The following is a 72,089-nucleotide window of genomic DNA, read 5'->3' on the forward strand; positions in this document are numbered from 1 at the left end:
AGGCATGACTAAAATGACTGAACAACAGCAATAAATATTGAATAACTGACCAAACAATAATAATTCATAGTAATATAGTAATAATCATGCTTTATTTTTCACTCCACATTATTTCCTTTGATCCTTACAGCAACCCTTAGAGGTAGACAATATAGAAATTCCCATTTGACAAGCAAAAAAAATGTGGCTTGGGGTGATTACAAGACTTTTCCAACATAGATAGTTGGCAGATTACCCAAAATGGCAGATTGGGGACCAAAAAGATGGTTCTTTGTTACTCAGAACATTGAGGGTGTCACATACACTTGCTTAGGGTTCATATAAGTAATTGGTTTCTTCAAAGGATTATCTCAGTATTTGTTACAGTAGCATTGGCGATTCAATGGCTCCCACATACAGTATATTCTGTATGTGCTTAAATAAATTGACTCTAGTTGTCTTAATACTTTAACATTTCTTCAGTTCCATTGAGCCCCCTGAAAATGAACATAAGCATTCATAGCATTATAGATTTTGAGCTTTGATAGATTAGAAGTCAACTAGTCCAACTCCTTCATTTGGTACAAGAGGAAACTGAAAGCCTAGAGAGATGAGATAAAATACCTCAGGGTCTCTGACTATAAATCCAGCCATCTTATTTCCACTCTTATGAGGAAAGAGTGAAATTGAGCATCAATAAGACCACCATTGAAAAGAGATGTGTGTGTGTGTGTGTGTGTGTATGTGTGTGTGTGTGTGTGAGAGAGAGAGAGAGAGAGGGAGAGAGAGAGACATAAAAGTAGGTTTGTGTATTTGGCTAGAAGAGGATAGATTTATACATAGACAATTATAGCTTTATGAATGGCTGGTATTCTTGAACACTCCACAGAATGGTTTAGAAGCACCCATTTGGAATGGAAATAAACTTATCATCTAGGTAGACATCCATGGGCAATTACTTCACATAAAATGGGACAGTTGGTTCCAATGACAAGAGCCCTAGTTAACTAGAAAGGAAGAAAACCATAATATATAGACTAAGGAGTTCACATAGTTTTGGTAGCTATCAAAAGGAAATCAAAGATATGAAGATGAAAAAGGGGGGTGGAGCCAAGATGGCAGAGGGAAAGCAGTGACTTGCTAGAGCTCTCCCCCAAAGCCCTCCAAATACCTACAAAAAATGGCTCTAAACAAATTCTAAAGCAGCAAAACCCACAAAAAAAAAGAGTAAAACAAATTTCCAGCCCAAGACAACCTGGATGACTGATCGGAAAGGTATATAGCTCCAGGCTGGGAGAGGAGCGCAGTTAGGCATGGGCACACAGGCCACAGCAAACCTGGAGCAGGCCTCAGAGGACTGAATCACGGACAGCTGTAGCAGTTTCCAGACTTCTCAACCCACGAACGCCAAAGACAACTTAGAAGGTCAGTGGGAAAAGTCTGTGACTGTGGTGAGAGAAGAAGCTAGATCTCAGCCTCCCAGAGGGAAGCGGCTGGCTTCTGAGCTTCCAGCCCACAGACTGAGGGGGAATCAAGTGGCTGATCTGAGAGGGATTGCAAGGATCTCTTTGCCAGTGCTGAGGCAGGAATCTCTTGCTTTGCCCATGCTTGTATCTGGGTCACAGTTCTGAGAGGCGGTCCTGTGGCGAGGAGGAATGCTGGTGTGGTGAAGCTCGTTGTGGCAGTGGAGAGAAAACACCTCGCCCCTTATCAGAGCACCTTGGAAGAACTGACACTTTTCAGGTCCCTAGAGGTGTCTCTGAAAACAGCTGTACAAACCCCCAAAGCTTGGGACAGTACATTTTCCACATTGGAAACAGACTCTTACCTTAACAAAGAGTTTAAAACTCAAATAATTGGTTGGAATCATGAGCAAGCAGCGCAAAAAGAGTCAGACTATATTATCTTCCTTTGGTGACAAAGAAGATAAAAACATACAACCAGAAGAAGACAACAAAGTCAAAGCTCCTACATCCAAAGCCTCCAAGAAAAGTATGAATCAGTCCCAGGCCTTGGAAGAGCTCAAAAGGGATTTTGAGAAGCAAGTAAGAGAAGTAGAGGAAAAACTGGGAAGAGAAATGAGAGTGATGCAAGAAAATCATGAAAAGCAAGTTGACAGCTTGCTAAAGGAGACCCGAAAAAATACTGAAGAAAATAACACCTTAAAAAATAGCCTAACCCAAATGGCAAAAGAGGTCCAAAAAGCCAATGAAGAAAAGAATGCCCTAAAGAGGAAAATTGGCCAAATGGAAAAGGAAGTCCAAAAGATTACTGAAGAAAACACTTCCTTAAAAATTAGAATAGAGCAATTGGAAGCTAGTGACTTTATGAGAAATCAAGACACTGTAAAACAAATCCAAAAGAATGAAAAATTAGAAAACAATGTGAAATATCTCATTGGAAAAACAACTGACCTGGAAAATAGATCCAGGAGAGAGTATTTAAAAATTATTGGACTATCTGAAAGCCATGATCAAAAAAAAGAGCCTAGACAAAGATATGCAGATAAGTTATGCTCTTGGGGCAGCTAGGTGGCGCAGTGGATAGAGTACGGACCCTAGATTCAGGAGGACCTGAGTTCAAATCCAGCCTCAGACACATAACACTTACTAGCTGTGTGACCCTGGGCAAGTCACTTAACCCCATTGCCTAGCCAAAACAAAACAAAACAAGTTATGCTCTTTTCTTTTTCTTTGGAATCATTTGTGAAAAAAAAAGTCAGAATTTCATTTTAAAATAATTTCCCACTCTTTATGAAACCTCTGTAATGTCTCTAACTATGCAAGAATTCCTATTTTTCTATCTTCTTTCCCTAAATCTGGTTTATGTCTCCAAATTTCTTTTTCTCCACTATTATAAACTCCAAAATGATGTGGCTACTTTAATCTCAGGTTTCTATCACTTTGACACTACCAATTAGCTCTTTCTTTTTGGACAGAATTAATTCCAAATAGCTGTTTCCCACTACTTTTCAAGAGATGAAATCATCAACAAGGCAAGTCAAGACTTTAACAACAACTCAGTTTCAGCAGATGTCAGGGTAGCTGAACTCCCTCATCCCCACCATGTTGAGTTTCTACACCAGTTTTGCCATCTTTATTAGGAAAACCAATATTCTCATGGTGATGTAAAATGGCTATAAATTATGGAATGCTGTGATCTCGGGAGAATCAAAATTACAACTTTACCAAAGGATGATGAAAAGAGATAAAATGTGGGTGTATAGATTGCAACATGTTACTAATGATAACATACGCAAGGAGTAGCATGAAAGATAGCACCAACACACGTGATCAGAAGAGGAGGGGGGCTAAATCATGTAGAGAGAATAGGGGATAAATAGATGGATAGCGTGAGAGTTTCACTGGATCTATGCCATATATGAAAGAACTAGAATGAGGATTTCAGAATTTGGGATAGATTCTTCATGGAGGATTTATGGAAGGACACAGACAAGAATCACGAAGGATAAGTAGTTGTGGATGGGTAGCAAACTGGACCAGTAGTCTATGTCAATGAAATCATGGATCCTTTAAAATATAAAAGTGTTAGGAAGAAAATCACCCATATTCTCTATCTGTCTTGCAGTCTGTGGTATGTCCTCTCATTGATATCATCTCTGTTTCTCTTTCCTTTCATACTCACTCTGATGTTTCTCATTTTCTAGGTTGGTGGATTTTGGTAAAGGTGAAAACTTCCATTTCCTACACAGTACTAGTCTTCTCCCTAACCATGAAATGGATCTTTGGAACAATGTGCACTCTTTTTTTTTCTGCTCTAGACCTATTGCTCAGAATCTTTGTCTTGTCTATAGAATAGTTTACCCAGATCTTTTCCTGGGTTCCTGATCCTTTACTTCCCACATTTCTTGCCTTGGTTCTTGCTTCCTATCACCCGTAACATCTCCCTGGATTCTAAATTGATTGTATACTCTTGCCTTCAACATTGAAAGGATCGTTCCCCTTGTGTAGACAGATAAAGCATTTATTAAGTGCTTACTCTGTGTTAGGCACTATGATAACGAGGCATGCTATTTCGGCAATGAGAGATGAAGCTTCAGATTTATTCAAGCATATACTAATTTGTCAAAACATGGGCCCAGACCATAGTATTATAGGATAGTAGATTTAAATTTTAAAGGGACAGAAGAAGTCATCCAGTCCAACCTACATCATTTTTACAGGTGAGGGGACTGATCTCATGACAGGCTGATCTCCATTGTGGCCTAAAAAAGTGGGATCATGTCCCCAGTTAGTTCCCACTGCTCACAGAAAACTTCTAGAAGGAGGCCCCTGACAAAGGATCCTTGCTCTCCTGGCTAAAACCAGCCCCCTAGGTTCTAAATCCATGGTTTCAGAACACCCAGGAACAAGCAGAAATGAATAGCCAAGACCATCGTAAGTGCAGGAAATCTCCAGTTCCAAGAAATCATCTTCTTGTTATGTAAAGAATGCATTTCAACAGTGCTGTACACTTGTGATTTCTTCCAAAACAAGATCACCATCACAGGAAATGTTCTGATGGTGGCTAGCTTTCAAATGATGGTCTTAAGAAGGAAGTTAGAACAGTTGTTCCTTGTAACTGAATGGGCTATAATTAAGCCTGTCCACTAACATTTCCCCTATTAACTTTTTCTACCTCCTTCATCAATTATCATATATTCAATATCTTTTGGTTAATGATGCATATTTATCTTGTAATAGTTTTTTAATTGACCAATTAGAAGAAGAATAATTAACAAATTTTTCTAAAACCATATTTTAGTAGTGTCTTTTTGTATTTTTAAGGATAAAGCAACTTTATTTGTGAGTCCCAGCACTTGATGGCATTTTCCCTTTAAGAAGCATGAGGTAGAAGGGCTAGTATCCCAGAATTCACTGCAAAAAGATGTCTAAGCAGAACCCTCTGCTGAGTGTAATGAAATTGTCATTCAGTTGTTAGCTTGGAACTTTGGTTTAATATGCCTGCCTTTTACTCTCTGGATTGTCTGAATACTTCATTCTTATCCCATCCTCCTAATTCTGATTTCTTTTTTTTAAATTTATTTTGATTTATCAATAATCACTTCCATATGCTTTTGAGTTTAAAATTTTTCTCCCCCTTCCTCCCAACCACCCTCCCCAAGATGGCACACAATCTGATATAGGCTATACATTTACATTCATATTAAACATATTTTCACATTAGTGATGTTGTAAGTAGAAATTAAAACCAGTAGGAGGAACCATCAGAAAGAGGAAACAAAACTCAACAGAAGAAAAAAAAAATAACAATTAGGCTTCCATAGTTCTTTCTTTGTGTGTGGATAGCATTTTCCATCACAAGGCCTCTGGAGATGTCTTAGATCCTTGTATTGCCAGGAAGGATTAAGTTTATCAATATTAGTCATCACACAACGTGGCTGTTATTGTGTACAATGTTCTCTTGGTTCTGCTCACTTCACTCAGCATCAGACCATACAAGTCTTCCCAGGTTTTTCTGATGTCAGTCTGTTCATCATTTCTTATAGCACAATGGTATTCCATCACATTCATATACCACAACTTGCTCAGCCATTCCCCAATTGATGGGCATCCTCTCAATTTCCAATTCTTTGCCACCACAAAAGGAGCGGCTAGGAATATTTTTGTACATGTAGGTCCTTTTCCCATTTGTGTGATCTCTTTGGGATATAGCCCTAGAAATGCTATTGATGGGTCAAAGGGTATGCACATTTTTATAGCCCTTTGGGCATAGTTCCAAATTGCTCTCCAAAATGGTTGGATCATTTCACAACTCCACCAACAGTGCATTAGTGTTCCAATTTTCCCACATCTTCTTCAACATTTATCATTTTCCTGTTTTGTCATGTTGGCCATTCTGATAGGTGTGATGTGGTACCTCAGAGTTTTTTTTTTTGCATTTCTCTAATCAATGGTGATTTAGAGCATTTTTTCATATGACTATAGATGGCTTTAATTTCTTCATCTGAGAACTGTCTGTTCGTATCCTTTGACCACTTATCAATTGGGGAATGACTTGTATTCTTATAAATTTGACTTAATTCTCTATATATTTTAGAAATGAGGCCCTTATCAGAGAGACTGGTTGTAAAAATTCTTTCCCAATTTTCTACCTTCCTTCTAATCTTAGTTTCATTGGCTTTGTTTGTGCAAAAACATTTCAATTTAATGTAATCAAAATTATCTATTTTGCTTTTCGTAATGTGCTCCATCTCCTATTTGGTCATGAATTCTTCTGTTCTCCATAGATCTGACAGGTAAACTATTCCTTGCTCTCTCAGTTTGCTTATAGTATCAGCCTTTATATCTAAATCATGTACCCATTTTGACTTTATTTTGGCATATGGTGTGAGATTTTGGTCTATGCCTAGTTTCTGCCATACTCTTTTCCAGTTTTCCCAGCAGTTTTTTTCAAAGAGTGGGTTCTTATCCCAGAAGCTGGGGTCTTTGGGTTTATCAAATAATAGATTGCTATAATCATTGACTACTGTGTCTTGCATACTTAACCTATTCCACTGATCCACCACTCTATTTCTTAGCCAATACCAAGCAGTTTTGATGACTGCTGCTTTATAATACAATTTAAGATCTGGAATGGCTAGGCCACCTTCCCCTGCATTTCTTTTCATTAGTTCTCTTGATATTCTGGACCTTTTGTTCTTCCAAATGAATCTTGTTATTATTTTTCCTAACTCTATAAAATAATTTTTTGGTAGTTTGATTGGTATGGCACTGAATTAAGTAAATTAGCTTAGGTAGAATTGTCATTTTTATTATATTAGCTCGGCCTACCCATGAGCAACTGATCTTTTCCCAATTATTTAGATGTGATTTTATTTGTGTGAAAAGTGTTTTGTAATTGTGTTCATAGAGTTCCTGGGTTTCTTTTGGGAGGTAGACTCCTAAATATTTTATAATGTCTACAGTAAGTTTAAATGGAATTTCTCTTTCTATCTCTTGCTGTTGGGTTTTGTTGGTAATGTATAGAAATGCTGATGATTTATCTAATTCTGATTTCTGAGTTTAACTGCATGTGTGCTCCCTAATTTCTATTTTTGCTATGTGTGGTTAGTATGGCTTCTGCACTCTCACTCTCCAACCTGAACCTTGACCTGGACTCTGACCTTGACTTTGCTTGTCTCTACTTCCTGTTTCATCTTCATTGACCATTGTGATCATGTCATTCAACACACAGTTATCACCTATCTACTTGTGTCTCAGCAGTTTACCCAATGACAGTTGATTGGTTGTGACAACTTATGTTCAATCAGTGCCATTGTACAAGAGTATCAGGATACTTTTACAAGACTTAAGTGGCTGACAATTCTCAATTCTTTCCTACGAGGTAAATGAGCAGATACCTCATCTTTAAAAAAAACAAAAAAAAACTTTCATTGAATTGGGAATATCCAGTAAGGAAACATCCTCTACTGATGCTAATGAAAGCCTGCTTTTCAGTTATTATGTCTGAATAGTTGCCTAGGACAGTGAGTGACAGTGAGTTAAGTGACTTGCCTAGGGTCACATGGCCATTATATTTCAGAGGCAGGACTTGAACCCAGATCTACCTGACTCCCAAATTCTCTATACATTATATCAGGCTATTTCTCATCAATGAAGAGACTGTCCAGTAAAGAGATGCAATAGATAGAGGCAGAGCCAAGACTATGCTGGTGATTTCTACCCTGAGTCTCAGTCTATAGTGAACTAGGAGGCATTTGAAGGTTGTCTTCTTTGAGTATTCTGTTTTAGAGAACTTAGGACCATAGAATTAGAAGATTTTGAGCTTGAAGAGAACTATTTGGAAGCAAGTATGAGCTCAATTCTTATTTTTTTTTTCCTTTTGTTCAGTACGCCAATACAAATAGATATGGAGGAAAATTTCTCCTCGGTGTCTCAGAACTGCATCACATGCATTTCAGAACTTTTGTGAAGCTTTAGTTTAATTATAGTTGAAGACTTCATGGAAACTTTACTGATGGAACAGAGTGGGGTTTTGTGTGTCAAGTTCAAGACCTAAATTTGCTGTTGGCTCCATCCCAGCGCAACCATGCAATTAGTCACGTAGGTGACCGCAAAACGCCATTGCCATGAAGTAATCATAACTGACTGCCTCACTTTGCGGCATGCCCCGAAATATGTCCACAAACAGAAATTGAACGTGAATGTTAGTTCAATTTTTTTTTATTATTATTAATCCCAAATATGTCAGAGAGGATGGAGACACCTTCACGGACTGTTGGCTATGTCTCGGCAAAGCTTTGCAACAGGCTGTCAGACAAGAAAGGAGCCTGGTGAGGCTACCTTAATCAGCATCCCCATCTGTGAGGTCATTGGGATATTTCAAACAACCTTCAACTCTCATTAGCTGAGGCTGTTCCACAAGCGTGGCCTTATCTTTTGTAACTTTTTACAGACACATCCTGGGAAAGTCTCTGAGCAGGAAGACACTTTCCCCCATGGGTCAGTCCGCAGTAATGAGCCACCAATTGTTGCGTCCTCTGCATGTTCCAAGCAGTATGTGTTGGTATTAACCTTTCCTGTTGTGGAATTTCTTCTTTTATCTTTGGCTTCTACCATGTATGTCTCATTATTCCTAATAAGCTGTGACAATGAGGGCCTTTGGATTGCTGGTCACAGCCATTTGGAGAAGTAAAGAGGCGCTGTCCAAGAATAGGCGCTTTTTCTTTAAATAAACAATGCAACACATGGCTGAAGCTGCATCCGAAAATACTAAGCCTGGTAGAACTTGGGCTCGTGGATGGGAAGCATTTCCCAGGATTCTTTCATTTTCTTCTACTCACACTGGACCCATAACTATTTTTATTTTTTTCACCGCATGAAATATTTTTTTAAACATTTGAACATGTTAGATGTAATCTAATGTACCTACTTGAAATTGTTTGGTGGAGATATGTGGGAATTTCAAAAGATATACAACTTTTGAAAAAGCCTTTATTAAGAATATATTACATGCCAAGTGCTGTGCTAAGCATTGGGAATATAATTTTTTAAAAATCGAGATGGTCCCTGCCCTCGAAGAACTTACATTCTAATAGATGGCCTATATAAGACAGTTCAGCTATAGAACTCATAGTAAGCCCAGGGGCTTGAAGGTTGTGGTATCAGGTTTGGATCATAAGGCTGAGGGACTTTAGAAGGCTTAATGGCACAGAGGATGGTAAGACTTGAGGGTAGCCATCATGATCTCTCTTTTTTTTTTTTGCCATGGCTGGAACAACAGAAGGCAGAAATCATTAATCGCCCATTTGAGCTGAACCCACAATTGAGAAACTTCTGCACTGGGGACATTTTATGACCTCAGTGCCTGTAGCTATTGATGGTGACAATTTTTATCATAATAATGAATGTTTGCTGAAGTCTCACCACTTAAATTTCATAATTTCTGTGTCTTATTTACAACAAACCACTATTATAATGAGGTAGAAAATGCAGTACATAAATACTCCAGAACTTTATCTAAACACCCCTGCTCTGACCACCAAGAGTGAAACTAATACTGAAAAGTACTATTTCACCATTATGTGATGAATTTACACATAGAATGATATAAACAACTGAGCACAATTTCTGTGGTATGCTGTCTAGTTAAGTTTGGAGAAAGTTATCACTACCCTAGAATGATGCATATTTTTAGCTTTGTCACCTCTAAAAATCTCTACTAAGCCATTGAAGATTTGTAGTCTCTTTTGGCAGGGAGAGCACATATATGCACTGGTAAATTCACAAATTCTTAAGGTATTAAAGTATGGACAACCTATTATCTCAGATAGCCCCATGGAAGATAAGCTCTTTGAAAATAGTGATTGCAATTTTTTTTTGTCTTTTTATCCTCAGCACCTCATTCAATACCTTGCATATCATAGACTTTAAACAAATCTATTTATGAAACTAACACATATTAACAAACATGACCATTTTCATATACAAATTATAGAAAAAGAAGATTGTATAAGAAACTGTGAACCTCTATTATACATATCTTGTTGTTAAAAAGTATATATTCAATTTAATGTGATACCACCAACACTGCCCTGCTTGTCCATGTCCCCTTCTTTTCCATGTGCTATCTTCTGTGAATTATTTTTAATATTCCATTGATGCTCTTTTTTTCTTTTGTTTTTGATTGGTCACTATCCACCCACCCAAAAGAAAGCCCTCCCTGGTAAAAATAAGCATAGTCAAACAAAATAAGCTCACACATTGATCATTTCTATAAAAGTAAGAGTCATTCTGCACATGTATTCTATCACTGCTCTACTGAAAAATTAGGAATCAGGCTTTATCAGCAGTCTTGGTAATGGCATTAATAAGAATTCTAAAGTCTTTCTCTTACATTTCTTAGGCATTTTATAAATAGTTTTCCTGGTTCTACTAACTTCATTATACTTCAGTTCATTTAAGTCTCCCCAGGTTTCTTTGACTCTCTTTTGTCATTTCTTATGTGAAAGTAACACTTCACTACAGTTATATGCAATGATTTGTTAAGCCACTTCCCAACTGATGGGCACCCACTTTGCTTCCAGGTCTTTGCTTATAGCAAAAAATTTTGCTATATATACTATGTTATATGTTATATTTACATATGTGAACATATGAAATCACTATTTATATCTAACATTAGTGTGAATAGGATATTGTTGTAGCATTTTTTGATATGATTGTTAATATTCATTTGCATTTGTTTTATAGCTAGGTCATGTATCCATTTGGAGCTTATTGTGACATGTGATATGAGATATCATTCTAAACCTAATTTCTGTCTGTCTGCCTTCCATTTCCCCAAATTCTTTAAAATTTTCAATTTTTTGTTCATCCTATTTTATATATATTTTGCAAATATTTATCCATATCATTTATTAGTTCTATTAACATATGGTTGGGCAATATATTTTCTAATAATCTGTGGTTTCTCTTCATCTGTTGATCTGTTGTGAATTCTTTTTTCATTTCTCAGTATGGTAATTTGATTTTTCTCTCTTTTTTGATTAAATTAGCTAATAGGGGTCTATTTATTCACTTAAAAACAATTATATTTATCAATTTAACTTTAAAATTGTTTTCAGTTTTATTTATCAGTTTTTTGATTTTCAAAATTTCTATTATTGTGCTTGGTTGAAATTTTTTGATTTGCTGGTTTTATACACACACACATAAATGTGTGTGAATAGTTTGAAAATTTGCATGTTTTATTAATTCTCTACTCTTCTCACATTTGTTGATGAAAGTGGTTAGACATAAAACATTTTCCTTAATGATTACTTTATCTGCATTCCAAACATTTTGGTATATTTCTTCACTTTGGTCATTGTCTTTGATAAAGTTATCTATTGTTTCTATGACATTCTTTGACTCACATTTTCTTTAGGGTTGTATAATTTAGTTATTAAAAATGGAATCCTTTCTTCAAATGTCTTTTATGGATGATACTTTTTATTGATCAGTAAAAAACATGCTTAATATTTCTGTTTTTTCTGGATTTGTTTATGAGATTTTTAGTGCCTTAGCACATAATTAATTTTATAAGTTGCCAAACACAGTTAAATATATGAATATTTCTTTCTATTCCCACTCAGTAATTGCCAGAAATTTATAATATTTAACTTTTCTAAAGTTCTATTCAGGTCTTTAACTTCTTACCTATTTATGTTTCATTAAATTTGCATATCTGAAAGGTATGCATTGAGGTTCCTAACTATTCTACAGATGCTGTCTATTTCTCTCTGTAATTTAATTAAAATTTCCTTTAAGTAATCAGATGCTACGCCATTCAGTGAAAATACATTCAGTACTGATAGTTCATTTGCTATGGCATTCTCAAGGATAATGCAGTTTTTCTGCTTATATTTTTTACTATGTCTATTTTTACTGTCACCTTGTCTGGGATCATGTTTGTCACCCTTGCTTTTTTGAATTTGCCTGAAGCATAACAAATTCTATTTCAACTCCTCATTTTGATTCTGTATGAATACTTAGGTTATTTTTTAAATAAAGCAACAACACAACTCTCATATTGTTGGACTCTACTTTCAAGTCCCCTATATTACTTTCTTCCATTTCATCAGTGAATTCATCCCATTTACATTCATGCTTATTATTGTTAATTGCATTTTCACATCCCTTTTATCTCCTTACTTTCTTCTCATTTATCCATGTTACAAAGAAGAAGGTGGAGAAAGAAAAGGAATGTGATTGACATAGTAGTCTGTGACTGAAGTGGTCTGATCCCATATCTCTGCCCCTCTTCCCTTTGCCCAGTCCAATCCATGATTACTAGTTTTCACATTTTTTCTTTTTATTTAATCCCCTCTTTATGATAGATCCTTCAGAGATGAAGTTTGTTTTGCTGGTGACTATTCTCTTTTTAAATCTACTTTCTCTCTTGAATATCCATCTTTCCCCCTCCTTGTCCCCACCTATTTCCACATTGAATTTAATGCATTTTCTATGCCAAATTCTCTCTCTCTCTCTCTCTCTCTCTCTCTCTCTCTCTCTCTCTCTCTCTCTCTCTCTCTCCCTCCCTCTCTCTCGTTCCTTTGCACCATTTAGATAAATGAAGTTGATGCCTGGTCTTCCTACTTTTTCTCCTTATTTGTATACTGTTTTTCTAGTGTGCCCCATTTATCAGAAATAGTTAATCTATCCCCCTTCCTCATTTCTTCCCAAATTTATTATTTTTCATCTCCCTTACTTTCTCTCTTTTTTTAACACCAGCAAAATGGAACAACACTCCTCTTCCCCCACCCCGCCTTGGTCTTGCATTTGTTTTTCTTTATACTCTTTGTGACCTTTGAAGACAATAAGAATTCGAAGGTATACTTGTTTCTTTCACCTCTATCCAAATATAAACATTTATTTTGAACTAACACTTTCTAATTGCTTGAATGTGTTTACTTCTCTAGATTTCTCTTTTTTCCCCTATATTTGCACTTTAAAGATTCTACCTCACAGTGGTCTTTTCATCAAGAAAAATTAAAAGTTATTCTATTAAAAATCCATTTTTTCTTCTACAGGATTATATTCAGTTTCATAGGATAAGTTATTTTTCATTGTATGTCTTTTTCTTTTATCTTTTGTAAAATGGTATTGCAAGATTTCCTCTTCCTTAAAGTAATTGCAGGATAGTCTCAGGTAATTCTGGTTGATGGTTCATTGGTACTTGAACTTTTTCTTTCTGTTGATTATTGTATTTTTTCTTACACCATGAAGCTCTGGATTTTGGTCATGTCATTTTTGTGTGTTTTTAATTTGGTGTTCCTTTTTGGAGATGACCAAAGGATTCTCTCTATTTTAACTTTTCCCTCTCGTTCCAATCTAGATAGTTTTCCTTTATGATTTCTTGAAAAATTATATCTGGGTTTTTTTGTTTGGTTCTGATTTTCAGAGTGTCTAAGGATCCTTGCATTCTTTGTCCTCAGCCTTTTTATCTGAGTCAGTTGTTTTTGATATTAGATCTTTCAAATATTCTTCTAGTTTTTCAGTCTTTTGATTTTGTTCTTGCTGTCTTATGGAATCATTGAGTTCTAATTTTTACAGGAAGTCTATTAAGGTAAAGTTTACTGCTTCCTATTTTCAGTTATTTATTTTCTTCTGATTTTTCTTCAAGAACTTTAATTTCCTTTCTAATGTTCTTTTTTATCTCTTGCTTCATTTTTTCCAGCCACTCTTGGAATCCTTATGTCCAGGGCATTCTTTTCTCTGAGGTTATACTTATAATTATTACGGCATTATTCTAGTCTTCTAAGTTTACTTCTTAGACTTCTCTTAATCCATCATATTTCTTCATTGTCTTCAGAGTTTTCTTCTATCAATTTATAGCAGCAGGTCCTGATTTGGGACTTTGTGCCAAGGCCAGGTTATACTTCCTCCCTTGTTCTTGGATGGATTGGGTAGGTCCTACTTGGTTCCATTCCCTCTGTAGTCTGCCACTGCACTGCCACTTTGTATGTGGTAACTGGGTCCAGGCCCCACACACTGCCATAATCCTTGGCACCTGTCTCCTTCTCCTAGTGGTTCAGTATGGGTGACAATCCTGGCCACATCTTTATGTTTTTCTTCTTGCATAGTTTCCAACTGGGAATTGACTCTGTCTTCTACCATGGCACTGACAGGACCCTTTAGACTATCATTTCAGGGGACACAATAGTTTGAGGCCTCCTGGAATGTCTCTCTGTTGTGTGGACTGCATAGGTACTTGTGATGACCCTATTACTTGCTGTGGTTTTTAACAAGTGGACCAGTTTTATGTCTCTTGGAGGACCTCTGGTGTAGGAGTTACCTAGGAGTTTTATTGACCTTCTTTCTTGCTTGGAGTGCTAGCTTCAGGCCTGGTGGAGTGTCCTAGGCCTGGTGTCCCTGTGTAGCAACATATTGGGGATGACTTTATCCCTTGCTTCTTCTCTGACAGGCCAGGGCCTAGATCCCATTGGCTTTGTGCTCCATTTATCAGAACCATGACTGACTGCTACCTCTTCAGGAGTATCTTTTCTGTTAGTCTTTTTGTACAGTCTTGAACTGGATGGAGAACCTTATTGGTGTTTTTTTTTCCTTCAGTATTCTTGGTCATTGTGCCATCTAGTGCCTTTTTTGATCTTTACTTCTTTGATCTTTGAGTATTTGTGCAAGAGCTGGACTCCTCTAAGACCTTGCCTGTCACCATTTTATTTGAAGCTATAATAGGTTTTTGATAAATGCTTTGATTATATTCAATTAATTTATGCATAATTCTCTAAGATGGCAAGGAGGTAGTCTAGATCAGAGGTTTCAAATGCATGGCCTGTGGGTTGCATTGTAGCCCTCAGTACTCCATAATGCATCCCCAAATAGATTAAAATATTGAATAGTAAATATTTAGCAAAATAAATAAAAATATAGATAATGTCAACATGTGGTTTTCTAAGTCAATATGCAATTTGGAGGGGTCCTTATATATGGTTGAGTGGCCTCCATTTTTATTTGAACTTGTCACCACTGGACCAGATGATCTCATAGCACCATTCTTCCTTTGTGATAGCAATAAAAATCATTCTTTTATAGGTAGAACTCAGCTCTATGGCTAATGTCTATACCATTTGAACATAATCTTTCTTATGTATGGCTTCAAGTAAATATCAAACCAAGAAGCCTTAACTTCCATCTTTGATTACATACTGTTGGAGTCTCAATAGTCTCCCAAGAGAAAATGGTGGGGATATATTAATGAAAAACTGTGAAGCTTAGGAAATGGACTTCTTACAACTGTGAGTAACTGAAAATAAAAGTGTCTACATTATACTCTTCTCCAATCCTGCTAACTGAAATGATTCCAATGCTATTGTTAATATATTTTCTACAGTACCATTAACAATGAAGCAATAGTTTGTGTCTTTTTAAAAACACTTGGTGGGCATTCTTCCTCCAGAGCAGATGGGATTTTAAAATGGAATATTAACCTGGGGAAAGGTTATCACATAATAACATGATCCTTATTTTGTTCTCAGAGAGAAATGTTTGAATGTTGGGTTTTTTCCTCATAAATAGATGAGGAAAAAGTCCCCATATTAATCTGACTGTTTTTGAATCAAATACTTGGGAAATCCCCTCTAATGAATGCCCTGTAAATTAAATAAGTTCATTGTTGGAGAACTCAGCTTGCTGATGTTGGAATGATTACCCTTGGCAACGTGAAAAGACCTCTTCCAGTCTACCACTGTGCTCTAAGAAGGCCCGATGCTGGATCTCATCTTCCCATGAAATAGTCTTCTCTTTCTACGTCCTAAAAGCATTCCCCATACCTATGTTCTACCTAAGAGCTGCACCCCCCCCGCCCAGCCATTTCTTGCAGTCTGAGCATGGACTGACATTCCAGAATCTTTTTGTGAGTACTGACTCAGCTCATAGGATGAGAAAGCTGACAAACTTTCCATGGGCCGCTTTAAAAGTAAGCCAACTATAGAGAGGAGACAGACTCAGGGTATAGATTGAGACATATTTTTTGGACATGGATAGTGTAGATAACGTTTTACTTGACTATGTATAGTTGTTATGAGGTTTTTTGCTTTTCTTATTCTCCGTGTGTGTGTGTGTGTGTGTGTGTGTGTGTGTGTGTGTGTATTGGGGGGAGGGTCAGGTGGGAGAGAGAAAATAGATTCCTGTTGAGAAAAATAACTTTACATTTCAAAAAGATATTAAGTATGATAAAAATAAAAAATGAGCCAAACTAGAAGACAACAGGGCAACTTATAGTCCATCTTCCCCTCTCCAGATCTCAGTTTCTTTATTTCTAAAATGAAAAGTTGGGACTAGATGACCTCTCATGACCTTTAACCCTCCCACCCCATAATCATTCCAACATTCAGTTTCTGCTCTCACTGGGTCTATAACCAACAAAGGAGGCCTTCAAGTCAGGCAAAATCACTGAAAGGCTCTTCATTGAACGTGTTTGTTCTTTCTATTCAAGTTGCACTCAATGGTCTAAACAAAGCATGTGGAGGACACAAAAAGCGGGTAGGGTTTTGATATCAAAAACATCTAAAAGTTTCCAAAAACATCTAAAGTTGCACCTGCCGTCAGATCACCCAAGCAGAATCGAGCCTTTTGCTTATCTAGTTACAAGTCCCAAAAGAGTCCTTAGCTGACTCCGACCATGTGTAAACACAGCCAACGAAAAGGCCTGCCGCCTGGCTAGCTCAGTCTGCAAGTCTCACCTCTTCCACTTGTTGAACATCACATGGCCTGCTAAAGTCTAATTCATCATGGAATGTTCCCTCTCAGTCAATTCAAGTCATTTGGTATTTATTTAGCAGTTACAATGCAAAGGCAGAAACAAAACTAGTCCATTCTCCAAAGAGCTTATATTCCACTGTTGCAACAATGCAAGCTATATAGACACTTTTACTTTATCGCTGTCACAGGCTTGGGGTTTTTTTTTGTCTCTTTTTACAGGGGTATGTAGGAGCTAAAAGAATATTATGTGAGACACATGCAAATACAAACACACATACATATATATGCACATTCTTGTGTGTATGTGTGTAGTTTTGACCTTCGTTGTAAGTTTGTGAACTTCCAGTGTGGAAATTCCCTCCACCCATCCTGATCTGCAAACTGTCTATAACTTCTGCGGCACTGAAATGTTAAGTGATTTACCCAAGGTCACATAACCACTGCATGATATAAGTAGGACTTGAACTGAGGTTTTCCTGATTCCTAGGAGCCTTCTAATCACTGTATCATATTGCCTGTCTTTACGGTATATACACAAATTAATGAAGTTGGAAAGGCCTAATTTTACTTGGAAATAGAGTAGGCAGGAGGTGGGGAACCTGTGGCCTCAAGGCCATATGCAGCCTTCTAGGTCCTTGGGTGCAGCCTTTTGACTGAGTCCAAGTTTTACAGAATAAATCCTTTATTAAGGATTTAATAAAATTTAATGAAGTGTAGGTACTTTATTATGTGCTAGGCACCATGCTAAGGGTAGAGGATACAAATGCAAACAAAAAGAAAAAAAAAAACAGTTCCTGCCCTCAAGGAGCTTACATTTTAATAGAGGAAGACAACACATAAAAGGAAACTAAAAAGGGGATGATGAAGAAAAGCTACCTGAGAAGGGGCATGGTGGAACATGAAATATAACTGATCTGGGCCTGTCCCCAAAATGAAGGTTTTGGAAGGAACTCACCAATAGGATGAGGGGGGCAGCTTGGTGGAGGGATGTTTCAGGGTGAGAAAGCAGTTAAATTATGGGGTCCAGTCCAGAGAGTCAGAAGCACAATCTAAATGAAAGCAAGAAAGAAAAAGAAAGAAAGAAGAAAAGAAAGAAAGAAAGAAAGAAAGAAAGAAAGAAAGAAAGAAAGAAAGAAAGAAAGAAAGAGAAAGGCATTTATTGAGTTGTGGTGCACTCTATTACGATCCTTGGGGGCTTTACAGAATGAATAAAATGCATATCCTATCATCTAGCATCCTACAATCCAGCAGGGGAGAAGGGCATACACAAATAAATACCATGCAAGACAAGATGTGAAACGTGCCTAAAGAGTGAGTGATACCATCCCCAAAACTTTGCATGAGTTTTGAGCAGGGAAAGGTCACTTTGGGTTTGTGCCTGTTTCTTAGGCAGAACTGGTTCTTCTAGAGCCCTGAATGTCATAAGCTGTCACCTCTCCATGTCTATGATAAATCAATGTCTAGAAGAGTTAATAATAGATTCCTTTGCTGAACCCTGACTCAGGATCCTGTAAGTGACCTCTAAATGCAAGGAGAGAGGTAGCTGGTATGGGGAAAGCTTAAGTTACAGAACTGGATCGGAAAGAATTCATATGGGCGCCTAAACTGTTCACACTGCTGAGGACTATAATTTAAGCAGAATTTTAACAGCCAACATCCCTAATTTATGGGAAGGAAAATTTAAGGTTTTGTCAAGTGCTTTTCCCATAAATGGACAGATTATATGGGACCTTTTCCTTTGGTCTGTTTATAGTTGGCTTGTGCCAATATACAATGTTCAAGTACTTCTTTCAGAAAATAAAATTAAGTGTGTTATGGTAAACTACTGTTTAGAAATAAACTGAGCTGCAAATGATCTCTTCCAGGCCACCAGGGTACCATGTAGGGCAGTGGTGAGTTAATGATTCATCTGACCTTAGAAGGAAGAGCAAAGTCACCTCAAACAGTTACTTACTTTGTAGCTGTTTTTACACCCAGACACATGGCGGAAATTCAATTCAATTCAACAAATATTTACAGAACTCCTATTGTGTTTGAGTTAGGGGCTGGGTTTTGAAGATGAACAATAACAATCTACCTTTCCAGCCCTTTCTATTCCTAAAGCTCCGACATGACCTGGAACAATTTGATTGTTGATTGAACGATTGACCTTTGCTTTGCTTTTTACTGTTCTTTCCACCTGGAATACCCTCTCCCCATCTCCACCCCCAACCCCAATAACTACTGGTATCTGTGGCCAAAATATGAGGAGGGAGGAAAAAACTTCAGCTGAGATCAAGTCATGAGGGAAAGATATATGGGGGAAGTGGCATCTGAACCAAACCTAGAAAGAGCAGAAGGATTTCAACAGGCAGAGATAAGGAGAGAGTGTGTGCCTGACATTGGAGATGGCCCATGCCAATTCAGAGATTATAGATTTAAAGCTAGATGGCACCTTAGAGGCCAACTAATCCAGTCCTTTCGTTTTACAGATGAGGAAACTGAGGCTGAAAGAAATGAAATAACTTGCTTGAGGTCACAGAGGCATTACTTATAACAGAGATAGGATTCAAACTCAGGTCTCCAAATCTAGTACACTTTCCACTGGACTGCAATGCCTTTAAGGCAGGGGTTCTCAGCCGTTTTAATGTCATGGACCCCTTTGATAATCTACTAAATCCTATGGACCCTTTCTCAGAATAATGTAATTAAATGCATAAAATAAAATACATTGGATTACTGAGGAAACAAATTATATTGAAATACTACACTCAAAAAACTTCTAAAAACAAGTTCGTAGATCCCAGGTCAAGGAGCCCTGCTCTGTGACAATACCAGATCAGGGAATAGTTAGTAGTCTAGTTTGTCTGAAAGAAGAGTGATATGAACTAAGGCTAGAAAGGTAGATTGATATCAAATCACTTTTCAGAGACTGTGAAGTCTTTCCCTGTTGTTGTCAAATGTATTTAGTGTTCCTTGTTTCGACAATTAATACAACTTCACATAACCTTCCAATATGACTTTACGGTTTCTTCTGCTGAACATTAGTTTTCCCTAAAAAGAGTACTACATGCTTAAATTGGGACCTCTTTTAAAAACAAATAATACACATAGTGGTAAGTTGAAAGAAACCCCAGCACTTATTATAGGCTTCACTTAGGATTCCTAAAAGCCATATTTTTGGGGAAGACACTGTGTACATTTGGACCAGTGTGTTATTTGATGCACAGGGTATTCCAAGGAAGAGCATCCTATAGATAGGTATTGCATATTTGGAGGGTCATGCTATGATCCATCCTTGTTGTGCTCTGGATTTGGTTACTCTGTGAGTCAAGTATTTCCTCCTGCAAAGGAGCATCTATAATGCAGACAACCAAGAGTGTGCTAGAGCCAGCTCAAACTGATTCACAAGAATTTATTGTTAAATTTTCATGGCAAACATTTACACTCCAGAATTATGCTACAAATCAGGGCTTTAAATGGTTTGTTGGTTAGATAGACTTAAGAAGATGATGGAGAAAATGTTAATAATGTGATTAAACCTTAAAATGTGTTATGCCTACATTATTCCCCCTTCCCCAGACAGATGGTAGTTAAACATTTACCAGCACACTCCTGAGGACAGCTCACAATTCATCAACAACTCAATTGAATTTCTACTCTGTGTAAGGTGCCTTGGGGGAATACAAAGAAATAAAAGATACAGGTCAGTTTTGCATAGCATTACAATCTAGAACTCACAAAACCCAACACAGTGTTGAAGGGGAAGGGACCCTCAGTCTACTACTCATTGCCCAAATGGATATTCCTGGTATGAACTTGCCTTCTCAAAACCTAGGAAGAAGTATTGAAGTATGTGCAATTTTCTTTACCTACATGTTAGCTTCAAGCCCCCAGGTCAGACTAGTCTTGGGGAAAAATATCTTGGTGTTAGATCAGTCTTTATGTTTTTACTAAGGATGTTTCTCCCTTCAGTTGCTTCCCGCCAACTGAATTCCCAATAATTACTACCCTGAATAGCAATCACAGTTGGTTACTGTTGCCTATAAAGACAAAGTGAACCTTTAAAACTTCAACTTTCCTTCTTTTCCTTGTCCCAAACCATGCTCGGAAGAAAAAGCTTCAAGCTCTCACGAAGGGGCTCAAGCAGGTAAAGGAGATACAAAATTACTTCCTTGGGGGTCTTTAGTCTACTGGGGTTTCAGCCACACCCCTTTTGTCCTGACATATCCTGTGCCCAATTGGCCCAAGCATCCTTGTTCCCAGAGTCCTGGCCACCTTCTCCATTGTGCTTCCTCTTCCTGAGGCTTCACCTCTCTCACCTCTCCCTGGTTTCCTAAAATTTCCTTTTCCCCGGCTCCTGACTTCCTGTGGTTTCCCTTTCTCCACCTTCATGTTGCTTCTCTTCTTCCTATCTAGGTTCCTCCTCAAATTTCTCTCCTGGACTCAGTGAATTGACTTGTAGAGGTCACTCTGAACAACAACCTATCATTCACAAAGTCTTACTTCAGTTTGAAGGTTTAATAACTCAGTGATATTTAGGTTTTAAACCTTCCCCAAGCAAGGACCATACTTTCCATACATTATATTCAGTACCTCTTGAGGCACCTCAAAAACTGTGACACAGTCAACTGAATATGCATGGAAGAAAATGGAGTCTACTCAGTTTTTCTGACATTTTCCCACTAAAGATGCTAAGGATTCATGAGTATTATTTCTGAAAGTATTTTTACCTCCCAGCTTGGCAAACCAAGTGCCCAACAAATAGAGACCAGAGCATTCTTCTCTTGGTTTTGACAAAAATGAGATGGGAGAATATGAAACTTTTTTTTCCATACAGATTAGTGTATAATGGATACCACCCAATACCAAAGGGTGCTGTGAAGATCAGCCAACTTATCTGAACATATCAGATGCCCCTTAGGATGCCCAAGATTGGTGCCTTTCTTCCTTGTGTGTCTAGGGGTGTGCCTGAATCACTCACCATGTAACTCTAATCTTTCTAACCACTCCCACTCAGCTATTTCAACTGTGCCTTATTGAATTCATTCTACCAAATTTACTTTATAAAAGCATGGAATAAAAGTGGTAGCATGAGAATAAGCATGTTAATAGCAAAGCAATACACATCACATGCTAAGACTTTGATTCAATCCCTATTCTACTGCTTTGCAGGAAAACAAAAAATAAACACCCCAAAGCCCATCTAAATTAGCGTCTGTGTTTCACAGTTACGGAATGGTAAGGGCTCAGTATTTAGAATAAATGCTCTAGTTCAGCCCAAGGAAGGAAAAAACTCCAGTCATTCACACATAGCATAGCCTGGAAGCTTGGGTGCTTGTTCCTTAAGACCTCAATTTTTTCTCTCCCCTTGCTTAGATCTTCCGGCTTCTCTGGCAGTGGAATGAGGAATTTTCTTTGTAAATCTGTCAACAAACATTTATGAAGCACCTAGATGTGCCAGGCACTGTGCTAATTGCTAAGAAAGACTTGCAAGAACTTTAAAATCTAATGGAAGAGATGACACGCAAACAATATGTACAAATATGCTATATACAGGTAAAACTGGAGATAATCAGAAGAGGGAAGGCATTAAAACCTGACTCAGGATAGTCCGTTGGTAATTTAGGTTCAATTTAGAACAAAATAAGACAACGAAAAAAAAAAGTATTCAACATGGACAGGCTTTGTGTACACCATAAGTTCATTCAGCATAGCAAAACTCCCTTGCCTGAATTACCCATTGTGATTCACCTGCCAAGCATCAGAGGGACCTCCTGGAGGTCCTTGTGGCTGTTTAATGTTCTGGTGAAAAGTTTTATGTCAAGAGTCTGGGTCTGTAGTCCATTGTGACAAGTAAGTCTTGAGGATGAACTCAATCCCTTTTAAAGAAAAACTACCCTAACTTACATGGGGACAAGGGTTAGGATATTGTACCTAATGCAATTCAGTGTTAGCACATAGGTGGACTGATGGAAAGTATGGTTTTTCCCAGCTAGAAAGAGGACCATGGGAGTCAGCAACCTTGTAAGTTGATATATGCCTAGAAACATTTGAGCTCTGAAGATAAGGAAATTGGAGTTGAGGGGTAGAGGGGTTGGGAGTTTGGACTTGTGCTCACAGTGAGCTCATGTCAAATGAAGGGTATGCCTCTGAATGTGATCACAAGCCCTCAGAGCTTCTCTTATTTGGCTCATTGATTTGCTTAAGGATTGAGATGCATGGGCAAAACTTGCTATTTCTCTGGATATGCCTGCTTTTCACTGGGATCTGGTAAATCTACCCATAATCTCTACTTCTTCTCCCATCAAAGTTGAGCAGTTGAGGGCCAAATTCTACTCCTCTTCTCTTTTCCTTCCATATGTTTAGTTGGATCTGAAATTTGCCCTATTTCCCCCCAATTGATAGTGGTTTATGAGTCTGATTTCTTTCTTTCATAAATGAGTTTGTTTTGTTGGCCTACCATTACTTGAGATTAGAGTGTGAGGGGTGAGTGAGGGTTGTTTGTTTGTTTTGGCATTTCATAGACTAGCCATGCCAGGATCCTGCAGCTCTGGCTTGAGAGGTCAAAAGACTTCCCTTGGGGCTATCGAGTAATAGTTTAGTTTTATGAATGATACCATAACTCTTCCGAGCAGAACCCTAGTACTTGAACTTGTGGCTCTTCTGGATTTCCCCTAGAAGATGGAGCCAATTGAAACCATGGTGCTATGGACAGTGTGAGAGCTGGCACCAGAAGCTCAGCTCCATCCTTTTTCTCTTTCCCTTCCTTCCTTCCTTCCTTCCTTCCTTCCTTCCTTCCTTCCTTCCTAACTCTCTACTGTCCTCTCTCTTTTTTCTTTCTTTCTTTTCCCTCTTTCCTTTCTTTCTTTTCCTTTCTTTCTTTTCCTTTTTTTTCTTCCTTTCTTCCTTCTTTTCTTTCTTTCTTTCTTTCTTTCTTTCTTTGGAGACTAGGCACTTTCATGCTTCATAATGACAGTTAGAAGTATATGAGTAATTCTTCAGGGATGCTCATCTCATCATTGTTCTCCATCACCAAATTTATTTAGAATAGCATCTTTTGGCAATTTTTGAGAGAAGGAAGCGAATCCATATTAAGCAGAAGTGTAGAAAAGGCTCTTAAAGACCCAGTCAGGAGTCTTTGCTCCTCCTGCTTTCATACTTCCATTGCAGAAGATGTAGGCAGATGATAGAATAACTCTTAATGTTGTTTTGCCTGGTTTAAGAAATATGATGCAGCCATAAAATAGCTCCCTTTGTTTTGTGTCAGGTTTGTGTCCTAGTTAATTTCCTCTCCCCTCTTAGAGCATTTCATGAGAGAACATTAGAGAAACGTTTTTTATTTCATTTTATTTTTTTCTAGACCAAGAGAAGAATGAAGCCATCTCCATTTGTTGGATACCATTTTGGGTAATGGAGGAGGTAAAGATACTATCCTTTACAAAAGTGAGACCAATATCTTGAGCGTGGGCTTAAAACTCTTGGTGAGATGTTTCTTCCTTACCTCAAGGACCTCATCTTTTACCTTCTCTTGTTCGGATAATTTTTTATTTTGTTTTTATAAAGTTGAGAAGATAACCAATGTTTTCTAGCTTGAAGACCTGGGCTCTGAAAATAAAATTGGATTTAGGGAGCTTTTTACCAAGCAAAATTTTCAGCATCTGTTTTTGCATATCTCCCATGATCTGTTCACTAGAAAGCTTGTTTGTCTGTAAGCAAGATTATTAAATCCATATTCGTGACAGTCTTAAGAGGAAATCAGACCTCTGGATTGCATTTCCATTTTTTTCCCTCTTGATATTCTACTAACCAGGGCTAAGAATAAATTGTAAAACCATTTTTTTTTCAGTCTGTGCAGTGACCATTCATTTTCCTTGTATCTGTAACCCTTATGATCTCTCCTGCTGTAAGGGTTCAGTCTTTGATGGATTCACACCATTGGGAGAGGAAGAATGAGTTGAAAGGAACAAACTTGGAGCAAAGCATGAACTTTGATTGAGAGTGAGGAGAGGAGGCAGCGCCGCTGGGTCCTCTGGGATGCGGCCATGACATGCAATCAGCAGGCATGTGGACCCCCTACCCCCACTTCCATGGTTCCTGTTTAAGGTACATAACACTGTATTGAGATGCAACATGGAACAGTAGAGAGAGGGAGAGAGCTGACCCCAGAGTGAGGGGGATTTGGGTCAAGTTCCACTTCTGACCCATATTGGCTGGGTCAGACCAGAACAAATCATTTAACTTCTTATTGCCCCAGGAAACTCTCTAAGATTGTAATGATGATTTGTAATTTTTATGGGACAAAAGACATACTAAAAGGCACAAAGGACTCACAAAAGTCATCAACAGAATGACTTAAAACAGGAAACCACAACTTAACTTAAAGCTACTGTCACAATCTGTTGTTGTTTCAATTATGTTAGACTCTTTGTGACCCCATTTGGGTTTGCTTGGCAAGATACTGGAGTGGTTTGACATTTTTGCTTCAGCCTATTTTACAGATGAGGAAACTGAGACAAACAGGGTTGAGTGACTTGCCCAGGATCACATAGCTGGTGTCTGAGGCCAGTTTTGAACTCATAAGTTTGAGTCTTCCTGACTTCAGGCCTGGCTCTCTATCCATAGTGCCATCTAGCTACCCCAATGTTGGAAGGCTGTTGCTTAACTCTCATCTCAACATGAAGCACTTTAAAGGCTACCAATTAGGCATTTTATATTACACTTCTGCTCTGTAGAGTCCATATGTTTTGGTAAAATAGGCCAGACTTGAGTCAATTCTCTTACTGGTGATTGTCTTCTCTAAAAGCCCTGGTATAATTGTTAGGGTTGTCTTGCCAATGGTTGGCTTTGATCAAAAAGAGGAAGGCACTTGGGACCTCTTGAACTTACAAATTGCTTCTAAACCTGGACATTTTTATCTTAGGATAGATACTTGTGTGTTTTTTAAATTAAATTTTATTTCTTGAAAGTTAATGAAAATCTGCATTCTCTGCCTCCTACTATCCACCCCCAACTCCTCATTGAGAAAGAAAGAAAAGTAAAACAGCTGTTACAAACATGAATAGTCAAGGAAAACAAATTTCTGTGTTGTCTGCACCCCCCCCGCCCCGCAAAAGTCTCAATCTGCATTCTGAATTCATCACCTTTCTATCAGGAGGTAGATAATATGTTTTATCCCAAGTTAGCTTTAATAGTGGCTGGTCATTGTGTTGATCAGAGTTCTTAAGTCTCTCAAAATTGTTTGTCTTTACATTGTTGCTACTTTATAAATTATTTTCTGGTTCTACTAATTTTACTCTGTGTTAGTTCATACAAGTCTTCCCAGATTTCTCTGAAACCACTCCCATCTTAAAACAAAGTAGTATTTCATCATGTACCATAACTTGATAAGTCATTTCCCAGTGGATGGGTACCCCTTCGGAGTTCCATTCTTTGCCATTGCAAAAAGGGCTGCTATAAATATTTTTATACATCCTTAGTTATAGTTTGTTTTGCCTGGACTAATCCCTCCCTTAATCTACCCTCTTCTCCCTTCTCCTCCTTCTCTCTTCTTTCTCTGTTAAGTGAAATGTACTTCTGTATACAATTCTCTCTCTTTCTCTCTCTCTCTCTCTCTCTCTCTCTCTCTCTCTCTCTCTCTTTCTCCCCCTCCCTCCCTCTCTCACTTCCTCCCTTTCTCTCTGTCTCTCTCTCCTCTCTCTCTGTCTCTCTCTTTCTCTTCCCTTCTCTGATCAATTCAGAGGAGAGTAAGATTCAAATGTTGCTCATTCCTACCCCTTCCTTCTTGTTAGTTGAACTCCTACTGGCAGATTGATTATGTGAGATAATTTCTCCCTCCCCCCTCTAGCATATTCCTCTTCTTTTCCTTTTCCATTCTTCTTTTAAGATAAACAAAGCACAACAGAACCACTCCCAGACCTTCTATTTGATTAGCCTCCCTCTCTGACCCCTGATGATGAGAGGCTTCTGAGGGGACACATGCATCATCTCCCTATGTTAGAATGTAAGCACAGTTTATTCCTGTTTAGTCCCTTTTTTGACCATATTTATCCATGTTTCTCTTGACTCCTGTCATTTTACTTCAAGTTTCTACATAGCTCTGGTCTTTTCAATAGAATTACTTGAAAGTCCTCTATTTCATCAAATATCCATTTTCCCCCTGCAGGATTATACTCAGTTTCGCTCAATAAATAATTCTTGGTTGTAAGCCTTTTTTTTTGTGTTCTAGAATATTATTTTCTGAATTCTCCACTCCTTTACAATGGCAGCTGACGAATTGTGTGCTATCCTGATTATGGCTTCTTATACTTGAATTCTTTCTTTCTAGCTGCTTACAGTATATTTAATTTGGCCTGGAAGCTCTGGATTTTGGCTACAGTGTTTCTGGAATTTTTCATTTTGGGGCTTCTTTCAGGAGGTGACTGATGGATTCTTTCTATTTCCTACTTTGCTCTCTGGTTCAATGAGATCTGGGTAGTTTTACAATTCCTTTAAATAAAATGTCTAGGCTTTTTTTTTTTCCAGTCATAGCTCCCAGGTAGATGAATGGTTCTTAAATGATCTCTCCTTGTTATGTCTTCTAGATTGGTTGTTTTTACTATGAGAGAGTTTTCTCCCTAAATGGGAGTTCCCTAAATTGATGAAATCATAGGTTTGAACAAGAAAAACAAAACAAAATCACACACTGTGCTATTGAAGAAAGAACCTTTATTGGATTTTCCTCACTTTCACTGCTTGACTTGAAAAACTAACACCTTGACACACTAAACACAAAAATTTTGCTCAAGAGAGAGGTAGGTATTTAATGGAGACTGTCAAGTACATCAATTATTAGGGGCAATTTTAAGTGCAATTCAATTCTGCAATTCTACCCAAAATGATTGCAATATAATAATAAAGTTTTTATTCTTAAAAATTATCATAAAAATTTGATATACAATTACTTTTGAAAAGCAAGTAGCAATTTATACCTCTCCTGGGCCCAGTTGGACTTACAAAAGGCCACATGGACTTGCCAGTTCCTAATAATGAGACAGAGAGAAAGAGAGAACAGAGGGAAAGGGAGAGAGGAAGTGGGGGGGAGGGAGGGGTGGGGGGAGAGAGAGAGAGAGAGAGAGAGAAAGAAAAAGAAAGAGAGAGAGAGAGAGAGAGAGAGAGAGAGAGAGAGTCTGATGAGGCTGATTGCTTCCCTTCTCAGCAGACCATCAGTCTTCTGGCTATTGTTACTTGCCTAAGGAGAATAGCCATGATATTCCCTAATGCTCTATTTTCCAAGAAAGAGAGGCCAAAATTTCTGTTCTCATATCTACCAGGTGAAAAAGAGAAGAATGAGAAAGTCCCTTCATAACACAGCCCAGACTTAAAGTAGAGCCTTTAATTCTAAATCCTGACCTCTCTCTATCTTGTGCCAGGTTTAGCTCATAAGCTCCTTCTGTCCAGTGGACTGGGAGTGATATGCAATGGAAAGGCTAATAGGTGGGAGTTCAAGGGCCCAAAGGGGAAGCCCCTAGTTTGCTTCCCTTCCCTGCCAAATTTTCTCCATTCTTCAGGGGCATGCATTAATATTCTATTATTAAAATTTATCAATGTGTCTTCATTTCTTTGAAACATTAGTTTGGATTAAAAAAAAAAAAGGAAAGAACTGAAGTCTCTGATAAATTCAATGTATTATTGCCCTTACCAAGCCTTCCCAGTTTGATGAGATTTACCAGAGTTTATATTCTCTTGGCATAGCTTTTGAGAAGGCAGAGTTTTCAAGTCATGTTGAAGGATTGGAGTGGGTCTTTGGTGGAGGAGAATAAATTTAGAAATAATTAAATTCATTTTAGATTAGAAAGAAAAGGCTCTAATTTGTATGTAGTGTTCTTTTTCTTTAAATCTTGTTTCTAATTATATTTCTCTGAGTATTAATATGTAAATGTAGAAAATTAGTATTTAATGAGAATTTATTTGCTTCTCTTATTTAAAAGTTACATTGTATAGAAAAAAACAAATAATTTAACTAGATGTTATGCTTTAATTTTACCTCTAATTTATCCACCTTCAGGGTAGGTTGAACTGTGGAGGCTACATATGCAGCCCTAAAGAGTGTTACCATCAACCTGGTGTTAGCCGATGAAATTACAAGTATAGCATTTAGAAGAAATTAACTCACCTCTGAAGTAAGATTGGTAAAGCCAAAGTTATTTCTTCAATGCAAAAATATTAGAGTCTCAAATAGGAAAGCATCTTTGGAGCCAAAGGCGTGAAAACAGGTGGTAGCCAAAAGCAACTGGTAAATTTAGTCTGAGCCATTGTCAACCTTTTAAGTGGCGTCAGAGCACCATATCATGAAAACAGGTTACTGAGTAAACTTCCCCTTGCACAGATAAGCAGACTCAGAATCAGAGAGTGTTAATGACTTACTCAAGGTATACAGGTAGTAAGTGACAAAGAATTGAGCACAAGTCCCTGAACTTCAAATCCAATCCCTTTTCCACTGGGTATATGATTTTTTAAAAAATCTTAGTTAGGCTGATGGTTCATAATGAAACTGTATCGAACACATTTCATGCCTGTATCTAGTTTGTACCCCTTAGAGTCTTCACAATGTTGTAAGATTCAGTGGCATGCAAACCCAACTCTCCATATGGGTGTGGCTACCAGAGACATCACTGAGTGTGGAGGAGAGGTCAACGCCTAGGGGTTAGCCCAAGTGAAAAAGCTCTTCCTCTTTCCTGTCCCCTAGCAATGTTAGTGAAGAGGTATTTGGCCTACATTCAGAATGTAATGATGATATTTTAATCCCTGTTACATTGCATCACAGTTTTCCTGAGACCAGATAAGATAAGCAAAGGGTATGGAGAAGATTAAAGAAGACTTGATAAGAAGGATGACTGGAGGAGTATTTATCTGGGACAGGGGTTGTTAACCTTCAATCATTTTTAGTCATGTCCAACTCTTCATAACTCTATTTGGGGTTTTCTTGGCAGAGATACTGAAGTGGTTTGCCATTTCCTTCTCCAGCTCATTTTACAGATGAGGAAACTGAGGCAAACAGGGTTAAGTGACTTGCCCAGAGTCACACAGCTAATACATGTATGAGGCTGCATTTGAACTCAGAAAGATGAGACTCCCTGACTCCAGGCCCAGCACTCCAACCACCACACCACCTCACTGCCCTGTTAACCATCATGGCTCCTTTATAAGACTGGTGAAACCTATGGACCCCTTCTCAGAATAGTGCTTTTAAATAACTGAAGGAAATACTAAATTTCATTTAGAGGTTAGTAAAAATGAACATGTAATTGTTTTCCAGTCCAAGTTCCCTGAAATCTATCCACCGTCCCTTTGGTGGTTTGTGGACTCCAGGTTAAGAACTCTTGGTCTAGGGTTTAGGATTACTGCTGAGTTGTCCCTGAACAGTATGAAAGCGTATTTGTTTCAAGAAGAGGGAAATATATTGCTGGTGATTGAAGTATTTACTACTGTCTCAGAAGTGATAGGGAAACAATTTTGTACACGCACACACACAAACACACACACACATGCACACACATACACAGACAGACATACTATATGCTCGTGCTCACACACACATACACACACATACACACACAGACACACACACTCCTGAACATGAATTGAGCTTTTTCCAAATAGACAATTACAGGACATTTAAAAAAAGAAATGTCTCTGGTCTTCATTGACTCAATCAATCATATACTGGGACTCTTCTTTCCCCTTGAAAAGCATCGTGTTCACCCGAGAGTGCCAAGAAGTCTCTCACGCTAGCTTCTACAGCCTTTTCTCCTCTATGTGTCTGGTATCATTCAGTGAAACATGCGGTGGTCTCTCTGGCTACATGTGTGTTTAGAGCATGTCACACACCCTTCTTTCAGCTCTGCCTTTTGGGCGTGTTTCCTCACTCTGAGATGCTATGAAGTGACTGAGCCACCACTCCTCACCACCCCAACACACCAACGCACAGCCCTCCCCCCCACAAATATACACACACTTGAGAGCAACCTCAAAGACACCTCAAAGACAGGTCCCTTGAGTGAGAGCAACTTGAAAAAGATCCCAGATTATCAAGAATGCCATAGGATTTAGTGAAAGCCTGTGCCAAAATCAAGCTGGCAGGCGGAGCACCCTTTCAGGTGCAGAATGAAAATAAAAGAATGAGAACAAACCACAAAATCCACTACTCATGCCCTGCACGGTGCTTCAGTGGCCGCTGAATGCTAGCTCTAGGATTAATTTCATCCAGGGAAGTTCTCCCAAAACCCCAACCAGAGGGGTGGGGAGAGACAGAGACAGACAGACAGACAGACAGATACACATACACACAGAGACAGAGAGAAAAACAGAGCCAGAGGGGGAGGAAACAGAGAGAGACAGACAGACAGACAGACAGACATGGACACAGACATAAACACAGACACAGACACAAACAGAAACAGAGAGACAGAGAGAAAGGAAACATTTTCTAAACCTTAAAACACTATGTTCTGTGTGTGAGTTATTATCTTTGGTTTTGTATTAAATGATGATAGAGTTTAGTGGGAGACAGAATGGCATATTGGATAGCTTAATGGTTCCACAGATGTATCTCTTGGCTTCCCTGTTGTTGTTTAGGTATTCAGTCTTATCCATCTCTTTGTGACTCCTATTTAGGGTTTTCTTGGCAAAGATACTGTAATGGCTTGCTATTTCCTTCTCCAGCTCATTTTACAGACGAGGAAACTGAGGTAAACAGGGTTATGAGACTTTTCCAGGGTCACACAGCTAGTGTCTGAGGCCAAATTTGAACTGAGGTCATCCCAACTCCAGGCCTGGTACTCTTTCCACTGCACCACCTAGCTGCCCTGTGGCCTCCCTGAGCATTAGGCAACTTAAGGTATAGATGAGTTGGTGGAATGAGTTCCCATGATAAGGTAATTAGAGATACTTGATTCTATTGCTCTATAGAGTCTAATGACCACACAAATATTTCTTTTTTTCCTGTTTCCTATCATGGCTTTTTTCTTCTTCCCTGTTTGTTATTCCTTCTTCCCCAGTTGTCCCTTCTTCTGTAGTCCACCTTTCTCTTTGACCTTTCCTTTCTCTCCTTCCTTCCTTTGTCCCTCCCCTCCTCCTTTCCTCCCTCCGTCTCTCCCTTCCTTCCTCCCTTTTTTCCTCTCTTCCTTCCTCCATCCCTCCCTCTTCTCTTTTCCTTCCTTTCTTCCTTTCCTTCTCTTTCCCTTCTTTCTTCTTTCTTTCCTCTCTTCTCTCTTCCCTTTTTCCTTCCTTTCATCTTTCTGAGGCATCCCAGCTTGGTGGAATTAAACACCGGACTTGGGCTTAGGAAAGACCTGAATTTTAAATCTACCTCTGATAACAGCTGGGTGGCCATGGGTGAGTCATTTAACTAGCCTCAGTTTCCTCACCAAACAAAATGAGAATAATTATTTGCATTACCTAAAATCCAAGATTTTTGTGAAGAAAGTGCTTTGTAAACCTTAAAGCTCTATACAAATGAGGATTGTTATTCCCAGCCCCATCACACTCCTTTATCAGGCTCCTAAAGGGTAGGATTAGAGGGGTGGAAGCACTTTGACCACCAGTGGCCTTTTGCCCTTGGAGTAGCCATGTTAGCTTGTTTCCTAGAGATGCATCAGAAGGATAGTTATGGGGCCCTGTTAGCTTCTGTCCTTTCCCCCTCTTGTCATCTCCATGGCCCGGGTGCTGGTTGTCCCCTTTGGCTTTGGGATGGATGGATGGACTTCTCAGACAATATGTGGCTCGCTTCCAATTGATCTCACTCAATCTGGATTTTCCTTTGCTCCTGGAGTAGCCTCATTCCCTTCCCCTTCACAAGATGAGGTCATCTGGCCTACCCAACTAATTAACACAGTGCAAGATGAACTAATATTGCTGTTCTTTGCCTAGCAAGGTCTTGTAAATATCTCACAAATACTTTCTTTATTCTCATCTGTAGACTCTTAGACTTAATGGTACTGTTTTTCATGTTATGATGAGACTACTATCTAGAATTCAGAAATTAAGTCCACTCAAAATTAGGACTGATGGCATAGGAATATTCTTTTCCTCCTAAATAGTAATATGTTTTAAATCTAAGAAGTTATGTGGCTCAATGTTGCTCAGAAGAACATACCAATGGTTTGCTAAAGACTTCCTTATGCAGGCCTGAAGAAAACATTCCAAACTTGACACTTCACTGGAAAGAATCATTTTGAATAACTTGCCTAAGAAAATATGAATCATTTCATGAATGATGAACAATGGCAAGAGGGGGCATGTTGACAGGAAGCCCTGTACTGCATGTCACTTGAGCTGGGGGAGAGCCATACCAGGCTTCGATTCTAGGCAGGATGTAAAGACTACAAGTATAATGGACATTCCAGAGCATTAGACTAATAGCTCTTGACCTGGGCATTGAATTTGTCTTTAAAATTTTTTTTGAATAATTACATGTAAAAACAATTTTTAACATTTGTTTTAAAAAATTTTGAGTTCCAAATTCTCTGCCTCCCTCCCTCCCTTCCCCCCTCCCCATTGATAAAGAAAACAATTCATATGGATTATACCTGTGCAGTCATGCTAAACATTTTTCCATGTTAGTCTTGTTGTGAAAGAAAACAAAGACCAAAAACAACAACCCCCCACCCCAAACAAAGAAAGTAAAAAGAAAAAAAAGCACATGTCAGTCTTCATTCAGATGCCATCAGTTCTTTCTCTAGACGTGGACAGCATTTTTCATCACAAACTCTTCAAAATTATCTTAGATATTTGTATTGCTGAGAATAGCTAAGTCATTCACAATTGATCATCGCACAATATTGCTGTTACCACATTCTCCTGGTTCTACTCACTTCACTTTGTTCATGTCAGTCTTTCCAGGTTTTTCTGAAAGCATCCTGCTTGTCATTTCTTATAGTATCCCATCACAATTATATACCGCAACTTTTTCAGCCATTCCCCAATTGATGGGCATCCTCTCAATTTCCAATTCTTTGCCACTACAAAAAGAGCTGCTATAAATATTTTTCATATGTAGGTCATTTCCCCTTTTTTATGTTCTCTTTGGGATACAGACTTTGTGATGGTATTGCTGGGTCAAAGGGTATGCACAGCTTATAGCCCTTCAGGCATAGTTTCCAACTGCTCTCTAGAATGGTTGGATCAGTTCACAACTTCACCAACAGTGCATTAATGCCCCAATTTTCCCATATCCCCTTCAACATTTATCATTTTCCTTTTCTGTCACATTAGCCAATCTGATAGGTGTGAAGTAGTCCTTCAGAGTTGTTTTAATTTGCATTTCTCTAATCAGTAGTGATTTAGAGCATTTTTTATATAACTATAGATAACTTTGATTTCTTCATATGAAAACTACTTGTTCATATCCTTGGACCATTTGTCAATTGCAGAATGACTTGTATTCTTAGAAATTTGACTCAGTTCTCTATATATTTTAGAAATGAGGTCTTTATCAGAGAAACTTGTAAAAATTTCCTCTAGTTTTCCGTGTTCCTTCAAATCTTGGCTGCATTGGTTTTGTTTATGCAAAACCTTTTTAATTTAATATAACCAAAATGATGCATTTTGCATTTCATAATGTTCTCTATCTCTTGTTTGGTCATAATTCCTTCCCTTATCCATAAATCTGACAGATAAACTATTCCATGTTCCCCTAATTGCTTATGGAGTCACCCTTTATGTCTAAACCACGTACCCATTTTGACCTTATCTTGGTATACAGTATGAAATGCTGGTCTATAAGTAGTTTCTGAAAAACTGCATTCCAGTGTTCCCAGCAGTTTTTGTCAAATAGTGAGTTCTTATCCCGAAAGGTTGGATCTTTGTGTTTATCAAATACTAGATTACTATGGTCATTTACTACTATGTATTGTGTACCTAATCTATTCCACTAACCCACCACTCCATTTCTTAGTCACTACCTGATTATTTTGATGATTATTGTTTTGTAATACAGTTTGAGGTCTGATATGACTAGGCCACCTTCCTCCACATTTTTTTTTTATTAATTTCCTTGATATTATCGATCTTTTGTTCTTCCAGATAAATTTTATTATTTTTTCTAGTGCTATAAAAATAATTTTTGGTGGTTTGATTGGTATGACCCAGAATAAGTAAATTAGGTTAGCCAGAATTGTCATTTTTATTATATTGGCTTGGCCTACCCATGAGCAATTAATATTTTTCCAATTGTTTAGATTTGACTTTATTTGTGTGAAAAATTGTGATTGTAATTGTGTTCATATAGTTCCTGGGTTTGTCTTGGCAGGTAGACTCCCAAGTATTTTATATTATCCAGGGTTATTTTAAATGGAATATCTCTTTCTATCTCTTGCGGCTGGACTTTGTTGTCATATGTAGAAATCATGATGATTTATGTGAGTTTATTTTATATCCTATAAATTTGCTAAAGTTGTTAATTATTTCAAACAGCTTATTAGTTGATTCTCTAGGATTCTCCTATTATATAGGAGAAAGAGGGATAGTTTTGTTTTCTCATTGCCTATTCTAATTCCTTCAATTTCCTTTTTGTCTCTTATTGCTATAGCTAGTATTTCTAGTACAATATTGAATAAAGGTGGTGATAATAGGCATCCTTGCTTCATCCCTGATCTTATTGGGAAGGCTTCTAGCTTATTTCCATTGCAGATAATGTTTGCTGATGGGTTTAAATAGACACTATTTATCATTTTAAGGAAAACTCTATTTATTCCTATGCTTTCTAGTGTTTTTTTTTTAATGGGAATGGGCATTATATTTTATCAAAAGTTTTTTCTGCATCTATTGAGATAATCATATGATTTTTGTTGGTTTTGTTATTGAAATGGTCAATTATGCTGATACTTGTCCTAATGTCGAACCAGCTCTACATTCCTGGAATAAATCCTACCTGCTCATAGTGTATGATCTTTGTGATTTATTGTTGTAACCTCCTTGCTAGTATTTTATTTAAAATTTTTGCATTGATATTCATTAGGACAATTGGTCTATAGTTTTCTTTCTCTGTTTTTGTTCTTCCTGGTTCAGGTATTAAAACTATATTTGTGCCATAAAAAAAATTTGGTAGGACTCTTTCTTTACCTCTTTTTCCAAATACTTTATATAGTTTTGGAATTAAATATTTTTTAAATGTTTGGTAGAAGTCACTTCTGAATTCATCTGGTCCTGGGGAATTTTTTACTTAGGGAGCTCATTGATGGCTTATTCAATTTCTTTCTCTAGGGTCGAGTTATTTAAGTATTCTATTTCCTTTACTGTTAATCTGGGCAATTTATATTTTTTGCAAATATTCATCCCTTTTGCTTAGATTTATTGACATATAATTGGGCAAAAAAAGAGCTCCTAATAATTGCCTTAATTTCATCTTCATTGGTGGTAAATTTACCTTTTTCATTTTTGATACTGGTAATTTGGTTTTCTTCTTTCTTTTTTAAAATAAAATAAACCAGTGGTTTATTTTTGTTTGTTTGTTTGTTTGTTTGTTTGTTTTCATAAAACTAGTTCCTAGTTTTATTTATTAGTTCAGTGAAATTCGTATTTTCAATTTTATTAATCTCTTTTGATTTTCAGGATTTCCAATTTGGTATTTAACTGGGGATTTTAAATTTCTATCTTTTCTAGTTCTTTTAAGTGCATGCCCAATTCATTGATCTGTTTTTTTCTCTCTCTTTTTCACTCTGTCCCTCCTTAAAAGTGTCTTGCTTCAGCAGACTTCAGAAAAACCTAGAAAGACTTGTATGGACTGATGCTGAGTGAAGTGATCAGAACCAGGAGAACATTATACATAGTAACAGCCATGTTGTGTGATGACTAACATCGATAGACTTAGCTCTTCTCATCAATTCAAGGATCTAAGACATCTCCAAAGGTCTCATGATGGAAAATGCTATACACATCCAAAGAAACAACTATGGAGTTTGAATGTAGATTGAAGCATACTATTTGCTATTTTTTTCTTCTGTTTTGTTTTGTTTTCTTTTTCTTGTGGTTCCTCCTATTGGTTCTAATTCTTCCTTACAACACCACTAATGCGAAAATATGTTTAATAGGAATGTGTATGTGTAGCCTATATCAGATTGCGTGCCGTCTTGGGGAAGGAGGCAGGGAGGGAGGGAGGAGAAAAATTTAAAACTCAAAAGCTTATGGAAGTGATTGTTGATAAATCAAAGTAAATTAATTGAAAAAAAGTATTTTGTTTCCAAAGACCACTGCCTCCCCTAGTCTTACCTCCCTTTTATCATCCCCACTATTCTCTTGTCCCCCTCCCCTCCTATTTCTCCATAGAGTAAGATTGATTTTTGTACCCAATTGGGTGGTATGTTATTCCCTCTTTAAGCCAATTCTGAGAGTAAAGTTCAAACATTGCCTGCACCACTCTACCTTCCCCTCTACTGTAAAAGTTGTTTCATGCCTCTTTTATGTGAGATAATTTATCCCATTTTACTTCTTCCTTTCCCATTCTCCCATGGATCCCTCTTTCTCAACCCTTAATTTTTTGGGGGGGTATCATCCCCTCATAGTTAACTCACACCTCTGCCCTCTGGGTATACTTTTTCTAACTGCCCTAATATGATAAATTCTTAGGAGTTACAAGTATTGTCTTCCCATGTAGGAATGTAAACTGTTTAACCTTATTGAATCTCTTATGATTTCTTTTTCCTGTTTAACTTTTAATGCTTCTCTTGAGTCTTGTATTTGAAAGTCAAATTTTCTATTCAAATCTGGTCTTTTCATCAAGAATGCTTGGAAGTCCTCTATTTCGTTAAATATCCATTTCCCCCTAAAGGATTACACTCAGTTTTGCTAGGTAGGTGATTATTGATTGTAATCCTAGTTCCCTTTGCCCTCCAGAATATTCCAAGCTCTCTGATCCTTTAAGCTGCTAAATCCCGTGTTATTCTGACTGTGACTTTATGATATTTGAATTGTTTCTTTCTGGCTGCTTGCAATATTTTCTCCTTGACCTGAAAGCTTGGAATTTAATGATAATATTCCTGGGAGTTTTCATTTTGGGGTCTCTTTTAGGAGATGATCAACAGATTCTTTTGATTTCTATTTTACCTTTTAATTGTAGGATATCAGGGCAGTTTTCCTGGATAATTTCTTGAAATAAAATGTGTAGGCTCTTTTTTTCATCATGGCTTTCAGATAGCCCAATAATTCTTAAATTGTCTCTCCTCGATCTATTTTTCAGGTCACTTGTTTTTCAAAATAGATATTTCACATTTTCTTCTATTTTTTCATTCTTTTGATTTTATTTTTGATGTCTCATGGAGTCATTAACTTCCACTTACCCAATTCTAATTTTTAAGGAATTATTTCTTCAGTGAGTTATTGTTCTTCCTTTTCCATTTGGCCAATTCTACTTTTTAAGAAGCTTTTTTCTTCAGTGAAGTTTCGTATATCTTTTTCTATTTGGCCAATTCTGCATTTTAAGGAGTTCTCTTCAGTAGATTTTTGTGCCTCTTTTACTATTTGGCTTATTTTTTTTTCAAGGTGTTATTTTCTTCAGCATTTGTGTGTGTGCCTCCTTTATCAAGTGGTTGACTTTTTTCATGATTTTCTTGCATCACTCTCATTTCTTTTCCCAATTTTTCCTCTACCTCTTTTATTTGATTTTCAAAATCCTTTTTGAGCTCTTCTAGGAATCCCTTTTCCTTTTTTTGAGGGAGTAATGAGGGAGGGGCTGAAATCAATTATTTTTTTTGAGGCTTTGCATGTAGCTGTTTTGACATTATTGTCTTTTTCTGAATTTGTGTTTTGATCTTCCCTTTTACCACAGTAACTTCCTATGATCAGGTTCTTTTTGTTGATGTTGTTGTTTCCTCATTTTTTCAGCCTACTTCTCAACTTTTAGCTTTATGTTAAAGTTGAGTTCTGCTCCCAGGGTGGAGGGGGCACTGTCCCAAGCTTCAGATTTTCCATGCTTCTATTTTCAGAGCTAGTTCTGTGGATCTGTAAGTTTTCAGTTCTTCCAAGGTGACATGATCTAAGGAGAGGTGTGGCTACTGTTTTCCTGGCCTGTACTCTGGTCTATGAGCAACCATAAATACTTTTTTCTGCCCTTGAACTGTGGCTGGAGTCCCCAGTCCTGCTCGTGCTCCTCCTTGCCCTGAGACTGTGACCTGCAGTCATATAAGGGTAATGCAACAGAGTTCTATCAGCAAAACCCTGTAATCATCTTCTGATCAGTTGTTTGATTCCCTTTCCATATGAGGGCAGAGAGCCCAGGAAGCCCATGCCACTGATTGAATCACCCCCAAGACCTGCTGCTGGCTTGCCCTGACCCTGCCTGCACTGACTTGGCCTGCAATGGACTGCGCTTCACTCTTTCTCCAGTGAGACAGATCTTTTTTGCCGATCTTATGAGTTGTCTTGGGCTGGAAAATTGTTTTACCTCATCCTTTTGTTGGTTCTGCCACTTTGGAAATCATTTTGAGGAGCTATTTGAATGTTGTTTGGAGGGGAATTTGGGACAGCCCTGCCTTTACTCCACCATCTTGACTCTGCCTGTCCTTACTCTTAATAAAAGTAGCTGACATTTATTTAGCATTTGCAACAACTTTGCAAACACTTTTCATATATCTCTATTCCATTCATTTGATATCTACTCATACTACTGTGTATAGTTATTTGACTTTTATTTATGTGTATATACACACGTATGTACATGTATATTTATATATATAGTATGCATATACACATATAATATACAGACATCCATATATGCATATATATATATATATAAAATCCATACGATATGTCTCTATCTATCCACCTACCTATCAATCAATCACTCTATCTACCTATTACCTAGCTTTTGTAGAGGGTTCAGAACTTTCCAGGTAACTCATCTTTTTCCATGCTTGGTTTTGATTCCATGAACTCCATCTTGCTTGTGAATTGGGTGCACCCTAATGGCCCACCCCACCCACCTTCAGCTTCTCTTTATATTGTCTTCCACAATTAGATTGCTAGCTCCTTGAGGGCAGGGACTGTATCCTCCCCCCTCCCCATTTGTGTCTTCAGTGCTTAGCACAATGCCTGGCACATATTAGGTGCTTAATACTAATTTTTTTTTTACTGTTATTGACTACTGACTATGTATCTTGACTTCCCAGTTATATTGAAAACTCTTTGTGAGCACAGACTGTGTCTTTTATGCTTTCTGTATGCTCTATAGCACCTAGTACAGATTGGACACAAAGTAGGTGATCAGTTCATAGTCACTATATTGAATTAAGAGGTGGAAGGGTCTTTGAAAGCCTTTTAGTGCAACGTCATCATTTTACAGATGAGGAAACAGAGGTTCGAATAAGAAGTGACTCACCAAAAGTCACAAGGATAATGCAAAGCAGTGCTAGGATTTGAACATGGAAACTCTGCAAATTCAGAACTCTCTCCATCACAGTATGATACCTCCAGGGGCCCACTCTAGTAGCACTTTTTAAAACTGTGGGTCAGGACCCCATATGGGGTCTTGAAAAATTTGGCAAGAGTGAAAGATTTCTGATCATGCAATGACCAAAAACTAATTACAACTCAAAGGTGTAATGAATACAAGGTGTTTCTGCCAGCACTTGCCAGTGTTACATCACACAACTTCACTGTAGCTTTGATTCTGAACACAAAGCATGCGCACTTTGCACTGCGTGTGCCCTCAAGCCACGCAATGGCCAGCAAACGCTAGGGGACCCTTTTCCTTCTTTCTACTCCTTCTAGTGCCAGAACAATGTTAACCTTGGGAAAGGGCAGTTTGCTATTTCCTTGTTGGAAATTTTGTGTGGGATGTAGGATGAGAACAGGGCAAGGGGAAGAATAATGTGTGACAGAGGACAGCAGTGAGACAGAGTCAGAATCATGAAATAAATAAATGCTTCCAACAACACAGCATAGTACCAGGCACATAATTGCACTTAATAAATGTTTGTTAAATGATTGACAATGATTTATATTTACTTTAGGTGAAAGGGCATTTTTTTCATTCCATCCGAGGTGAAATGCTTAGAGTAGATGAAGTCCTGGATTGTAGGCCTGGGGAGAAACATAAATAGATGGTTAGCATTATCTACATTTCTAGAGCTGCTCTATCCTTAGCAAGATACTTTACACTGACGACGTCCTTTGATCCTTGGGAAGTTGGTACTATTATTATCGTCACCCCCTCCTTTATAGATCTTCAACTTAAAGATGATTATTTCACTCCCACCCATTTTACAGATGAGGAAGCTGAGACTCAGAGAATCTAAGTGACTTGCTCATATGGTCACACAGCTAGGAAGTGGGATTCAGATCCAGGTTGTCCTGTTTTTGAGTCCGTCAATATATCTGCTATGCCATCCCTAATATCTGTGACAACTGTAACTCTACCATGGATTTAAATCTTTGGCCTGAAGGTCAGCTTCTTGACTCTCGGTGCCCTTTATCCTTTAGAAAACCAATAAATAAATAACATGCAATATCAACTCTGGCTTCTGATTTCCTACAAACTTGGAGCTGGAATTGTATTGAAAATAGTCCATTCTTCATTCTCAGCTTGGAGGTTTTAACAAAAGACCAAGCATAGCAAGTCTTCCTGGTCTGTGGAGGGGGGGTGGGGGGAAGGAGGTGCAAGGGTGACTATGCTGTGTTGACCTCCTCTTTCTGCTGCTTCCCATGGCAGATTTCTTCTCCCCACCAGACCCCGCCAAGTCATCATGGGAACTGACTCAATGTATCTAGGTTATGAGCTCATCCTACTTTTTTTTTTTTGGTGGGGGGGAGGGGAAGGGTAAATTTAAACAAAAGCTCACTATGCAAATGGACTGTAGGACATCTCCAGGCCAACTTTCAGCTCAAATTTCCTGAAGTTTGGAGAAATGAATTCCCCCTCTGGACTGAAATGAGGCCCTTAGCTCCCTTCTGTAGACTAAACAAAATGAATAAGGATTCAGTCAAAAGAGTTATGTAGATAGGGTATCAAAAACTCAGACACCTTATGTGCCTGAAGAGGCACTGAACAGCTTGTGGGAGTGCTTATATATTGATGCATGTGTCTGTGAGGCTGATGTCTGTGTGGGGCTGGATAAGAAATGAACACCCATTTTTGTGGGTGGCAGAGACAGCTAGGTGTCACAGTGGGTAGCTGGAGTTAGAAAGACCTAAAATCAAATCTGGACACAGACACTTATTAGCTATGTGACCCTGGGAAAGTTATTTAATCTCTTTTCTGCCTGTTTCCTCAAGATGGGGACAATAACAGCACCTACTTCTCAGGATTATGTGAGGATCGAAAGAGATAATACTTGTAAAGTGCTTAGCACAGTGCCTGGTACATAATAGGCACTTAATAAATGCTTATCTCCTTCCTTTCTGTGTAATACCAATACTCACCAGCTAGTGTTGACTTTAGCTTGAAGGATCTAGCTAATTTTAACGCACATGAAAACATTTGCAGATATTATTTGCTGGAAGGGAAGAAGGGTCCTTAGCTGGAGCAGTGGATAGAGTGCTGGGCTTAGAACCAGGACAACTCATCTTCATGAGTTCAAATCTGGCTGTAGACGCTTACTAGCTGTTTGACCCTGGACAAGTCATTTAACCCTATTTGCCTCAGTTTCCTCACCCATAAAATGAGCTGGAGAAGGAAATGGCAAACCACTATGGTATCTTTGCCAAAAAAAACCCCAAATGGGGTCACAGAGAGTCAGATGTGACTGAAAAACGAAGCTAATTAGGCTTCATTGGAAATGGAAAATCAGGAGAAAGAAAGCCTGAAAAAGACAGGAATGTCTCGTAGGTGTGAAAAGAAGGGAAAGACCAAAGGACCAAATGGGCCAACAGCTTAACTGTGTGATTGTGGTACCCACATCTGCAACCCCTCAACACTCTCATCTTCTCCCTTGGAGAGGGAACCCCAATTTGCCTAGAGATTGAGTCAGTTGGAAGGTTATCTCACATTTGACATTGATATCTGGGTTTAATTGCTTGAAATTCCTCTTACTCAAATTCCTCAGCTAATCATTGAAGTCAACTGCACCTCAGGGTAATTTATAATCCAGGAAAAGGAGGAGGAGGGAAGAATGGGAGTTGATAATGTTACCAAGGATTGTACAAGCCAGTCTAAAAGTGTCCATATCAAAGACTGCAGAACCTCTGGGGAAAACTATTTATTGGAGATTGTGATTGCCCTCAAATAGCTTTGCTTAATTATTAGGGTCATATGCACATTGGATGGCATGCACATTTTCCCTGGGAAAATAGAATTAGAAACAGAGTTAGGGTCAGAAAGGGGTTAAAAATAGGTGCAGACAATACAAGCGGGAGAAAATAAAGGCAGAATTTCCCTGGAAGAGACTTTTTATTTGAATTCTTCAGACTGTCTTCTTGTTAGAGGAGAAACCACAGGCAAACAGGGAGAACATTAGTGTTGCTAAATGGGAAGCAAGATAAGGGCAGTAAGTGTGTGGTAGAGTTGGAGTAAGGAAGATTGGGATTCAAAATCTGCATCTGACACTAACTGAGAGACTCTGGGCAAGTAACTGACTCTACAAGCCTCGTTTTTTTTTTTTTTAATTTGTAAAATAGAGATAATAATAGTATCTTCCTCACAGGGTTGTTGTGAGCTCAAATGAAATCATCTAATAAAGCACTTTGCAAACTTTTAAGAGTTAAAATAAGTATCAGTTATTATTGTACACACTATCATGGTTGGTTGTGAACTTTTTGTTGTTCTGTTGTTTCGATTGTATCTGACTCTTTATGACCCCATTTAGGGTTTTCTTAAAGGTAAAGATAATGGAGTAGTTTGTCATTTCCTTCTCCAGCTCATTTTACAGATGAGGAAACTGAGGCAAACAGAGTTAAGTTATTTGACCAGGGTCACACAGCTACTAACCATCTAGAGATATATTTGAATTTAAATCTTCCTGACTCCAGGCCCAGCGCTTTATCCATCCACCTAACTGCCATTTTGACCTCCAGGAAACAAGAATTCCTCCATAAGCTGTGCTAATGAGTTAGAGGCTTCCAAATTAATCTCTCTTATCTGGAACTCACCCCTCCTCCTCTCACCCCCCTCCAATCTATCCTACACGCTGGTGCCCAATTCATTCCCCCACTCCACCCCCGCTTTCCCATCAAAAGCAAAAAAACAAATCTCTTGTTTTCTTCATGTTGTTGCATCTTTGGTTATTGCAGCTTTCCAGTAAAGCAGAATTTAAATTATTTAGCTTGTCATTTGAAGCTTCCACAATGACCTCAATTGACCTTTTCTACCACTACTCTTCAATTGGAACCTTTTACTCCAAACAGGCTTGTTTTGCTCATGGACCCCTAAACATATGTTGCTCATTCTCATGGGCTCCTGGCTTGACTGTCCTCATCCCCTCAAATCCTTTACATCCTTCCAGGCCTTATGCTAATCCTATTTTCTCCTTGAAGCCTTCCTTGAACACCTTCCTTGAATACCCGCTGTGATCTCATGGTGTATTTGTGAAAGTCAGGAGAACCAGGTTTCTATTTTAAAATATTGTTTCAATTACCAAGTATTTATTCTCTCTCTCTCACCTTCCTCACCTAAAGAAAAACAAAAACCTAAAAACAAACATGCATAGTCAAACAGAACACATTCCCACATTGACTATGTCCAAAAGTGTATGTCTCATTCTCCATCTTGAACCTACTTCATCTCTGGCAGGAAGTCGGTTACATTCATCAGCAGTCCTCTGGAATTATGGTTGGTCACTACATTGATCAGTGGCTCTTAATATCTGAATAGGGATCTGAGCCTTTAAAAACCTTTTGGGATCTGGACCCCAAAAAGGAAAAGCCCCTGGACTTTGCCGCACAGCCCAGATTCCTAGTGTTCACCTGCGGTATCTGGCCCACAACAGCCCACCTTAATTATTTAATTAGCTTACTTGCCACTCCTTAATTCCATCAAGATCTTCTCACAATTTCTCTGTATAAAAGTGTCCATCTTTCCCCCATTAAATTGCTCAGATTCTTAAAATCTGACCCACTTGTATTGGCATCACAAATAGCACAGACTCACTAGGAATCTCATCCATCCCAACCAATGTTTTAATAAACTCACTACTTGGACTGAAAGAAGGCTTGAGAGGTCAAATTCTTTCAAGGCAGACTCTTGCCCTTTACCCTTGAATTTTGGGGTTACCAAGATTCCTAGGCTGCAACATTTCCATGATGTCCTATGAGTTTCTTGCTGCCAGACTCAGTGAGTGGAACTTGAGGATTAACATTTAGATGGGCACATGGGATTTAAAGGATCCTGAGGCTTAACGGGGATAAAAATGCAAAGGGCCTCAGGGATACAAGGAATTTGATGTTCAGGAGTTTTAGCAGGGCTCTGGGCTTAGCATTACCATTTGTTCTAGAGCCCAGTTGCCTTCTGAACTGAATGTATTTTTTAGGAGACCTATCCACTATTTCTAGCACTATGTCTATGTGAAAATGGATTACAAGAGATCAACAGGCCAACAATTGATTCAGAAGTAAACTCTTTGAATAAGACCCTTATGTAAATTGGGGTCTTTCAAGAAGAGAAGACTCATTTGAACAGTGGAAAAAGAACTGGCTCTTGAATTAAAGGACCTGTCTTCAAATCTTGTCATTGATGTTTACTCTTGATGTGACCTTGAAGAAGTTACTTAACCTTCCTTGGCCTTGGTTAAGTATTGACTAGATGGCTTTTTCAGTGGGAGGCCATGAGTGGTCTTTAGTGTTACCAAATTTGTGAAACATCAAGAAGAAACTTAATAGTCTTTCATCATATTATAGAGGCAGTTTTCCAGTTGTGGGAAGAAATACTTTTATTCTCTTGGGCATGAAGGCAGAAAGTTGTCAGTTTAATCCCAAAACAACAGATATTTGGGGCTGACAGGTCCCATAGCAAACTCTTACGTAATTTCCTACCTGGAAGCATCACAGAGCCACTTTTGGCAATAAGAATTTGTCTCTCTAGGTTTTTCCATTGGTATCTGGGCTTTGTTGATTTTTTTCCAAATGCATTAGTGGCATTCTTCCAAACCAAATCTCATTTCATTACTTCCTTCCCTTATTTTTAAACTCCTTTTGTCCTTTGGTATTAGTTTTCAGCTCTCTTGGGGGGATTGTACTCCATTTCAGTTTAATTTCTTCCACAAATCTCTGCTGTAGGCTATTAACTCTGACATCCACATCGTCAATCAATTTATTACACTCCGGCTCAATTCCGACTGCTCTGATTACCCAGTGAGTAATGCATAGGCTTTTCTAGAAACAGGGAAAAACTGTTCCTGGTTTCTAATCTTTAAAATTGGAATAATCAGAGCAACGTGCTTAGCCTATAAAGCTCTGTGATGTCCCCATCCATGGTTTCGTTTCTACTCCATATATGCATATTTTCATCCCTTTGACTTAGTCCCACCTTATAAGCATTTGGGAAAGATAACCAATTGAGAAATGAAGAACTTCAATTAATATAGTACCACTCCCTCTGCTTACTTCTTTTACCTAAACAGTTTCTATATTTTTCTAGGCTGGAGTCATGAAGACCTGAGTCCAAACATGGCCTCAGACACTTACTAGCTTCGTGATGCTGGGCAGGACATTTAACCTCTGTTTGCCCTAGTTTCCTCCACTGTAAAATGGAGGTAATCACAGCAACTATTTCACAGGGTCCTTGTAAGGATAAAATGAAATACTATGTAAAGTGCTTACTTAGCACAGTACCTGGCAAACAATAGATGTATAAATGTTTACTCCTTTCCCTTCCCTTTTTAGATTTAGAGATGGAAAGGACTTTATAGCTCATCAAGTCTAGCTCCTATACATATATATATATGTATATAATATATACATATAAGAAAAATGAGGTCTGTCAAGGTCATTAAACTCATCATATTATAGCTAAAAAAACAGACTTATAAAGGAAGAACTGACTTTACTTTGGTAGGTTATTGAGGCAGAAGGGAGATTAGTTTGGTCAAAGGCTCCTGAATTTTTGAGACATTTTGAGAAATTTGAGATTTTTGAGAAAACTCGTTTTCTATAAGATCATCTCTTTCTCCTTCTATATATCAAATATACATATATATCCATATTTATATACATACATATGGATATGTATATATGTTTGTATGTATAGAAACACAGACATACACACACAAGGTATTCCAAAAGTCTTACTGCAGTTTTAAGCTTTAATAGCATATACACTTTGGAGAACAATTTGGAACTGTGCCCAAAGGGCTATAAAACTGTGCATACCTTTTGATCCAGCAATACCACTGCTAGGTCTATATTCCAAAGACATCCAAAAAAAGGGAAAAGGACCTACATGTACAAAAATATTTATAGCAGCTCTTTTTATGGTGGCTACAAATTGGAAATATAAGGAATGCCCATCAAGTGGAGAATGGCTAAACAAGCTGTGGTGTGTGATTGTAATGGAATATTATTGTGCTATAAGAAATGATGTGTAGGATGATTTCAGAAAAACCTGGAATGACTTATATGAACTGATGCATAGTGAAGTGAACAGAACCAGGAGAACATTGTAAACCGTAACAGAAATATTGTTCGAAGAAGAAACTGTGAATGACTTAGCTATTCTTAGCAATACAATGATCTAATACAATCCCAAAGAACTAATGATGAGGCATGTTATCTGCCTCTAGAGAAGCAACTGATATTGATTGAATACAAACTAATATAAACTATTTTTTCACTCTTTCATTTTTTTTCTTTTATTTGAGTCTTCTTGTACAAAGTGACTAATATGGAAAGGTTTTGCATAATTGCACATGTATAACCTTTATCTGATTGCTTACCATCCCAGGATGGGGGAGGGCAGAAAGGAAGGGACGGATAGAATTTGGATCTCAAAAGTTTGAACAAAAATGTTTTTTTTTTAAACAGCATATATATATGTGTATATACACACTTGTGTACATGTATCTATATCTATAAACATATATGTGTTTGTGTGTGTGTGTGTACATGTGTTGTGGAGGAGGGCTTAGCCTTTTATGTATTTTCCTTTGAGTGTTGAGGATACCATGAGGCCTTCACCACAAGCAAGGTTTTCTTTCATTTGGAGACAAGAAGCCCAAGATAGTGGCTGCTTTTGGTGTGAGTCTGGCTTCATCTACACAATGAATAAATAAAATAAATAACTCTATCTTCTCCCCCAAGAGAAGTATGGGGGAAAGCTTGTGGCTTGTGGGCAGTTGCAAGAAAGACCAATCCCAAACTTGCCCAAATGATACTTGTCTGAGAGCCAGGAGGTGACTGGAATAATCCTAACAGTAAATAGTGGTATAAGAGTACACTTGAGTTTTACAGTTTGCAAAGAGCTTCCTTCATAGGGGCCCTATGAAGTAGGCAATAAAAATATTACTAAGCCAAGTTTATAGACGAGGATTAATAAAATAACGTTTGCCTGAGTGTCAGCTAGTGAGCAGCAGAGACTTCCAACTTCTGGGATTTTCCCACTGTGTTACACTGCCAGGACTGTTAATGGCATTACAGAACGAGAGAATTTTGGAGTTGGAAGAGACCTCAGAGGCCGTCACGTACAACTCATATCCCAGAAGAGTTTATCTCTTCTACAACATACCTGACAAGCAGTCAGTCATCCAGGCTTGGCTAGAGGGCCTTGAATGAGAAAGTCGCTACCTCCCAAGGAAGGCCATTCTCTCATTGTTAGAAAGATTTTCCTCTTTGCTACTCCCACCTTGTCATAGGAGAACCACTTAGCATGGCTGGAAGGACCCTGTCCTATATGCTAATTTTTCCCTAACAAGATAAGAAAATCATTAAAAAGACTTTATTGGTCTAGGGCAGTAGTGTCAAATTCAAATAGACACAGGGCCGCTAATCCATAGTAAAGATATCTGTGGGCTTCGTATGACTTGGTTTTAAAATGTAACATTTATCCATGTACTATTGTATTTTTATTTACTTTGTTACATATTTCCCAATTACATTTTAATCTGGTTTGAGCTGCACTCTGGAGTGTTGTGGGCACATATTTGATGTCTGGTCTAGGAGACTAAGGCATTAGCCACTGATGTAATTTCTCAGTTCCCTAGGACATAAAGAACTGAACACGAGTAACTGTGCTGGGGTGTTCTAGCTTGAAGGATGTTCTCCTGCCTTGCAACTTTCTGGATGGACCACCCTGGCAAATGTGGAGGTGAGGGAAGCCCAACTAGACAAATGTTGTATCTTTCCCTGCTATTGTCAATTGAGTTTCTTTGGTTAAACTTGTTAGATGATCCATGAAGGTCTCATTTCATTCCAATGTTGAGTCTGAAATGCTAGATAGGCCTTATTTGGAGGGGCTGGCCCAGAATACACCCTTGTTCCCAGTTCTTTCCTCTAGGGTCAAACAGAACAAATCTAATCCAAATTCCATGTAAGAATCATGACTCCTATGAATCTTCTGATCTTGGGACCATACATTCCTAGATTCTCCAACTGATCTTCATATGGTCCTTCCCTGCCTGGCTACCTTTCTCTATACATCCTCCAGCTAATCAATGTCCTTGCTCAAATGAGATACCAAGAATTCAGCACAGTACTCCAGGAGTGATCTGAAAAGGGCAGAGCACAGAGGAACTCTCAGCTCCTTATTCCTGGAAGCTCTGCCTCGTCTTAAACTGACTTCATGATTTCATCATGCAGTATCAAGCAAAAGATGAATGATCACCAGATGGATATTTTGGAGAGGGAATTCTTCTTCAGCTAAGGCTTGGATTAGATGGCCTTTGAGGTCCATTTGAATTTGGAGATTTAATGATTCTTTGATTCCCAAAGCCCAGACCTCTCCTCAACTCTGTGCCCCACACTACATCTCTGAACCTCATGGAAAATATGCAGTGAATATTGTATAAGGGCCAGTCTTCTGCGTGGACAGACAGGGAATAGAGGTGACAATCACAATAGAGATGCAACAGGAAGCCTCACTATGGGCTAAAGCCAACTCAATTGCTCACTCATCACTATGATTGATTAGGAAAAAGCCATTTATTCCACAATTAGAGCTCAGAATCAACGTGCAAATACCTCTGGGAAAAAGAAAACAGTGGCTCCAAATCCTTAAGTCAGGTTTTACAAGGTTTGGAGGTGGGTAGGGTTACCAAGTTCCTGATGTTATATTGAGATATTATAGAGGGAGTACCGCTGGGTGGGGGGCAGGAAGCAAGGATACAGGAAATGGAGATTGAAGGAATGAACGTTTCTGACGTCACACTTTTGCTTGATCATAGTGTCATTTCTCCCATTGGTAAGTCTCCCCAGGCTTCATTGGGAAGCCAAAGATCAGGAATTTCACTGATGCTAATACTTCAATGTAATTTAGAGAAGAGGGAAAGACCAGTTAGGACTCAACTAAGATTGTAAGAGCTCCAAACAGCAAGTGGGACATATTTTTTCACTCTTTCATTTTTTTCTTTTATTCAAGTCTTCTTGTACAAAGTGACTAATATGGAAAGGTTTTGCAAATTGCACATGTATAACCTTTATCTGATTGCTTACCATCCCAGGATGGGGGAGGGCAGAAAGGAAGGGACGGATAGAATTTGGATCCCATGATGACTGGTCCTGAGGCAGGTTTTCTAGGGGCCATTGCCTTTCCTTACTTTTCATCCAGGAAAATACAATTCAACATTTATTAAGATCCTACATGGTCCAAGCACTGTACTAGATGCTGGGGATTTTTTTTTAATAGGGCCTGAGATTTCATTGGTATAGGGAACACCCAGGGAGAAACCTTCTTTACCCATGCAGATGAGCCCCTTTTCTGCAACTTATACTCTTAAATTTATTTGTGTGTGTGTGTGTGTGGTGGGGGTATGACACTGGGAGCTTAAATGACTTGTCCAGAGTCACACAGCCAGTATATGGAAGGACCTGAACCTAGGTCTTCTCAACTCTGAAGCCAGCTGTCTATGCACTTCATGTTATTGATTAGTAACAAGGGTGGAGAACCTCTTCACCTAGATATTGTCTTCTCTCTAGGTTTTTGTGACATTGCTCTCTCCTGATTCACATCTTATCTGTCTTATCTATCTTATCTATTCCTTAGCTGGATCTAATATTCACTAAAGATTATGTCCCTGGCACTCTTCTTTTTTTCTATACTATTTCACTTGGTGATCTCATTAGCTACCATGAGTTCAATTATCATCTCAATGCAGATGATTCTCACATTTGTTTATTCAGTCCTAATCTCTCCCCAAGTCCAGTCTCACATCTCCAAATGTCTATGGGACATCTCAAACTGGATATCCTATAGACATTTTAAACTCAACCCATCCAAAACTGAATTCTATATTTTCACCAAAACCCTCCTCTCTTCCTAACTTCCCTATTACTGTTGAAGGCATCACCATCCTCCCAGTCACCCACACTTGTAACCCAGGTGTCATCCTCAACTCCTTGCTCTCTTACTCCACCCCACATCCAATCTGTTGCCAGATGTTACCATTATAATATCTCTCATATACACTCCCTCTCTCCTCTCACACTACCATCACTCTGATGTCATCACATCATACTTGGACTATTACAATAGGCTTCTGGTTGGCCTCTTTGCCTTAAGTCTTTCTCTACCCCAGTCCATTCTCCTCTCAGCTATCAAAGTGAGCTTCCTACAGGACAAGTGTGACCCCACTGCTTGTCACTTGCACCCCACTATCCTGCACTGTCATCCCACTACTCAATACAATTTGGTGACCGCCTGTTACTGTTGGGATCAAATATAAAATCCTCTGTTCGGTACTTGAAGCAATTCACAACTTGGCCCCTTTCTACTAGTCTTCACCTCCCATTCTTCCTCCTCCTCCTTCTTGCCTTCTCCACTTCTTCCTCCTTTTATAATGCTTCCACACATTTTATTGCCCAGATATATTTAAAAAGTCCAATCCTTTAAAGTAGTATGGCAATAGACAATACATCTGTAAACAGAATATTGCTTAAAAAAAGGTTTAAATTGTCATATAAAATGCCAATGATTATAGATACATGAAATCATTACATTTTAAAGCATCTTAACATAATAATATATAACTATGTACATACAAAACATACACAAATATCCATGTAAAACATGAAAGAGTTCATTTCAAACCACTCTAGACATAATATATATAGAGAGAGTTTGCTTTGTTAAATGTCTCCATCATACATTCAAGTGCAGGCAAAACTTCCAATGACAGTTACACTTAAGACAAAATTAAACATTTATAGTAATCAGTGTTCTAAAACTGCTTCTTCTTATGTTTATAGAAGGACATGCTCATTCTGGTACTTAGGTTTCCATCGTAAATATCTATACATTCGTTTATTTACAGACTCAGAAGCTTCTAATACTCAAATATATGCCCAAAGCTTTCATATGCTTTTAAATAAATGGCATTTTGGGTCTTTGGGGAATAGTGAGGATAGGAAAGTCAGAACAAACAACTCAGATAACCTTTCCTAAAACCATTAAATAGGATTGAGTTTATTACACTTTGTACCTTAGACATGAACATTTATGATATACTAACTTGACTGAGAAAATTTCACTTAGCACACTTAAGGGAAGCCATATTTATGCTTTCCAATCTTCTTAAATGGCATTCTCCTCTAATTATTCTACAGTCCAATGACAGTGGCTTTCTTGCTTCTGTTTGGGCAGGAGACTCCATCGCCTGACTGCATCACCTGACTCCTATGCCCCATCACAGGTTGGCCCCCAGTACCAGAATGCTCTGCTTCCTTCTCTTGCCCTCCTGACTGCTCTGGCTTCCTTTGAGACCCTACTCAAACCCCATCTCCTGCAAGAAGCCTTTCCTATCCCCTTTGCCAGTGTTCCCCTTCTGAGATTACCCATCCCGTTTACATTGTATTTATCTTCAGTGTACACAGTTGCTTGCATGTTGTTTCCTCCATAAGAATGTGTACTCTTTGGAGACAGGACATGTTTTTTTTTTTGCCTTTCTTTTCTCCCCAACCTTTAGTAAAATGCCTGGTACATAGTAAATGCTGATGCTTGTTGACTGTTGATCAATTGCTTTCTAGGTCCTGGGGGTACAACAACAAATATGGACCAGTCCCCGCTTTCAAGGAGCTTATAATCTACAAGGCAAAACAAAATGAACATATGTGAGTAGGTATAAATACAAAATAATTTCAGAGCTGGGTACGCAATAACTTTTGAGATGGAGATCAGGAGAGCTTTCACATAAGAGTTGGCACTTAAGAAAATAGGAATTCTGAAAGGCAGAGGTTAAGAGGGAATGTGCTTCGGGCACAGAGGACAGCCTATGCAAAGAAAGGGAGAAGGGACATGGGATTTCATGTGTGAGGAATGGGAAGTGGGCTGGACCTTACAACATTTGAGATCTAGAAAGATAGAATAGAGCTGAGTTGTAAAGGGCTTTAAATATCAAACAGGAGAGGGTTTTTTATTTTTATTTTTTACCCCAGATGTGATAGGAAGGTGCTGGAGCTTTAGTAAAATCACTTTGGTAGCTGAGTGGAAGATGAATTGGGAGAGGGGCAAGGTTTGAAATTGAAATATGAATTATCGGGCCATTGAAATAGTTGAGGCAGGATTTGATGACTTCCTGAACAAGGATCATAACTGTACAGGTAGAGAGAAGGGGACACATGTGAGAGATATTATAGGGGTGGCATCAACAAGATTTACTTGGCAACTATGTGGCAGGGTAGAGAGAGGAATATGGTGTTGAGGAGAATGAAGAGTGGAAGATGATTCCAAGATTGGGAACCTAGAAAAAAAGCAAAGACGATAGTGCCTGTGACAGAAATAAGGTAATTAGGGAGAGGGTGATCAATGACTCGTGTCAAATGCCACAGAAAGCTCAAGAAGGGTGAGAACTGAGGAAAGACCACTGATTTATCAATTCAGAAATCATTGGCAATTTCCTTTAAGTACCAACTAAAATGCCATCAATTCAGCTAGGTGGCACAGTAGATAGAGCTCAGGAACTGGAGTTAAGAAGACTCCAGTTCAAATTTGACCTCAGATACTTATTAGCTGTATGACTCTGGGCAAGTCACTTAGCCCTATTTACCTCAGTTTCCTTATCTGTAAAATGACCTGGAGAAGGAAACGGCAAGCTACTCCAATATCTTTGCCAAGAAAACCCCAAATGGATCATAAAAAGTTAGACATGCCTAAAAAAAGACTGAATAACAACAACCTTACCCAACCTTTCTTAATTCTAGTGTCTTCCTCTATTAATTATTTCCTATTTCTCCTGTATATAGCTTACTTTGTATATATTTGTTTGCATGTTGTCTTCCATGTTAGACTGTAAGCTCCTGAGGGCAGGGACTTTTACCTCTCTTTGTGTCTCCAGAACTTAGTACAGTGCCTGGCACATAGTAGGTGCTCTATTTGTTGATTGAGAACAGTTTCAGTTAGTTGATGAGGTTGGGAGCCAGATTGTAAGGAGTCGAGTAGTGAATGGGAGAAGTAGAACAGCAGAAATGGCGATGCAAAAGGAAACAAGCTTTTTGCTGTTTCATCAAGGGTCTCACCATGTTTGTTATATGGAGTTTATCTCTTAACTTAGATTTAAATTAATCTGGAAGCATAAGGCAGTTCCCTTACTGCCAAAATATCATGGATGTTTTCTACCCATTTTGACAACTTCACTCACATATCCTCTCCCCCAGTTAATCTAGTAAGTTATACAGGGAAAATATGAAGTGGGAACAAGCTCATCTTGCCCTGCGTAAACTAGAAGCTAACCTCACTCTTCCTGATTGTATTTTGCTGATGTGTTCACTCCAACGGTATTTAATAACTACTTTTTCATTCTTTGCTTTTCACTGTTGCTTATTCATTAATTTCTCCCTTTCCAAAAATAGCTGAAGGACATCTGCCATATGTAGGCAGGTTTTGCCTTATAAGGAGGCAAGATAGGTAGCCGTCAATAGCTTCCCCATTGAGCTCCCATTTCCCCATCTTTAAAATGAGTGCTTTGGATTAGATGACCTCTAAGTTCCTTCTAGCCCTAAACTTATGATTCTAAGATCTCTCAGATTCTATGACAACCTGATACAGTGGGAGGCATCACAGTAAAATGGAAAGAGAATTGGCTTTGAAGTCAAAGGAACTGGTCTCCAATTCTGCCTCTGACACTACTTGTGTGACATTGGGCAAATTGCTCAACCTCCCTGGGCCTCAGTTTCCTCATCCATAAAATGAGAGGATTGGATAAAGATGGCTTTGGAGGTCCTTTCTGGCTCTGAATATAGCCAGGTCGCATGCATATTAACCAAAGCATAAGCACAGCCTGGTGATGAAAAATGAAAGCTACGAGCTTGGACTTAACCAGGGTTGTTTGGAGGGTGAAACGATTCTTTTCTTGACATTGCAAACCTTTAATCATTAATTAATATAATATAAATAATTTTATAACTGTAATGAATAGGTTTGGATATCTGGCAAGTTTTGGAGGATTAGAGTAGAATGTGAAAGTTTCCAGCTCTTCTCCTTTCTTTCCCACCATTGGAATTTCATCCCTCAGGGGAGAGTGCCACTCTTTCAAGACCCACACTTTTCTCCTCCCACTAAAGGGCACCCAGTGGGCATGACTTAGTCTCTGACTGAGGGCATGACTCGGCCCATTCCTCTACTCTACCCCTCACTTTGGCGGGTGGAGGTTTATTGAGATGCCAATGCTTTAAGTCACTTGAATGTTGTTTACCAATGATTTCATTAGCTTCAAAGTGCATGATCCTAAGTTAAGTAGTTCATCTATCTTTGCATTTAGGATCTTGTAAGAGTTATTGATAACTAGTTAGATGACACAATGGTTAGAATGCTAGACCTGGAGCTAGAAAGACCTGAGTTAAAAGTTGGCCTTAAATACTTGCTAATTTTTGTTCTTGGGCAAGTCACTTAATCTCTTCCTATCTCAGTTTTCTCTTCCGTAAAATGATGATAATAATAGTATCTCCTTCCAGGGTAGTTGTGAGAATCAAGTGAGAAAATATTTGCAAAGCATTTTGAAAATGTTAAAGTGCTATATAAATGCTAGTTGTTACTGTTAAAAATAAGACCACAAGATTATCACTTCAAGCAGCTAAGCCCCCAGCTAGAGAAAGACAAAAATTTAAACCTCTGATCTAGTTATGTGTATACCAAGCTAGCCACTGATGTTCTCCATGTACTTTTCCCCTTCCATGTGAAACTGCAAACATGAATAGTAGGTTTCTTATGATCAGTCATTGTGTTTAGGTGTCAAAAGTTAGGAAGTAGAAAGAGCTTTTAAAAATACAGAAAATCATATGGAACATGCACCAAGGAAAGGAGGCAAATCTTTACTTTTCTATGTGACAATGCTACCAAAGTTAATCTACAGTTTTAATGCTATACCAATCAAATGATCAAAGAGATAACTCAAAAAAGTTTGAGGAAAGGAACTCAATAAACTAACTGCAAAATTCATTTGGAAAAATAAAAGACCTAGGATATTAAGGGAAAGAAGAAAATAGACAAGGACAAAGGGGGAATAGCACTTCTGAAACGCAAACTGTATTATAAAGCAGCAATCATCAAAGCCATCTGGTACTGTTTAAAAAAAGAGAGAGGTAGATCAATAGAATGGACTGGACAAGAGAGAATCAGAAACAATGGAACCAAATAACCTAATGTTCTAGAAATCAGAAAACATAAATTCCTTTGGAAAGAATGTTGTATTTAATAAAAACTGCTGTGAAAACAGAAAAGCAGTCTGGCAGAAATTAGGGTTAGACCAACCCCTTACAGCCTACTTCACAATACATTCACGATGGATATGTGACCTCAATATTGAAAATCATAATACAAAACAATTAGAAGAGAATTAGGTCATGTGCCTTTCAAGGCTGAAGGTAGGAAATGTATTCTTAACTAAACAAGGGATGGAGACAATCATAAAAGACAAAATAGGTAACTTTCATTACATGAAACTGAAAAGCTTCTGCATAGACATAATGCATCTAGTATAAGAAGGGAAAGGGTCAAATGGGAAAACAATTCTTTGTATTAAACTTATCTGACAAGGATTTGGCATATATGTATACATAAGCAATTAACAGAGTATAAATATAAATGCACATATATACACACATATACATATGTGTGTATATAAAAATACCATTCCCTAATAGATAAGTGGATAAGGATATAAATAAATTGTTTTCCAAAGAAAAATTGCCAAGTACGAAAGAGTGTTACAAATCACTAATAAGAGAAATGTAAATCAAAACAACCCTGAGGCTTCACCTCACCCTCTGTAAATTGATAAAGATGACAAAAGATGGGCATAGTCAGTGGTGGAGTAGTTGTGGGAAAGTAATTAGCACATTCTTGGCGGAGCTGTGAATTAGTACAGTCATTTAGGAAAGCAATTTAGAATTATGCAATCAAAGTGACTAAAATGTCCAGACTTTTTGACCCAGAGATACCAACAACAATCCTATAACCCAAGGAGGCCATTAATAAGAAGAAAGTTCCCACATATAACAAAATTTTTATAGCAGAACTTTTTGTGATAGCAAAGAATTGGAAAAAAGTAATGTCCATCAATTGGGCAATGGCTAAAAAATTGTGGTTCATGAATATAATGGAATATTTCTGTGCTGTAAGAAATTATATATGAGATGAATACAGAGAAGTATGGAAAGATTTACATGAACTGATGTAGAGCAAAGTAAGCAGAGCCAGGAAAACAATGTACATAATGACTACAAACATAATTGAATGTAAACAATGTGAACAAAAAGAACAATTATAAAAATATAAAATGGATATAACAAAATTACAGAAGGCAAGCCTTGAAAGAAAAAACATGAGAAATTACTCCCACCACACTCCTTTGCAGAGATGGGAGGCCCACAACCATCATACATAGTACATATTTTCAAACTTTTTAATGTTTTGAATCAGTTGTGCTGATTTCTTCTTCTTCTTCTCATTCTTCTTCTTCTCACTCTTCTTCTTCTCCTTCTTTTCCTTCTTCTTCTTCTTTGCCTTCTTCTTCTTCTCATTCTTCTTCTCCTTCTTCTTCTTCTTCTCCTTCTTCTTCTCCTTCTTCTTATTCTCCTTCTCCTTCTTCTCCTTCCCCTTCTCCTTCTCCTTCTCCTCCTTCTTCTTCTCCTTCTTCTCCTTCTTCTTCTTCTTCTTCTCTACTTCTTCCTTCTTTTTGTCTTTATATTATTTGGTTAAAAATATTTTTTTCTGTCCTTTTGTTGAGTCTAAGGAGCAACCACCTCCAGCAATATCAGTCCATTCCAGCTACCTTCATCAGAGTTCTTTGTTCTAGAGATCAGAGGTCTGACTGCTGGAGCCAAACCTGTAATGCTTAGACTATATTCTTTGACCTCGCACCACAAAATGCCCACAGAGGCTTCTCTTTCTCCAGCTGCCATGAAATGGACACTGCAATGTTTGCTACTCCTGCAAATCTGACTTCCTGCCTCAGGATGATGCCATAGCCATCTCTGCAAAAGAAAGCCAAATCTCAAGCCTAGCCACCTTGGCACATTGTCTGTGCCCCTCACAGTTTTGCCCAAAAGAACTTCCACTCTCATCATGCATTTTTCCATGTACCAGAATTGATAAATAAAAGTTTGTTGAAGTGAATGATTCAATATCCACTGTGTGGAGAGCAATGTGTGAGATGATGAGGGAGATGCAAAATTTAGATAAGATAGCCCCGGGCCTCCTGGACCTTACAATTTAGTGATGGAGTTTACGGGCTAACAAATAAATGCTCTGTGAAAAATCGTTGACATCTATGTCCTCTGATCAGATTTTAAGGACTGACCATTAAGGAAGCTAAGTGGTGAAGCTGATAGTGTTAGATTTGGTGTCATGAAAGACTTGCTTTTGAATCCTACCTCAGACACTTAGTAGCTGTTTGACCTTGGGCTACTCATTCCACTTCTCTGTCCCTTCCCTGTGCTTCCCTGCCTGTTGCCCTTTGGAAGAAGGTAAGGGGAAAAGGTGAATAAGCCCTCAAGAGCTCAGAGTCCAATTTGAAAAATATCTTTGTGAGTTAGAATACTTATATCTCAGTATCACATTGCTTGAGCAATTCAAAATCCCCTCCTTTACATATAGGAAATTGATTCTTAGGAACCTTTTCCTCGAGCTCCAATGCTGTTCCTGGGTTGGGGTGAAGGAAATTCCCTCCCTTCCTGCTGCACTTTGGAAGAAGGAAAGAGCAAGGGCGAAAAAAGGTGAGTAAGCTCTCCAGAGTCCAATTTGCATATATTTCAATAGACTACCTCAGTGAGACAGGAACCAAACAGGGTTTAACAGTGAAAACAATCAAATGGTGCTTTGTCTACAAAAGCTCCTCTGAGAGGGATGATTTATCTACTAAATGGTAATCTTTACTGTTTGAATGATTCTAGTGATCTTTTTATTTAATTTACTGTTGTCATTTTTTTTTAATGAACCCCTAGGTTACTTTGATTTTACAGCATGCCATGCTATACGGAAAAAAAAAAAAATTCGCTGAGCCCTCACCTTGCGCAAAGCATTGAATCAGACACAATACGTGTCCTCATACAGTTTACAATCCAATAAAGGAGTGCAGTCACAGCCACTGAAAACTGTCACGCAGGAGGTACAAAGCACAACAGGAGTTTAGAAGAGAGAGAGAGATTGCTTTCAGCTGGAGGAAATGAGGATAGTTTATGAACACTGGCTCATTAATGAGACCATTCAGATTGCCCAAGAACAACAAGCTATGGGAAAAGGAGAGCTCCATAACCTCAAAAAATATTCTGCTCTTGTGCAATCAAGAATTGAAAACATTCTCGCTTCAGCCTAAACACCCCAGGAGCATTCATCTCACTGACCCCCAGATGGAATACCACCCCACCAATCTGTATAGCAGCTTAATAGACCCTAAAAGAACACAGTATAATTCCAGAAAGCATTGTATTTAAGCCAATAGCTCAGAGGTTTATCTGCACGGAATGTTGATCTTTAATAATTTGGTTTCACTGTTGAAATTGGTTAAGTGGACACTGTTTTGCCAAAAATTTCATGAAGAAGAAACTGTTCTTGTCCACAAAAGGCTATGCTGAGAAATCTCATTTCTGTGAGACAACATATAACCTATAGGTACTTTCCCATGAAATAGACACCATCTTAAGGCCAGGTAGAAACAGACACGCATTCATTTAATTTGGCTTCAAGTCCAAGATGGCCACTTGGGAGATCAAGGTCAATGCCTTACCTGGCGAGACTTCAAGGTCATCGCCCCAGCCACAACAGGCTCTCTGCTATGTGTCCATATTGTAGAATTTGCAGCTTTCCTAATAGAGTGAGAGCAAAGCCAGCCATGAGCTTTATTATCAGCTCTAACCTTGCAGACTTTGTTGTAGAGTTGGTTAGTCATGTCTGAGTCTTTGTGACCCCATTTGGGATTTTCTTAAGGCTTTACAGAAATGAGAAGTAACTCTTCCTCACGGAAAGGACCCTTGCTCTGAATCCTTTGAAGTGACATTAAATCCCCTCTATTCTGATTGGCCCCCCTTCTCTAGCCTGTCAGTCAATGAGCAGTCAGTCTACAAGCAATTTATGAAGGGATTGCAACACCATGTGCCGGGCACTGTGCTAAGATTGGTCTCCCTGTCTCAAGCATCTCTCCACTTCAGTCCATCCTCCACTCAACTGAGAAATTGATTTTCCTAAAGCACAGGTCTGACCATGTCACTCCTTCTAGTCAATAAACTCCAGTGGTTCTCATCACTTCTTCCTGGTCCTTAAAACCTTTCAAGACCCAGCCTCTTCTTACCTTCTCAGTCTTCTTACACCTTGCTCTCCTCCACATAGTCTATGATCTAGTGACACTCACCCCCTTGCTATTCCTTGCACAGAACACTGATTTCTTGACTCTGGCATTTTCACTGGCTGTCCCTCCCTGCCTAGAATGCTCTCCCTCCTCATCTCCACCTCCTGGCTTCTCTCACCTTCTACAAGAAGTCTTTCCCAATCTTTCTTTCATCCTAATGCCTTTCCTCTGAGACGACTCCTAATTTATCCTGCATAGAGTTTGTTTATACAGAATTCACCTGTTATTTCCCTGATTAGGTTGGGAGCTCCTTGAGAGCATGGACTTTTTTTTAACCTTTCTCTGTATCTCCAATGTTTAGCACAGTGTCTGGCAAATAGCTGGTATTTATATTTAATAGTATATTAAATAATAGTAGGCACTTATATTTCATAAATGCTTATTGAATGATTGCTAAGCACCAGGGATACAATGAAATGCAAAAACATGGTCCTTTCACAGAGCTCATATTTTAATGAGGGAGTCACCATATAAATAGCTATGTACATACAAGATATAAAGATATAGATGATAGATAGATAGATATGTGTGTATGTGTGTAAGAGGAAAGTAGTCTCAGAGGGAACAGGAAAGTAGTCTCAGAGGGAAAATAATAAGAGGGAACATGTAGGCTAGGGTATTCAGGGGAGATAAGGAGAAGAGGGGAAGGAGGCGTACAAAAGATGGGATTTGAGCTGAGTTTTGAAGGAAGCTAGGGAAGCCAGCATAGTAAGATCTGTTCTTTAGGAAAATCACTTTGATAGGTAGGTGGAGGATGGATTGAAGGAGGGAAAGACTTGGGGCAGGAAGACCAACCAGAAAGTTACTGAAATAGACCAGGCAAGTGGGGATGAGGGCCTGTTCCAGGATGGGAGCTGTGTAAGTGGAGAGAAGGAGTAGAATACAGGAGATACCCTGAGAAGTCATAGAAACCTCAGGAGTTTACAATAGATTGGACATATGGGCAAGTGAAGAGTCACAGATGACACTGTGGTTGTGGACCTGGGTACTTGGATGCCTGGGAGAATGGTAACAATCTCCACTAATAGGAAAGTTAGGAAAAGGGGAATTTTGGGGGGGAGGAGCAGGAGAAGATAGTGAGCATAATTAGCATGAGATGTCATAACTTATCTCTAGCTCCCAACAATATCACCTTTAATTTTTTAGATCCTATGATTTCTTTTGCTGTAAAAAAGAGGTGAGGAGACTAGAATTCTCTCCTTAATGACTGCCTACAAGACATTATCCTGCCTCTGAGACCTGGGTCAGCCAGAATCACACACTGAAGTGCTTACCCCAAAACCATTTCTTTTTACTTACTGGTTCAATTTAGCCCTCTATTGACCTTAGCACCATATAGTTACATTTATGGAAGCACAAACCTAATTGTCGTAAGGGTGTAGTGTTTATTATGGTGCCCAGCTACTAGTCAGTGGTAGAATCCAGTGGCAGGCGATGTCCATTTTTACAGCAACTTAATAAAGTTTAGTGAGGAGGGACCTTATGAACATAGTCTATTGTAATACATAAAGCAGTTAACATGTACATAGCACTTTAAGGTTTGCAAAATGCTTTACATACATAATCTATGTATATTTATAATACATATGTGTATGCGTATCTATATATTTCTTTCTATCTATATCTATCTTTCTATTTGTTCATTTTTCTATATCTATCTATCTATCCACCCATCCACACACAGCTAAATGGCATAGTAGATAGAAAGCTGGACCTGAAGTCATGAAACGCTGAGTTCAAATCCAAACTCAGAAGATATTCAGTAACTGTGACCCTTCACAAGTGACTTATTCTCTGTCTGTCATACAGCAACTACCTCCTAGAGTTATTTAATGTTTGTAACACACTTTATAAACCTTAAAGTGTTATAGAAGTACTAGCTAATAAATCATTCAATAAATATTTATTAAGCACCCCCTATGTGCAAAGCACTGTGATAAATGCTGAGGATATAAAAAGAGGCAAAAGAAAGTCCCTAGCTATTATTATAATTATTATTATTAATCTCATTTGAACCTCATAACAATCCTATGAAACAGGTACTATGGGCCTTATTTTCTTCATTTTATAGATGAGGAAGTTAAAGCTGAAAGAAAGTAAGTGATTTGCTCAGAGTCTATCTGAAACAGGATTGAAACCCAGGTCTCCCTATCTCCAAATCTACCAGTCATCCTGCTGTACCACGCTAACCAACTAATGTGGTCCAAAATGGTCTAACGATTATATAGAGAACCTTGACACCAACAGAATTTTCAAAGTAAGAAACTTTCAAAGCAAGAATTTTCAGGCAAGAAAATCTGGGCTCTTTAGGGATCCCATATAGGTAGGGTACCATGATCAAGTTTGTTTTCTGGAGATAACAGCTATTTCTTCATGACCATCAAAATTCATGGAAAATAATTCAGTCCAGAAAACACGTATTTAGTCCCTAGAATTGCCAGGCACTGTGTCTACTAGGTGCCCTTATGGAATTTACATGCTTGCAAGGATTGCCATATACATGTTTCAACCAGAGGAGTCAGGCAGATTTTAAGTAAAAAATCTGATCCTGTGACAGATGGTAGTGAAGGCAGGGGGATGGGTCAGTGGGACTAACTTAGGCAGAACTGAACATTTTGTTTTTAAAAAAAATGGGAAAACTTCAACTGAAGCCATGATCCTATTTACAGAGTTCTTTGATTTTAATCACTTTTCCAGTGGTAAAGCTCAGTCATCTTTTAAGGGTCCTCTGCTGCACATGTGTATTCTCCCTGTCAAATGTGGCCCTTCTATTGCATTGTCTTCTATCTTTCCTTTCCTTTATAATTTCACAGCCCAGGGCTTCATCCAGGGCATAGTCAGCTCAACGGTTACAGCCTAGTCTTTACTAATTTCCCACCTCCTCTGTTAGTCACAGGAGTTAAAGATTTATTTTTTTGTTGTTGTTCATTAAATTATTCTTATTTTTTTTTAGCTTTCAACATTTACTTTTATAAGATTTTGAGTTCCAATTTTTTTCTCCCTCCCTTTCTCCCCTCTCTCCTTCCCAAGACAGCAAGCAATCTGATATAGGCTATACATGTACAATCATATTAAACGTATTTCCACATTAGTCATGTTGTGAAAGAAGAATCAGAACAAAAGGAAAAAATGATGAGAAAGAAAAAACAACAAGAAGAGAAAATAGTGTTCTTTGATTTGCATTCAGACTCCATAGTTCTTTCTCTGCATGTGGATAACATTTTCCATGATGAGTCTTTTGGAATTGTCTTAGATCACTGTATTGCAGAGAAGAGCTAAGTCATTCATAATTGATCACTGCACAATGTTGCTGCTACTGTGTACAATGTTCTCTTGGTTCTGAGGAGCTAAGAATTTCAAGAGGCAGGGGAACCTTTAGTGTTCATCTACTCCATGCTTCCTTTTCTCTCACCCCCCTCATTTTATAGATGGATAATGAAACCATAGCGGTTAAGTAAATTGCCCAGGGTGTGTGGGGCCAGGATTCAAACCCAGGTGCTCTGATGCCACACCCACAACCCTTTCCATTATACTCTACTGCCTTCCCTATGGTCAGTTCTGCTTTACTCTAGGACAACTGTTTTGAACATATCAACTGACAAGTCATTAAAAAAAAAATTGGCTCTATTTCCCTGATTCTTTGCTCTTACTCATCTCACCCATCCAACCAGTTCACAAACCTTTGACATTTCAACTTCCATGACATCTCTTGCATCATCAGACCATTTCTTTCACACAGCTACCACTCAAGTTCAGAACCTCTCACCTCGACTCTTGCAATAACCTCCTAGGGGGTCTTTGCCTTAGGTTTCTCTCCACTCCAATCTATCCTCGAAGGAGCTAGGTGGGTCAATAGATAGAATGCTGGACCTGGAGTCAGGATGACTGGTTGTGTGATCCTGGGCAAGTCAATTAACCTTTGTCTACCTCAGGCTCCTTAGCTGCAAAATGGGGATGATGATAGCGTCTACCTCCCAGGGTTGTTGTGAGGATCAAATGAGATAATGTTTGAAAAATGCATTTAACACAGTGCCTGGTACATAGTAGATGCTATATAAATGCTTGTTCTTTCTGTCTCTTCTTTAAAGCTCTTTATAATCTGACCTCCTATCTTTGCAGACTTATTACATGTTGCATCCTTTCCTGCATGCTATGGTCCTACCAGACTGACTTTCTTACTTTTCCTCGAATGCAGTTCATTTTCTGTCTCTATGTCTTTGTACTGAGTGTCCTCCAGGCCAAGAATATATTTTCTCTTCATCTCTGACTCTCAGAACCCCTTGTTTCCTTCAAGACTCGACTCTAGCACCATCATCTGCAAGAAACCTTTCTTGGTCCCTCCTGCTGCTAGTGACCTACTGCCCCTCCTCCCCATTACCTTGTTTTTATTTTGTATCTACTTATATATATATACATTGGCAGCTAAGTGGCACATCAGGGAGACTCATCTTCATGAATTCAAATCTAGCTTCAGATATTTACTAGCTGTGTGACCCTAGAAAAGTCATTTAACCTTGTTTGCCTCAGTTCTTCATCTGTAAAATGAGCCAGAGAAGGAAATGGCAAACCACTCTAATATCTTTGCCAGCAAAACCTCAAATGGTGGCACAAAAAGTCAGACACAACTGAAACAACTCAGCAACAACTATATGTATATATATATATAGATAGATAGATATAGATATGTATATATATGTGTATGTACACACACATTGATATACTCCCCAAAAGAATGTAAACTCCTTGAGGCCAAGAATGATTTCCCTTTTGTCTTTGTGAGTGCCTAGCACAGTGCCTACTATATGTCAGGTATTTATTAAATGCTTCTTTATTGATTGACTGATTGATTGGTTGCATCCTTGTGCAAGGCCCTGCCCTAGGTACTGTAAAGGATACAAAATGATCAGCTGAATATACAGTCCCTGCTCTCAAAGAGCTTAAAGTCTAGTATATGAGATAAAACAAAGACACATAAAAAGAAAATTAACAATATAAGAGAATTTTCACCCTACAAATGAGTTGTGCCAAAAGTTCATTTATAATCAATTTTTTGGAATATGGAATTTTCCCCAAAGAAACAACAAAATAAAAGGTGGCTAGGTTCCCAGGCCAGTTGAGAAAAGCCTATTTTTACCTAAAATATAGCTGAAATACTGCACTTTGGAATAAAAACAGTGGGAAATTATCACGGGTGGAATCACTTTTTATGTCAAGCATAATAAAACACATTTAAACATAAAAAAACATATAGCCTAGAAAAGATATGGAGTATTTTCTAACACCCTTGCAATACTACTTGTTGAACCATTAAATCATAAAATTGAATGAGAATTATTATTTTTTAAAACCTTGAATGCTGACCTTTGAGGAGAAACAGATTTAGTTAGAAGTCAAGGAGGCAGGCAGAGACATCTGTGACTCATTCTGAAGAGGACCTACTTTGGGTTACCGTCATGGGCTTTAGAAGTGAATAGTATGATTCCTTTATCAGTTCTTCGGAACTGAGGACTTTCTTTTCCTTGAAACAGCTGTGTGGCCCTAGTAGGGCCACCCTTTTTTTGGCTTGGGTCTTTGGGTCTAATGAATGCAAATGAACTTTGTTTTCACTAGAAATCCCCCACCTCCACCCCCAAATCTCTGCTTTCCAGCTGGATTCTTTCTGTCTTAATCTCACCATCTCAACCAGCCTCTCTCATTGTTTCTCTCTCTGACTCAGGTCTCAGTCTTGTGGTCTTACAGTCTATGTGCTGTGGGTTGAGGTTTCAACCAGATGCATAGTCATTGCTCAGACACAGACCTTGACCCCATCTTAACCTCTGGACTCCTCTACATCACAGGACCTCATGGCTGACACTCTCAGACTCTTGAGTGCTCATGCAGATCAAGGTCATGCGTGAGGGCTAAAGGTCACAGGGCCAGCCGAGTGATCTGGAGTACCTTGTATGTGACCCCCAGACTTAGGAGTTAGGACTAATGCCCAACTAATCCTTCTAACACACAGCTATATTCCCCTGGATCATGGGAAGTAGCTAGGGAAGGAATATAACAATAAAATAATAATTATTATTAATAAAATATATAAATATAGTTTATATATTGCCTACATGTAAATATATAATAAAATAAAATTACAAATGTAAAATAATAATAATAAAATTAAAATAGTAAAAATAATTTTCTAATATTTATGTAGAGCTTATTATGTACCAGACACTGTGTTAAGAGCTTTACAAATATTACCTCTTTCAATCCTCATAACAATCCTGGGAAATAGGAACTATGATTATCCCCGTTTTATAAATGAGGAAACTGAAGCAAACAAGGTAAGTGACTTGCCCAGGGTCACACGGTATCTGAGGCCAGATTTGAACTCAGGTACTATAGACTATAGACCTGGCACTAAATCCATAGTGCCACCTAACTTTCCCAAGTAGAGATGAGAGAAGGGAATAAGTATTTACACAGTGCCTACTATGTGCTAGACAATGTGATAAAAACTTTACAAATATTATTTCATTTGATCCTCACAACTCTGGAAGGCAGGTGCTGTTATTATTCCCATTTTACTCTTGAGGAAACTGAGCCAGACAAAGGTTAACTGACTTTCTCAGGACCACACAGCCAGTACATGTCTAAGGCAGGAGCTCAGGTCTTCCAAATTCCAGATCTAGCTCTCTACACACCTACCTGGCTAGGTATAGGTGCTCATATTGTCCATGTAGGTTACGTGTGTGTGTGTCCCCATATAATTCTCTAAATAAGGCTGTCAGGAAGATGTGAATAGACATATTTGGAATCTTGCCCACCCCTCTGTCAGGGAGGCTTTGGTTCCTGCTTAGAGGGGAGCAGGAGGCTGGGGCCATGGGGCTGGCTCACTCTTCTCTCCTCAGAGAGGGGATATTGAACTAGAATTTTTGATTGTTGGGTTCAAGCCACTCTTCTCTTAATAGGGAAAGAATGCCCCAAGACATATCTAAAAGCTTGTCTACCTTCCCACCAAAGGCTAGTACACAAAGACCAAAATATATAATGAGTAAAGCCATTTATCCAAGGTAATAGCAAATTAAAATCAGAGAAATGATACAGATTAGAATTTGCCAGAAAATAATACACAGAATGAATGAACTCTCTGATTGAGAGCAAGATATCTCAGCTCAACTGAAGGAGAGAGTCCCCATTTCACCTAAGGGGAAATTCCCAAAAACCTCTAGTGTGGCAAGCTGGAAATTGGTGACATGTCAAGCCATGATCTTCTCTATATGTTGGCTTCTTTCCAAAGCTCTTCTCTCCCTTCAGGAGCCTCTCACTAAAGAATGCCTAGAACCATGTATGTGTGCTTTCTCACAACTGGAAGCCAGGAGAAAAACTCTCCTCCCCTGGCCTCAAGCAGGTACAGAGACTTATGCAAGTGCCCAGCCATGAACCTAAGGTTACACAAGCAAAATCACCCAACACCAATACCTTTGACTCATCTGACACTTTAAGTAGTGGCTGCACCCACAGTTCACCACCTCTATGCTGGGAAAAACCGAACCGAAACTGGTCGTTGAATTTTGATGTCTTTTTGTGCCCTTTTCATTTGCATTATTGTTGGCATTGTGCATACTGTCAAACTGGCTCTGCTTTCTTCACGCTGTGTCACATTGATGCTCTCAGAAGAAGCAGGGGAAAGATTCTACTTCCACCGAAGGTGGGCACAGAGCTCTAGACCAGGGCTTCTTGAACTGTGGGTTGCAACCCCATGTGGGTCTAGTCTAGACCTACATAGACTCGTCTTTTAAGTCAAGGGAATAAATTTCACAAGGTTTTGAGATGGGGAAGACTTGGAGAGACCCAAGAGAAAGAGGAAAAACAAAAAGAGGAAGAAGGAGAAGTGGTTCACCATTTCTGGGGTAGTCTTGGTAGCTATAGCAATGAAGCAGAGGAAATGTGCCCGAGAACAGATTTTAACAATAGTGGTGCTAAGGGGTAGGAACCAAGAAACAGTTTTCCCTCTCAGGCCCACCAAGAGAAGTGAAAGTCAAGAAACTGAGCTGCAGTGTTAAAAAGCAGTCTCATACCTCGCCATTTGCTACGTTTCTTTCTATTTCTCGTATTTGCCATTTCGTGCAACAGTAAAGCAATGTTTCCTTCCACTCCGTTGTTGTCATTTGGTTGTATTTCATGACTCCACTGGCCATACTGTCCATGGGGTTTTCTTGGCAAAGATACTGGAGTGGTTTGCCATTTCCTTCTCTAGTGGATTAAGACAAACCAAGGTTAAGTGACTTAACCAGGGTCAGACAGCTACTAAGTGTTTGAGGCTGGATTTGAACTCAGGTTGTCCTGACTCAAGGCCCAATACTCTATCCACTGAGCCACCTAGCTACTTCCCACTTTGTCTAATGTGAAACTTGCCCACCCATCAATTCACTCCCCTCCAAGACACCTTATACAGAGTGTTTCAATAGTCTCAGTGCCATTTTAAGCTTTAGTAGTTAAACTACTAATGGCTTAAACTTTAAATCTTAAAATTTCACTAAAACTTTTGGGACACTTTATATAGTAAATTACATGTAACATAAATGCTTACTAAAATGGTGCAATAGAAAGAGTGTTAAACTTGGAGTTAGGAGATGTGTTCAAATCCTATATCTAAAGCTTATTAGCTGTGTGATTATAGGCAAGTCTCTTAAATCTCTCAGACCCTCAGTTTTCCTTATCTGTAAAAATATGGCCACTCCCTATTTTATAGGGTTGTTGTGAGTAGGGGAGTCTAAGAACTAAGATTTTATTATGGAGGGATCTTTTGTTGTAGAGACTCCCTCCCTCAATGCAGACCATTAATTCTTTTGTAATTTATAGTCTTAGAGAATTGTCTGGGGGCATTGAGAAATTAAATGTCCATCATCACACAGGTAGCACTCATCAAAGGTAGAATTCAAATTCAGATTTTTCTGGCACCAAAGTCAACTCTTTATCTACTATGTCATCAATTTGTAAAACTTAAAATTATATTCAAACGTGATTTTAAAAATGTTAATAAAGCTGTTTCATTAGGAACTTTCATGCTTTTATGTTATTTTTCTAACAGATGAGAAGATTGCTCTCATAGCTATATCCCAAATTCAGTCATAATTGTTATTCATTCTCTTTTGGACCTGCACCCTAGAAATATTGGGAGTGGCAGCCTCTTTTTTTTTTCAGGAGAAAAAAAAAGGATGTCCATGGATAGGTCAAGAAAGACAAGCAGGGCAGAGTGGTGGAAATTAGGATCTTCATGACTTCATGACTTCATGACTTCATGACAGTGGCAGCAAGAGAGAGAAGCAGAAGGGACCAATATCCTAAGAACTATAGGGTATGACCTGAATTAGAAGAATGAATAAAATAAGGTTCTGGGTGGGGTTGAATTTGGGGGTCATCTCCAAAAACTGGTCCTTAGGATTTGAACCAAGAAGTTGATTAACAAGAATGTTGTAACTGTTTTCAATATAACACCTCAACCCCAACAACTTTGAAACAAGAAGAAATGCATAATTATAGTAATTAAAATGGCAGTGACAACCTTGGGGGGGGGCCGAACAAGAAAAAAAATGGGTCATGAAGTAACCTTAGTTCTAATCTACACAGAACAGAGACCTATACATGTCCCCATGCCCATGTATTTGAAAAGGCTGAGGGTATTCCAGTTTGGGGGTCTGTGCAGGAGAAAATGGGACATGGCAGTAAAAGGAGAAGGGACCAATTAGTGAGGATAGGAGCCTGATACAAACCAGTAGGAATAGAAGAAAAAAATTGAGAAATAAAAAGGCCAAGAAAAGAAAGACTAGATATAAGTTTAGCTCCTAAGCAGATTAAAAAAAAACCCAGTAAAACTTGCAATGAAAGAAGGATAAATGAGCAAACATTCTAGAAAAGTCCAAAATACAATGAATATTTATTATGCTTTGAAAAAAACCCACAACGAAAAAGAAAGACAAATTTTGCAAGTTCCCCAGAAACAATAGAACAATAAAAAAAAAATTAAAGTGGCTCAAAGAAGCAATAAAACTTTTAAAAGAAAAAAAATTAGAATTAAAATTATGTTAGAAGTTAGAACTCTCAAAGAAGAAATTTTTTAAAATACCAAGTAACAGAGTAGATAACTTAGAACACAAGATAGAATATTTCCAAAACAGAGAATCTGAAAAAAAAGAAGTGAAAGAAAATTTGTCAGAAGAAAAGCAAAAGGCAACTTTGTTTTCTTAAACAAGTCCCTTTCTTATTCTTTTTTTATATGAAATGTTGGTTTGGTAAAAATTAGCAAGTTCACGTGAAAAAGAATAAAAAAATTAAAAGAATACATGAATTCTATACAAGTCAAAGTAACTGACCACGAAGACAGAATGCAAAGAAATGATTTAAAGATCACAAGTCTCCCAGAAAAACACAGTTCATAAAGCTAATAATAATAATAATAATAATAGCTGGTATTTAAATGAGTGCTTACATATGTTAACCCTTTTGGAATGGAATAAGCATTTATTAAGCACCTACTATACATCAAACACTGTGGTGAGCATTTTTACAAATATCATTTCATTTGATCCTCACAACAACTGTGTGAGATAGGTGCTATTAATATTCCCAGTTTACAGGATGAGAGAGGTCAAGTGACTTGCCTAGGGTCACATAACTTATAAGTGTCTGAGACAGGATTTGAACTGAACTCAGACCATTTGACTCCAAGTCTAGTTCTCTATCCACATCACTGGGGAGTTTCTTCTTGCTGCTAGTTAATATCATAGCTGGGACAAAAGTTTGCATCTCCTGACTTCAAGTGCAGTGTTATTTCCATAACAACATACTACAGCTCTTGTGTATTTTAACCTGAAATAGGAAATAATCTTCCTGACTTCAGCTCTGGGTAGGTAGAGACCTATGCATGGTGATTGTGGCTGCTTTTGCAAAGGGGTGCCTTGTAGGTGCCAAGCACTGACTCTCTGCTGGGAGAAACATACAGATTCAGGAAAACATGCACCCTGACCCTCAGGCCTCCCTTTAGAAAAGACACCACAGAAATTCAAATCATTTTTTATTAAAAGTTTCTAAAGCAGGAGAGAAGGGGAACACCTTGGAATGTTTCTCTTCTTCTAGTCCTGGCCCTTTGACCCACATTCCATCTCAAGCTAGAAGAAAGGAAAAAGCAGAGGCATAAATGGTAGGGAGAGTGAAAGTGGAAGGAGGAAGGGGTCCTGGGGAGTACCTACTCAGAATTGGGGCAATGTGATATAGTAGAAATAATAATAATAATAATAATAATCATTTAGTACTTACAAAGTACCTTCTCATTTGAGCCTGACAACAAACAACTTCTGTGAGGTAGATTTTATTTATTATCCCATTTTACAAATGAGGAAACTGAGGCTCAGAGAGGTCAAGTGATTTGCCCTTGATTATACAAGTAGCAAGAATCAGAGGCAGTTTCAAAGCCCAATCTTCCTTACTCCAAATCTATCACTCTATCCATTACATCACACTAGAATGAGTGATAGGAGAC

Source organism: Vombatus ursinus, unplaced genomic scaffold (assembly GCF_900497805.2).
Source record: "Vombatus ursinus unplaced genomic scaffold, bare-nosed wombat genome assembly UNPS02014778.1, whole genome shotgun sequence".
NCBI lineage: Eukaryota > Metazoa > Chordata > Mammalia > Diprotodontia > Vombatidae > Vombatus > Vombatus ursinus.